The 53220-nt window shown below is 34.9% G+C and overlaps 2 protein-coding genes across 5 annotated transcripts; one reads left to right on the forward strand and one right to left on the reverse strand.

The window, feature by feature from the left end:
- Window positions 1-2966: 2966 nt before the first annotated feature.
- Window positions 2967-22139, forward strand: LOC123524932 (adenine DNA glycosylase-like). Of its 2 annotated transcripts, none has more exons than XM_053538344.1 (15): window positions 2967-3254; window positions 4920-5078; window positions 6186-6259; window positions 8534-8575; window positions 9392-9463; window positions 9829-9942; window positions 10833-10927; window positions 12942-13086; window positions 14058-14136; window positions 16518-16569; window positions 17429-17559; window positions 18526-18662; window positions 20580-20732; window positions 21387-21428; window positions 21911-22139. In XM_053538344.1, exons 1-15 carry the CDS (start codon window positions 3218-3220, stop codon window positions 21986-21988), a joined length of 1410 nt encoding a protein of 469 aa, XP_053394319.1. In that variant the 5' UTR covers window positions 2967-3217; the 3' UTR covers window positions 21989-22139. The 2 variants fall into 2 exon arrangements, with proteins under 2 accessions (XP_053394319.1, XP_053394318.1); XM_053538343.1 differs by having other exon boundaries at window positions 2968-3254; window positions 10833-10930.
- Window positions 22140-32444: 10305 nt separating this feature from the next.
- LOC128555592 (uncharacterized) lies at window positions 32445-48037 on the reverse strand. Of its 3 annotated transcripts, none has more exons than XM_053538347.1 (2): window positions 47917-48037; window positions 32445-33100 (listed from the first exon to the last, which is right to left on the reverse strand). In XM_053538347.1, exon 2 carries the CDS (start codon window positions 33092-33094, stop codon window positions 32480-32482), a length of 615 nt encoding a protein of 204 aa, XP_053394322.1. In that variant the 5' UTR covers window positions 33095-33100; window positions 47917-48037; the 3' UTR covers window positions 32445-32479. The 3 variants fall into 3 exon arrangements, with proteins under 3 accessions (XP_053394322.1, XP_053394320.1, XP_053394323.1); XM_053538345.1 differs by lacking the exon at window positions 47917-48037 and adding an exon at window positions 37470-37842; XM_053538348.1 differs by lacking the exon at window positions 47917-48037 and adding an exon at window positions 37070-37384.
- Between the last annotated feature and the right edge of the window lie 5183 nt (window positions 48038-53220).

A 53220-nucleotide genomic window follows, 5' to 3' on the forward strand; every position in this document is an offset into this window, starting at 1 on the left:
AGATATTTTTTCTGAGGACCTTCTTGTCCTCAAGTGCAATGATAACAGGTGAGCGATATAGGGCCATCATGGTCCTCTTGTTTGTTTGTTACTGCAGAAACTGATATAGCCAAGGAATGAGTTTAAAGCACTTCAAAAGACTTAAGATGGCAAATATAATGCTTTGTGAAATTTTATTTCTTAAAATCTCAAACATTAGCATCTTTTTCATTATATTTAAAAGGTACATAAACCCTCTAAACAGATCTGAGACCTTATAACTATAAAAAGATGAAATAGGCAGTTAAAGGCAAAGAAATGTCGAATTCATCATTGCTTTTTGGAGAGAAGACTTGCAGTACACCTTAATATTAACCACCTATACACACACAAGTTTTTAAAAAATCTGACCCAGGTCTGAAACTTGGTTCATACAATTGGACTTATGTTGGCAGACATGTGTAAAGCATCATTCGCAATTTTATGATATGTAGTAACTGGGAAAATAACTCGCTCACAGTCACAAACGGAATTTTGTTGAAAAAAAAAATGTCAAACTACACAAGGGGCATAATTTCATCAGAATGATAGCAGGAGTTGTGAAACCTATGTAAGTTATTTGATATGATTACAGTTAAGGAAAGTGTGAAGTTTCTTTCAGTTGTGATATGTAGTTACCAAGATATTTACTTGCTGACAGTCGCAAACTATTGTTGAAAAGAAAAATGAGCCTTACCATGAGAAAACCAACATAGTGCATTTGCGACCAGCATGGATCCAGACCAGCCTGTGCATCCACGCAGTGGTCAGGATCCATGCTGTTCGCTTTCAAAGCCTATTGCAATTAGACAAACTGTCGGCATACAGAATGGATCCTGACCAGACTGCACGGATGCGCAGGCTGGTCTGGATTTATGCTGGTCGCAAACGCACTATTTTGGTTTTCTCATGGTGCGGCTCAAATGTTTAAACTACTTTGTTTTAGCTAAAAAGGGTCATAATTTCATCAAAATGAAAGGAAAAGTTGTGGGATCTATATGTATGTCATTCATTTAGTATTACACTGGCAATGAAGTGTGTGAAATGTTATTCGTTGTGATATTGAATTACGGAGATATTAATTTGCTGACAATGTGTGAAATTTCATTCAGTTGGGATGAATAGCAAGTGAGATGTGAGCTTGCTGAGAATTGTTAACCATCAGCACATGCCCACGAGATATTGGTGGGTAATGGTAAGCTTTATTGAACATCGCATATGATCAACACTTGATACAACCTTTTATTAAAATACTAATAAAGTGCTAGGCAAGGCAGCTACCAGTACAATGTCTCGCGTCTTCGGAAACGAACCCCCGACTTTTCATACTCTAAGCGGACACTCTACCATTAAGCAATTGAGGTGGCAAAACCTCTTTTGTCTCTTCAATGTCGTTCATGAGAAGACAATCTGAAGAAATTTAGTTCTGGCTACCATTACTTAACTGATGCTACTTTATAGGCCTAATTATAGTAAAGGAACCAGCATGAGATCCATCTGGTCTAGTCACCTAATGGCAGACAGGTTTTTAAACACTAATTTTTCACTTGGCATGACCACAGAAAGCTGTTTTCTGTTTAAATTTGATTGTGGATGTATTTTTGACATTTTGGTAGAAAAAATGGGAGAGGAGGTTGAATTTGGTGAAGTGAAACTCAATTTTAGTATGAGTAGTTCTTCCAGGTCACAGCAGTGTGATTTTGATATGATTTTACAGTGAGCAAATTTGACAAGAGAAATCTCTCTTAGAAGACACATGACCCCTACTTTTCTCTTCATATTATATCAGTTTTATCATAACTCTTTAAAATGAGGAAAGGATTTGTTCTCTGAAATGGGTCTAGCTATGTTTGGTAGCACTTTAAATTAAAGCGCGCAGTGAAGCATGGTAATTTCAGTTGTTCTATGTGCTGCCCCCATTTGAGAACTATTTTCTCTCGGCAGAGTACGAAATATATGCTGGTTATCAAAAAGTCGATTAAGCGGAAATTCATTCATATATGTATTATTCATAATTCGAACACGATATTTTGCCCCATATAGGCAAAGAAGAAATTTGACGTGATAAAATCTCACGTCAGATCACGCTGGCGTACAAATGACATAATTTGCGCGTGTTATGACGTCAACAGCAGTTAAATGGCGTTCGATTAGTATTGCGCGTCAAATAATTCAGCACACTTTTTTCATTTAGTTGAAATGATCGTGTTAGAATGAAAATAGATTTTATTTTTTCGGGATAAACAGGTGAATATATCACGCTTTGTCGTTCAGATGCTTTATAATTAATCACTCAGGCCTTCGGCCTTCGTGATTAGATTACTGCGCATCTGAACTTCAAAGCGTGATATATTAACCGGTATATCACTCAAAAGTAAAATCTATTTCCTAACTTTATCATGACATCACAGTACATTAGGGGTTCTAATTGACCAATCAGAGAGCTGCATTTTCGAGTACCTGCCAGTTTCCACTTGGGGTATAACAAAGTATATTTACAATGAACATATAGTGACTTTAGAAACAAATATCACACCATTTTAGAAATCAAATTAAGACTTTTCACTGCTCATGCCCCAGATGATGCTACAAACAACAAAATTGAAGTTTCATTGAAATATCATATCGATTTAATACCTGTATTTTAGTTAAAAGTTTGAGATTTTATACAGGGAGTCTATGATAAAGTCCGAGTAAAATGTAATCAATACCCAAGTGAAATAAGTATCATTCCGCAATGTTTTGGACATGTTAAAATTATGAATTGTGGTTTCACTGGACAGAATTGTCTTCGACAATCCGCCCAAAAATGTCAGTTTTATATAGAATATATAGGGAATACTATTTAGTGTAGAGTGACCTATAGGAGCTTGAAGAAATGGCAGCCCGTAACCTACAAAAGCTTAGAGAAATGCGACCGATGAAGGACTAGCTTTTATATAAATATTTCAGATCTATATCTTGTTCAGACATTTATGTTACTGTCCATATCAAAAGCCATTTTATATTCAGATAACGAAAAGGAGTAATGTACAATGCACTTACAATATGAAATTCAGTAAACAAAATCTTCAATTCTGCAACAAAACCTGCAACCAACGACTGGTCCCTTTTCCCGCAAAAAATCGAAAAACATTACCCCAAAACGTTCAAATTAACAAATATTTTGCCTTACTGGCGATCAGCTGTGACAACAAGTATGGTTAAAAGAAAGAATCAAAATGGATCTCAAAAAGGTATTCTTTTGTCTTTAAATTTCATCTGCTGTTATACAAATGTTCAAATGTACAGTAAGTGTGGTAGTGATCGGGTGGTATTATAATCCGAAATCATATGAACAGAACTGTTAAGGCACCCTGTATAACTCGTAGTCCGATATTTAACTTAGGACCTGACATAATTCTTGTTGTTCTAGAAATTAGTCCATTTCTGATGAGCCATCCAGTCGAGATCCATTCAATTTGTGTTTTCTTGGAAGGCAGTGTCTTACTGTCTAAGTAGCCAGTTCCGGCTACCTAGACAAAAGGTCTACATAGCCGGCACTATATATGCATAATTATCATATATAAACATGTAAGTCGGGGTAGACGGCTGTAATAAAATGTATTATAAAGGATCATTATAGTCAAAATAATTCGACGTTCAGATTGTTTTATATTTGTGATGGGCAATCTAAATGTCAAAACTTTCAAGGACCAAAATAATGGAGGATAAATCACAGTACACAGTCATGTAAAGTTATTGGTTTTATCGCATGTGCATATTAGCGTGTCAACACGGTAAAGATTAAGTGTATACATACATAGGTTTAAATCACCAGAAAATTCGTGAAATAATCGGCGTTTAAACCTATAGCATGTAAAGCGTCGGCAGCAATGAAAATTTCATCGGAAATTGCTTTAATTATTTTGGTCTTTCAAATGTTTGACGCGAGTGGGGATATTGCCCATATGAAAAAAAATCTCAATATTTCCTAGGATCATGTCAAATTAGTTGGACTAAGGATCATTATAAATATTAGTTAAATAAATTACATTTCTTGTGATTTATGATTTACTATTTGTGATTTACCTGTTTATTTCGCCATATTTACACACTCCTATCATATAGGCCGACATTTTGTTAAATTATGTTATCAACGAATGATCAGATTGTCGTTATCGTTCGCAACAGACAGACATGACATTGTATCTTAAAAAATGGGCCCTAAATGATTTTACTCTTATGGACGTGATCAATGCAGACCTGATTTATTAAAGGTTTCTTGTTTTGTGTTGACACTCGGACAGAAAGAAACAGACATGACATTGTATCTTATCCTAAATAATTTGCCCCAAGGCCTAAAAAAAATTCTTTGTTTCCGGTAACATGCTAAAAAAAACAATAGGGTAGCGTGATCAATGCAGATGTGATTTATTAAAGGTTTCTTCTTTTGTGTTGACACTTGGACAGACGGACGACTGTACAGAAAGAAACAGACATGATCCTAAAGTAATTGGTCCTAAATAACTGTAAATTTTACACTTGCGAGTGTGATCAATGCAGACGTGTTTTATCAAAGTTTGGCAGTTAAATTTAAGTTTTCTTGTTTTAAAAATTTGTTTTATTTGACACAAATGACACATGTGAACTGCTAATGTGAGTTTTTATACCTTCTTAGAAGTATTCGATACATATTTGAGATACCGTGATTCATTCTTTAAACAAAACAAACAGTTAAAAACCAAAAGGGCAAGACAAAGAGCATCAAAGTACATTAAATGATGCAGCTCTACTGAACATAACGGCGTTTGATCCTTTTTTGCGCCTTTTTTCATAACAATCAGTATATATTATTTATAAATACTTATTTTGATCATGAAAGCTACTTCAGTGATTGCAAAGTTTTTATTTTGTATTAGAAAATAAATCCTCAACGATACCACCATTCCACAACTTCACAGATGAGGAGACGAAGGAAGTAAGGACCAGTCTTGTCTCTTGGTACAATGAAAACAAGCGAGATCTGCCATGGAGGAGATATGCATCACATTTGGACATCAACGAGAGAGCCTATGCTGGTAATTAAGCCAAAATATAGTATATTACACAAAAGGCTGAATATTATAAACCAGCAGAAATTTGACCTTTGGGAATGAAACATTTTGAAATGGTGGTTACTTTTCTGTATATGATATAACTACAGTGATTGTTTAGCTAATTTTTACAGCCAAATACAGGCTGTTTGTCATATATTCCCCTTGGAATTTGAAGAAAATGATCTGTAATGCAAAGTGAATTATTTTACGAGCGTCTATTTATATATATTTTTAACCCCAGTTACCCCATATTGGTTAAAATTCACATCTTGCACAGCTGTTATTGACTGATAATTATGTCATACTGTGTTTACTTGCCCATTTCATAATGACATTGGCACCAGCTCTTGCAAATTGACACTGTGCCTGTTATCATGAAAACCTATTGACTAGGTTTCATATTTGGATTTACCCTTCTTGGCATTTATTGCATTATAGTTTCCTCTTCAGAAAGGCACGGGTTGTTTTGAAACATCGAAAAAAATCTACTGTTTTGTAGTAAACATGATGATGATATACTGGTACACTGTCCATAATAAACACCAAGCTTAACCCTTACCCTGCTAAATTTCTATAATGGACTGGTCCATCATTTAATTTGGGCAGTACCACTTATTCAAAGGGGTGTTAACTGAAAAATTACTGACTGAATAGCGAACAGTGCAGACCATGATCAGACTGCACGGATGTGCAGGCTGATTTTGGTCTGCACTGGTCGCAAAGGCAGAGTCAATTGCCGCCAGCAAGCTAAGGGTTAAGTAAGGTCTTAAAGGGGGTGAAAAGTGTGTCAATTTTGTGTTTAATTTTTGTAAATTAAGAAAGTACTTCCATTCATACATGTGATAAGTAGCAGTAAATAAGAAGTAAAAGCAACATTATTCAGTGAGTTCATAGTAGTATTTTAAAAACACTAATATGTAAGAATGAATTTACCCTGCTAGACAGAGTAGTCACACAGTAAAAATATTCATGAAAAATAGAATGGAATTTGCTCTATTTATGGATTTTGCTATCAGTTTTAAAAATCTTTACATGTTGCTAAATGTGTACTTGGAATCATGCAATGATGAACGCTGTTTCTACCTTCAGTCTGGGTGTCAGAGATTATGCTGCAGCAGACGCAGGTAGCAACTGTCATAGATTACTATAACAAGTGGATGAAGGTAACACTAGCAGCTTTACAGTTAACATCTTCTTTTATACACATTAACCTGAAAAATTTATATTTCACGATTTCACCAATCCACTAAATTAAATTCCAACTAACATAATAAAATTTCAATTTATGTTGTCTTTAAAATTTGAAATTTATAAATTCTTGTACAATGAAACATGAAATAGCCCAGAAATTACATGATTTCACAGTATTAATGAGCCGTGCCATGACAAAACCAACATAGTGGCATTGCGACCAGCAAGGATCCAGACCAGCCTGCGCATCCGCGCAGTCTGGTCAGGATCCATGCTGTTCGCTTTCAAAGTCTATTGCAATTAGAGAAACTGTTAACGAACAGCATGGATCCTGACCAGACTGCGCAGATGCGCAGGCTGGTCTGGATCCATGCTGGTGGCAAAGCCACTATGTTGATTTTCTCATGGCATGGCTCATTTTATTAAATTAGATAATAATAATATATCATCTGAGTGCATGCATTTTTCATGATTTCAAGAAAACACTGCTTAAAGGTTGACTTGTATGCAGATATTACTTTGGTGAATTAATTATTTCACCAGTCTAGAGCAGGGGTATAGTGCTTTTTTTATAAGAAAATAAATAGAAAATATAAGTTATGACCAGTTGTTGACTTAAAGTCAAAGTCGACAAAACTGCACATAGCACTTTGATGCACTAAGTATACACATAGTATTAATTAGTAAGGAAATGGACAAAAAGTATTAAAAGTAAGGTCCAGTTATGTTAAAAGCGAGTTTGAGCATTGAACTTTATGGTAATGTGAGAATACTTTCACTGAAAGTGATAGATTTTAAAACTTTCCTCAAAAGCTAACAAGGCGCAACTGGCAGGGAGGAAGTGTTTTCTCCACAGTGAAGAGAGAACATCATCTGATTACTCAAAATCACTCAAAAATTTCTTCTTGAAATGTTTCCTTTTAGTTACAAAACTTGATTTATTCTTTTGAAAGATACGTTTTAGAAACAAATGGGAAAAATGTGCCATTAATAGAAAGAAAATATTTTAAAGTTGATACAGGGTTCGCACAGGCTTTGAAAAGTCCTTGAATTCGATAGTAGTCCTTGTAAATGCCTTAAAAATGACATTAACCCTAAAAAAACTGGAAAAGTACTTGAATTTTAGAAAAAACTGCTTGAATTTTGAATTTCACCTCAGACTCCTTGAAAACATTCTGTCTGCTACATTACTTTGCAGAAAGAATAAGATTTAAAATAAATCGTTGTTGAAAATTTTAAGCTGGACTGGGTTACAAATTGATTTCCTTGTATGCTTTGTTAGTGGTCTGTGGATGCATTTTATCGAGATTTACACAGTGTGCTATCTCTACTTTATGTATATCACCGTTTGCATATTTCTGTTTCCGTTTTTAACTGAAACACGGTGATTGTGATAGTAAACGTTAACTTGCAAATTTTAAGTCGAACTTGTGGGTGATTTCTGTGAATAAAATGAGTAAAAACAATACATGTGTTTACTCTAATAAGTGGGAGACAAATGACAAATATTATACAGCGGCTAAAGCCGTTTGAAGCTGACAGAACAAAGTATATTTGTACATCTTGTGAAAAATTGTGGAAATATCATCAATTGGGACAGAGTGCGCTTAAAAGCCACATGAAAAGTATGTGTTAAACATCAGCAAAATAGTTACGAAAACAATGCTTTGTTTTTCTGTGCTGTTAGTTTACACATGATTTTATGTAGCAGCCTTATTAAGTATAAAGCCATGCATTTAGTCTGACAAGACTTTAGTGATGAGTATTTGCTGATACTATTTTGAATGTTGTTTTACTTTTGATTTCATGATGAACACAATAAAAGTTATTCTGATTAGGTCGTGGTTTTGAAAAAATAGTCCTTGAAAACATGTAAGAAGTCCTTGAAAAGTACTTGAATTTTGTCTCAGATGTTCTGTATGAACCATGTGATACTAGTTTTTACCAAACTTTCACTTCCTTTTGAGTAGTGAATAATTCTGTTCTAACAAGATTTGAAAACAAATCTATCTCATTTCCTGGAGCTGGCTTTGAGGCTTTGCCTTATTTTGTTTTTCTGTTTCTTTAAGCAGGTTACTTAGATTGCTAGTATTTAGGATGAAGTAATTTACCTTTTAAGTTTATAAGACTTATCTTGACAGTTGAGTATTTTTACAAGAAAAAATAGTTTAACATAATTTTATCACACAACAGTCACAGTTAAATTATTTTTCTTGTACTTACACCTATTATTTGTCATATTTTAGAAATGGCCAACAGTGCAGGATTTAGCTAAAGCTACCCTTGAGGTGAGGTTTACTTTGTGTGATAATAATAGAGTTGTAATGACTTGAGCAGATGCTTGCTATTATTATACAGTTATTGACTTCTGTTGAGGTCAATACGTGTTTTTACGGACCTGTAAAAACACATATTGACCGAGGGCGCAGTCCGAGGTCAATATCATTTTTACAGGTCCGTAAAAACACATATTGACCGAAGCATAAGTCTATAATTGTTATATTATATGCTTTTCTCAAATGCATTCATTGACTGGCCCATATTTCATACAAATAAGAAAAAGTGATATCACCAGAGTCATTATCATTTTTGCAGGTCAATATCGCTTTTTGCGGACCCGTGCGTGCACTCATTTCGACCAATCAAATGAGCGCATTTGAGAAGGGTATATAATATGGGCCATTTCAAGCTAGACCATTGTCACTTCTAGTTAATGCTGTTGTGATGCAAGCTAGATAATTGCTACTTTTGAATCTGTTACCTAACAAAACAGGTGCTATGTTAGAAGATTTGATAGTTAATATGTTTCGTTAGAATCTACTGCACTCACTTCTTGTTGGTTATTATGCGTTTTTTTCTGTATTTTTTGGTCAATACGTAAAGGAATTCAAACGAACCTGTGTGTCTGCAGTTCAATCTATAAATGCTTCCCAGACTAAAAGAGACATTCAAGTATAGGCTTAGCAAAAATAGGAGACAGCAGAATTAAACGATTCCCAAACAAAACTGAAATACAGTAAAACAAATAGTGGTATACTAAACAGAAACTATTTATACAGAAATCTCTTTCAACATATTTTAAGGATTTATTTTACTTATTACAGGAAGTAAATGAGATGTGGTCAGGACTTGGTTATTATTCCAGAGGTAGAAGACTGTTTGAAGGTGCAAAAAAGGTGAGCTGCTCCTAAACTGGAGGCAGAAGTTATTTAATTAAGAGCGAGATATTGGACCATCTCGGGCATCTTAACACAATGATCAGTGATGTTCTCCTCTGATTGCCTTGTACCAGGAATACAACACTCAGGACCTCTGCAGCCATGTGGTAAAGGTGTTATGACTTGGCATTACTCGCCTCATACAAATTTGGCTTCAGAATTCCTCTTGGGATGTAGAGTTTCTTCATGGGAATAAGCTATCCAGCTGGCTTGCAGAAGGTGGCTCATACTAAATGGGTCTCAGGACTGAAATGATGCCTGAAGATAGCTGTATTGAAACTAGTAAAATCATTGTTAAAATATAACAGTAACATTTCATTCAGGTTGCTGAAGACTTAAATGGTGAGATGCCAAAAGATGCAGAGAGTTTGCTGAAACAGTTGCCTGGTGTTGGTAAATACACAGCCGGGGCCATTGCTTCTATAGCTTACAATGAGGTAAATTACTGTATGTCATTACAATAAACACTTAAAGGGCTTTACATTTTGCAGAATGGTGGCATCTACTTGGGGGACAAAACAAATATCTTTTTACATATAAAGTGTATCCAACATGTAAAGCTTCTAGATCATAACACGACCAGATAAAAACACTTACAGCATTCATTTATGGCAAAAATATATAAAAGCGGCGGGCTTGTTCATAAGGGGCATATGTTGTAGATTTTTTCAAATCAGTTTTGATACAATATGAGAACTGTTTGTATTTCATGGGCACTTAGTTCAAGCTTGAAATAACTGCACTGATATTTTCATAATGATTTGATTGAAAACATTGGTGCAGAAACAGTGCTAGCGGCAACTGCAATACCTAATGTAGCGACTCGCCTTTTTAGCCACACTATTCGGAGAATATGGGTGCTATTCTACTCACCCTGGCGTCTCTGTGTGACTGTTGTCCTAGAAACATTTGTAGGAAATATCTTGGGAGCAGTTTTTAGCATGATATATAAACATGAAAACACTAATGCAAAGGGATATAAATATATGGCTTTCCATTTGTCAAGATAATAGGATGGAAACGTTGCTTGTTCGTTAGAATGAAATTTTGCAGATTGATGGTACTACAAAATCCATGAAAAGTCGTCCCACAAGAATATTACTAATATTTTCACAAGAACCTGATTGTTGATACTTGCCGGTGCTAATTGAATAGAAAAAAACAAACTACATAGTAACTTAGATGCATGAGCTGTATGGCCATTCTTTATAAAATTAGGATGTTCAGAATATGGTTTCAGATGCCAAATGTATCCCACCCACGTAAAATTCCACACCAGGAAATGTATCCACAAGGCATTATTACTTGCTTGTGTTTTCTATTTTAGGCAACTGGTCTCGTAGATGGCAATGTGATTAGAGTGCTGTGTCGACTGCGCATGATAGGTGCTGAAAGTAATGGTCAAGTGGTAACAGACACGTTGTGGTGGGTATGAATGCTTACCGAACTCTATGAACTTACTATTTCCACTATTATAAGTGTTAAATTTACGTTTGCAACTTTGCTTAGGCGTATGAGCAATTTACATTCATTATGTTTCAAATTCATTTAAACATGAATTAACCCACAACGATTTGGGTGGTATAAGATGAGCTTGTCGTCGTTTCGGTCGTGTTTCAGGTTCTGACAATAATATGAAGCTGACGATGAATATTTTGTACAGGTGTAACATCACAATACAGGCAATTCGACTTTGGGTCAGAAGGTCAAGGTCACGGTGACTTTGAACAGTTAAACGGTTTCCGGATGATAACTCAAGAACGCTTGGGCCTAGGATCACTAAAGTTGATAGGGAAGTTTATCATGACCAGCAGATGATCCCTATTGATTCTGAGGTCAGTAGGTCAAAGGTCACAGTGACCTGGAACTGTTAAACCTTTTCTCTACGATAACTTGAGAACGCTTGTGCCTGGGCTCACAAAACTTGATAGGGAAGTTGATCATTATCAGCAGATGACACCTTTTGATTTTGAGGTCAAAGGTCAAGGTCACAGTGCCCCGAAACAGTTTCCAGACGATAACTCAAGAACGCTTGGGCCTAGGATCATGAAAATTGGTAGGGAGGTTGGTCATGACCAGCAGATGACACCTATAGATTTTGAGACCAGAGGTCAAGGTCACAGTGACCCAGAACAGTTAAACCGTTTCCAGACGATAACTTGAGAATGCTCGGGCCTAGGATTGTGAAAGTTGATAGGGAGGTTAATCATGACCAGCAAATGACCCCTATTGATTTTGAGGTTTAGTCAGTCAGCCGAAACAGTCAGCGATAATAAGTGGCTAGGACCAATAGGTCAAGGTCAGTCACATTGACCCAGAACAGTAGAACTTTTATATACACTGACCAAATAATTTCTGTTCCTTGTGAAATTACTGAATGCATCAAGGGGGGCATTTTGTGTTCTACAAGTTCTTGTTAATGCACTCAGATTTTTATATTTTTAGCTCGACTATTCATAGAATAGTAGAGCTATTGGACTCACCCATGCGTCGACGTCCACATCCCGATTTGGTTAAGTTTGTATGTAAACTGGTATCTCAGCAACCACTTGTGGGAATGGATTGAAACTTCACACACTTATTCACTGTGATAAACTGACTTACATTGCACAGGTTCCATAACTCTATTTTGCTTTTTTACAAAATTTTGCCCCTTTTTTGACTTAGAAATTTTTGGTTAAGGTTTTGTATGTAAGCTGGTATCTCAGTAACCACTTTTGGGAATGGCTTGAAACTTCACACACTTATTGACTGTGTTAAACTGACTTACATTGCACAGGTTCCATAACTCTATTTTGCTTTTTTACAAAATTATGCCCCTTTTTCGACTTAGAATTTTTTGGTAACGGTTTTGTATGTAAGCTGGTATCTCAGTATTCACTAATTGGAATGGAATAAAACTTCACACACTTGTTCACTGTCATGATCTGGCATGCACAAAGCAGGTCCCATAACTTTATTTTGCTTTTTACAAAATTATGTCCCTTTTTCAACATAGAAATTTTTGGTTAAGTTGTTGTATGTAAGCTGGTATCTCAGTATCCACTAATGGGAAAGGATTGAAACTTCACACACTTGTTCACTGTCATGATATGACATGCAGTGCAAAGGGTTAATAACTCAACTTTGCATTTTACAAAATTATGCCCCTTTTTCAACTTAGTTTTGGGTTAAATTCTTATATGTAAACTGGTATCTCAGTACCCACTAATGGGAATGGATTGAAACTTAACACACTTGTCCACTGTCATGAGCTGATAAGCATTATGCAGGTTCCGTAAACCTATTTTGCTTTTTTACTAAATTATGCCCCTTTTTCGACTTTCGTATTCATTCAATCGACAAGGCTTTTGAATAGTCGAGCGTTGCTGTCCTCCGACAGCTCTTGTTTAATATATATTAAGGGCATAATTAATGTATATTTTTCTTTGTGCAGGTCTTTGGCAAACAATCTAGTAGATCCTGACAAACCTGGAGATTTCAATCAAGGCATGATGGAGTTAGGGGCCACTGTATGTACCCCTAAATCACCAGAATGCTCCACTTGTCCTCTGAAAAATAACTGCAAAGCATTTGCACAGGTAAGAAAACAGGCATGTAGAAATGATATATTATATTATATACCCTGCTGAGACTAGCCTGTTCTGGTGAGAGTGCTTCATGCCAAGTCTGTAAGCAGAAAATATTACACTAAAGGACTGATATTGAGTAACAGCCCCATTACTTTTCATGATGTGAAACTATAACAGAGCATCAACAAATCAAAGAAAGGTACCACATGATAATTTTATTATGTGTGATCAAGTTCATTGTTATAAAGCATATTGTTATTAAACTTGAGTTGAAGGCTTATGTCTGAGGTCAATATTACTTTCACCCAGGTCAGCAAAACTACATATTTACCTCAACTCTCTTGGTAATGACAACTACTTTTAGCTAGCCCTGAGCAGAAATTGCTTGGGATGATCTGTTATGATACTCATCTCACTTTTCACTTTTATTCAGATGATGTCTCCTTTCAAAGAATTTGATGGAAGTTCGTGAATTTGGCTTGCATGTTCCATTGATGGTCTTGCACAAAAGATGTTAAAAAAAATTTATTCCATGCAGAACCCTGGTTGCTATTGCAATTGAAAAAGAAAAAGATTAAACAGTCTTTTCAGAAACTAGCTGCCAGATTTCAAAATAATTCGACAGAAATGTTCCTTGTGTGACCATTTACCAAGATTGTACAAATTAATAATGAAATTATTTTGATCTTTCAAAAGATTTTGGCTGCTAGAGGATGTGGTTATTTTCCCCTTTATGTGTATAGTGGTAACTCTGAAGATCTTGTATTATACTATTTCTTTAAAAGACATGGCTGCCAGGGGATGGAACTAGTTTTACCAATAATGGAAAAATGAGTTTTCTCTGAAACTACAAGTCAGATTTCAAGATAAATTCACATCAGTGTTTGTTAAGTGACCTGCAAAACTACTAGTATTGTAAATCCATCTGTTTCATTTAAAAAAGACCTGTCACTAGTGAACACATGAGTTTGTAATTGTAGGTTGAGCAAGAGAAACGTAAATCATCAGATAAGTTGGGGACACGGAAAAAAGACACAGAGATAGTTGACATAGAATGTTGTAAGTTACTTCTAGTACCTATCTGTAATGTTTGAATAATTTTAAACAGGTAGAAATCCTTTTGCTTTCTTTGAATTGAACTTCCTTGTGTACACTGTAGTATGAATGAAATTCAACCTACCGGGTATTTTACATGTGTTTCATGATAGTTTCCTGATACAAAAGAGCTGCTATGTATATTATGCATGCCGTGTTTTATCACCTTTACTGCTGTTTTCTCAAGTGTAGCCACTCTTGTCCAACAGTTGACTAGCTTAGCATGACTCACCATCCAAAGGCAGGGCCAGGTTTCAGCCTGCTACTCAATTTGTACCTTGATTTGTTAAGTTCGATAATGATTCCTTTCATTTAGTATAAATAATATTTTCCTTAAAATGTGTCTTGATGGAGGGACTTTGTATGCTCCAAAGGTAATTGTATAGACCCAGATTTGATTCCCAACTGGTGCATTTTTTAGTCCAAGCTATTTTACTCACCCTGGTGTTGGCGCAGGGTTGTGGAATTCCTATGTCCTACTCTGGATATTTTGCCGGCAAACAAGTGCATATTTTCATTCTGTTTATCCGCGGACAAGTGTACATTTTCTGGTATAACACGCTAAAAGCAAGAATAACTCTGCTGGTTGGATTTATGGAGGTGAAAAAAATAATCTTTTCTACGAAATCCATGTTTTCCTACCAAGGGCTTCTTGATTGCTGCAGTTTTGGAAAAATCATACACTTGCATCTAAATTTAGCATTTTTTTCTACGTTCTGATTGGCTCTTGGTCTCGGTCTCGGGTGATTTTGCACATGGTAACTCTACGAATAGAAACCGGAAACGTAAACAGTTCTGGCAAAAACCTTTGCAAATTTGTTCGCTGGCAAAGGGAGTCAATAGTTGGGTAAAAACAAAAATCAAAAGCACAGAGAGATCGCGGGTATGATTCTAAACGAGTCAGATCATGTCAAGAGTGTTGATTATCTGAATTCAGCTGGCTTCACACAGGCAATGATTCGGCATGGCATTTTTGTTATACTGAATCTGCTGAAGGTTTCCCAGCCTTGCAGATGCAACTTCAGCCTTGTATATGTGGCAAAAGTGTTGATATCTGTTCTTGTTACAGTAGCTTTTTTTGTTACAGTAATACACTGTATGTTTGCAATCATAAAAACACTTGCCTGAAATAAAGAATAATTGGCAGTTTAATGCAGACTTTGTTGAAAATCCGCACGAGTGAATTTTGACTGGGGCAAGTGGATTTTTATGTTTCACTTGTCCTATTGGGATTTCCACACCCCTGTGGTGTCAGCATCACACTTTCGATGCAGGAACATACAGCTTTCACTGCAAGGCATACAGCTTTGAAACTTGTTTTTTTTTTCTAGGTCAATTACTACCCTCACTGGGTCAAGACCCTTAACCCTGACATGTATTTTGGCCAAATTTTGCCCCCTTTTAGACATAAAAAATCCTGGTTCAAGTTTTGTGTGTATGGCACTATCTCCAAAATTAATGCAGATATCGTATTGAAACTTGGCATGTGTCTTTGGGGTTATAAAAGTAGGTGATAGTATCAAGTGCCATAAATCTGACATGCATTTTGGCTAAATTATGCCCCCTGTTGGAAATCCTGGTTAATGTTTTACATACAAGTTACTATCTCAAAAACTAATGCAAATATTGAATCAAAACTTCACACATTTCTTCGGGTTTATAAAACTAGGTCATAGCATCAGGTCCATAACTCAGACATGTATTTGCAAAATTATGTCCCCTTTTGAATTTAAAAACTTCTGGTTAAAGTTTTGCATGTAAGTTTCTATTTCCAAAACTAATGCAGATACAGCATTGAAACTCTGTAGATATTTTAAAGGTAATATTCCTTTTTCTGGGACTCTAGCATTGGTTGTTTTACAGACAGCTCTTGTTTTTCTTGATTTTGCACTTTTACATAGTTTAGAAACAAAAACTCATGTTCTAATGTTCATAATATGACCAAACTTCAATTTTAAAGAAAAATCATTTTTAGCCAAAATCTGGAGGTCAGTGCCTTTAAACTACAACTAGTCAAATAAAACATTTGCTCACCAAATTTTAGTTAAGATACGTTAAGTTACTGTATATCATTATCCAGGTAATATCTTACTGTGGTATATTTTAGGTCAGTTAAGTGAAATGCTAAAAATTAGCTTTTAGGTGAAATGATAAGATTTAGCAAAAGAAGTCAGTTGAACAAGAACTAATCTTTTTCTTAAATACAGCTATCGAGAACAGGTTAAAAATAAGATTACTGAGAATGATTTTAATTTTTTGTTCAGTGTTCAACCTGAACCTTCCTTGAAATTGCAGTGACCAGTTTGTAAGTGTATGTTGATGATGAAATGATTTCAATATTTCAGTGACAGACAAGTGTCAACTGTGTTTACCTGATACAGAGGTTTATGATTCAAGGTATGTCCATGTAGGTCGGTTTTTGTAATCTGCAGTTCCACAGGTTTCTGTCCTAGAATCTCAGATATTAGGTATTGAGATTATTGAAAACCTGGTATACAGTTTATTGTCGTATTGCAGTATATTAGATTACCACTGTACTTAAGCCATGAATGTAGAACACCAAATTTCTAATATTTTCACACTGTTGAAATAGATTAAACAGTAGATACCTAGTAATTGTTTTGTGCAGTACGAACATACGGAAAAGTATATAGCAATGTGCATGTCTGTTCGTCTTAAAGAATTACTTATAAATCTGCAAAATGTCTATACAATATAATTTCACATTTTTGAGCTGGAGTGATTTTAGAGGTGTTGCCTTCACTTGATGATCAGTATTAGCAGTGGTTAATTTTTTGGTCCAGAGCAACCTTTTCTTAAAACCTAAAGACTTCTGAGCTATAGCTTTGAAACTTTGCACTTGTGTATATTATCATTATGTGAGTTAATAGGCCAAAAACCATTTGGTAAGAATTAATGACCTTCTTGTACTTAGAAAATTGGAATTTTTGCTTAAAATTTTTCTGTATGTACATTTTCTTGTGTACTGTGAATGCCATAGCTTTGAAACTTTGTGCACTTTTTAATTAGTATTTGATGAGCAAGCAGGTCAAGAAAAGTTACACTTTCCTGGTATGGTAAATGTCAAGCACATAGAGATGCATGTTGGCACCCACAGATATTGCTCTTGTTATCATTTTGGGCAATATCTGATACGAGAATACTTTAAAAACAAATCCATTGAAGGCCTGTGTTACATTCAAAAAGAAAAAAAGTAAATGTAAGTGTCCATTCTTCTATACTATCTAAATTTCAGCCAAGGTGTGATGAACTACCCCCGTAAAGGAAAGAAGAAGGCAGCGAGGGAGGAATCCACAATAGTTTGTGTTACTTGTAGGAAGTCAGACTCGGAGGATGAGTTCCTTATTACACAGAGACCAGAAAAGGGTACAACTATATTAACTTAATATGTAGAATGAAAACTACCTGTTATGCCCCCCTTTGTAGAGGGGATATATTGCTTTGCTTAAGTAGGTTTATCATTAGACTGGTTTCTGATCAGTAACAGAATGTTTTGGCAAGTCTTCTAAGGATGACAGTTTGCAGTTAGTTGATGACCCTTACAGTTTTGGTGGTCATGAGGTCAGATGTAAAGACCACCATGCTCTTTATGATCATTAACTAAAAAGCTCATGGTCTTTTAACTGTAAAGCTTTTTATGATGATTCTGTGTGGTCAGTTATTGGGTGACCTCAAACTTTCTGATTGCCGATAGGTTAAAGGTCAAGGTCACAGTTAACCCATGACTGAGAACAGCTACGTAACCATGAGTGTAAATGCTGATGGAACATTGTAGAGTGATTGCCTTTTGTATGTAGATGATCTTACTGTTTATATGGGTCTTGAGTACCAGGCCACAACATACTCTGGACTGATATTACATACCTAGTTTAAGGCCAGTTAGCATTTGCAGTCTTCATTGGGGTATTTGTATTTCACAAACAGCTCTTGTTTTAGTGTTGAAGCAGAGCAATTTTTTTACACTTGGTCTATCAGCTACCAGTATGTACCAGTACTATATGCTTCTATGATTTGTTAATATTGTAAATATCACTGAGTGTGTCTGCACTACGAATGTTTGTATACTTTCATAGCAGGATAGGCCATATAAGGTTTTTCTGCACTGATTTAGTTGCATTGTACAGTGTTACTGTAAGAGTTAAATGGTTTCCAAAGATGTAGATTCATATATAGATATATCAGATGTGAAAAGAATGCAATATTTTTATAAGAACATTTTAATAGAGGAATTTTCCAGGATAATGGTTTGGTTTAGCTAATTATGTGTAAACGAGAAAGAAAAAAAGCTATGTCATAGTCGAGATGTTTGTCAAGAAGAAAAAATTCTTGCAGGGTTACTAGCGGGTTTGTGGGAATTTCCAAGCTACTGTTGTGATGATACAAGCTCAGATAAACCTTCATGTGACAGCATTCTACAGCATCATGGGGTCACTGTGACCAGAGAATCGAGAGAAAAAGACTGTGGAGAGGTGAGATATGTCTTGTGTTGGATTTGAATTATTTCTGTATGTTCTTGTATACTTCGAAAGAATGCTTTCATTTCCAGGGCATTTTTGAATATCAGTGATTTTAGCATCACCCATTTTTTGGATGTTAAAGGATAAGGTAGACAGATATGTCTATAGAAGGTTTACTTTGGTACCAAACTTTTTTCTTTGGAATTTTTACAATTAGATAAAGTAATTTAGGAAATTTCGTTGTGACTAAATGGTTCATTTTTAGCGCACCTGTCACTTTAATAGTGACAAGGTTAGCTTTTGTGATCACCCTTCGTCCGTCGTCCGTCATCTGTGCGTGCGTCCATTTCTTGTCTGCACGAGTGATTTTATTTATGATTTTATTTTAACCAAACTTGCACACAACTTGTATCACCATAAGATCTTGGTTCCTTTCTTGAACTGGTCAGATCCCATTATGGGTTCCAGAGTTATGGCCCCTGAAAGGGCCAAAATTAGCTATTTTGACCTTGTCTGCACAATAGCAGCTTTATTTATGATTTGACTGAATGGTTCATTTTTAGCGCACCTGTCACTTATCCTTTTACATCCAAAAAATGGATTTATATCGGTAAATACTTATAGGACTTATCTGAAATTTCATTATTGTCATTATGGACTGATTTTATGTCAAATTACCTCCCTTTATTTCAAATTAAAATGGGTATATCTCCGTAACTAATGAAGATACTGAAATTTCATTTATATCTGCAGATGTACTTGGACAATCAGTGAAGATACATATTGACTGAATTTATGACAAATTACCTCCCTTTATTTTATCTAAATGAATACACCTTAGCAGCTTCTAATGAGATTGGTTTGAAACGTTATTTATGTCTTCCATGGTAAGAAATAGTCATATTAGATAACTCTTGATTGAACATTGATCGATATGAATACTTTACTAATATATTGTTATATAGGCTTGTACTCTGTAACTTCTACATGCATATACCAATGCATGATTACCTCCCCTGATTTTAATGAAAATGGATTCATCTCGGTAAATATTTATAGAACTCATTTGAAATTTCATTATTGTCTTTAGTTGGACTTAGGCAATCAGGGTAGATAGCTATAGACTGATTTTATGTCAAATTACCTCCCTTTGTTTCAAATTAAAATGGGTGTATCTCCGTAACCAATGAAGATACTGATTTGAAATGTCATTTGTGCCATCAGATGGACTCGGACATAACTTTTGATTGAATTTATGACAAATTACCTCCCTTTATTTTATGTAAACGAATATATCTCAGCAGCATCTAATGAGATTGGTTTTAAATGTTATTTAAGTCTTCCAGGGTAAGGAATAGTCATGTTAGTACAAAAATACAGCATTTGAGCCTAGGACCCTCAAACTTGGTATGGAAATTGGCCCTGACTAGGTCAAAAGGGACTGTTACAAGAAAATGTTTATCCTGATGATATTTAATGTGTATGCCTATGTGCTCTATGTCAAAACTTGATCTTATCATTTTGAGCAATAGTACTCAGGTGAGCGATACAGGGCCATCATGGCCCTCTTGTTCAGGGGTGTGGTTTGAAGAGTTTTGTCCAAATTAGATTTTATATATTGGACATTTTTATGACAGTAAAAAATGTGTTGTTTAATATGGGAAGACAGTCCAAAATTCATGTAATATTATGTTCACATACTATATAAACTAGAAAGTTGAATGGGAAAAAGATAAATTCTTGATCACCAGCATGCCTTATGAAATCGTCAACATCTTTACCCAGAAACTGACACTGGAAAAAGTTGACAGTGCATGTCAAAAAACTGATTTCAGATAAAGACAGACCATGTGTTTTTCAGGTTGATAGGAAGGTAGTGTCAGTTTTCTTATTGACTGATACGTTGATACTACTCTTGTTATTATTCAGGTTGTACATATATTCTCCCATATACACCAGACATACCTGATTAAGAGTGTAACTGTAGACCAGTCTAGTATCAAGCAACAGGACCAGCCAAAATGTAAATGGGTAACCAGACAACAGTTTATGGAAGCTGCAGTCTCTACAGCCATGAAAAAGGTGTGAATATTTGTTATTCATTAAAATGGGAATTGTCGTGTAACTGAAGATGCTTCAAGAAAATGTTTGAATTATATTATTCAGAGAAACCCTCCCTGTACATGAGGCCGTGCTTTGTGCAAGCAGAGTACAAGTTGTATTTGCTGAATTTCCTTGTGAGAAAATTTAATTAAAGTAGCTTATTCTTCACCCTCTTTGAAGGGAATTTAGCAGTTTACTTCTGGAAAAATTTTAAGTGGATCCGATCTAAAATATCTGAAATGCAGTTTAGGTTGAAATTATTGTTACAAGCATTTAGGGGGATTAGGAGGGGAACAAGGCTGGTTTTGCATAAATGTGAAATGTGTGCTTGATAAATTGTGTTTCGGTTCATCTTGTAAATCAGCTACAGTAAAACGCAAATCACTCCCAAGTCCCAAGGGAATGAGTAAAATTTTCATATTCCCCAGGGTTCTGAGAACTTCATGCACAGAAGATATGTGGAAAACAGCTTGGGACCACTTTGATTGAATGATTTGGCTTGGGGATGTTTCACTGTTACAGTAGTAAATAACATAGCCTTTTAAAAGTAAGAACTTAGAATGTATCTTAAACTTAATTCATAGAGACAAAAGCCATTGACTTCTAAATTGAAGAAATCTTATTTTATTTCAGGTTTTTAAGGCTTACGAGGCTGCTTGTAATGAAGATAGGAAGGTAAGTTAACGTGAAATCTGTTGTATGTGAATGATGCTGTAAAAGTAAAAAGAGATACGTTAAAAGACCTCCACTGACACTGTTGAATCAAAAGCATGAATGTTTACCGGGTTTGGAAGAGTTGTTCAAATGACTCATAAGCAGTTTTGATTGTTTACAGTTCTGCACAAACTGATGGTCTGTGAACCCTTTTTAGGTAAAAACCTGAGTCACCAGACTTCGAATTAAGCAAGTTCTTGTGGCATATATTTTTAACTACAATGTTTTGTTGCTCATTAGAACCATGTAGTGCCTTCTGAGCTCTTATTTTCACTGTAAATAAGTTAATAAAGTTAAAAAACATATCTGGGACTGCATATTATTTTACTGTGGTCAGCTGACAGTGTACAGTCAATTCATAAGGGATTTTCTTAGCAGATTAAAGCTGCATTCTGTTGAATTCACGAAATGAAAACATACTTATATTTCATGTATATTTTCAGGCAAGTACAAAACCGAAGGGGAAAATAGATAAGAATCAAAAGTCAATACAAGCTTTCTTCAAACCAAAGGCTTCCTGACAGAAAAATGTGGACATCTTATGTTTTATAGCAATTGATCTTGCCTTTTAGAAGTGGATCTTCGAAATTATCAGACAAGACCTGTTGCTCATTACTGTTTTTTCATATTATTGAGAAAATACAATGCAATAAATTAGAAAGTACAGTAGAATTTGTTTGTTTTGTTTTTCAAACAGTATTTAAGTTATGTAACTGCAGGCAGTTAACCTAACCAGTGTTCCTGGATTCTGTACCAATACTTACCTGTTCTCTGCAAGTAACTGAAAACTTACCCTCATGAATCAGAGGTGGCGGATGAAGGATTTCTGACACAAAATTTAATGTCTTTGTCAAATTGTTTTGGAGAACATTCACCTTGACCCGGATCAAATCCAATACCACATGATCCATAGATATGTGCTTTCACTATTTAGCCAAGTGGATGGACTTGCATAGTAGATAATGATGTAACCTTTTTCCAGTGATAAAATAAATTGTGATTTCAAGACTTGGTATTTACATCAGTTTTCTGAAGACATCCGAATTAGAAAGAAATGTTTTCAACGAGTTTTTAGCTATATGCACACTTGCACAGTATTGAGATAAATATCTTCAATTAACAGTAGTTTGAAATCAAATGTAAATCTGACAATGAGAAATATAAGGAGAGGAAATAAAAACCAGCATTTAGGCTGTCAAATGAATCATACTTTTCCATCTTTTACTTTCTTTTTTACTTTGCTCTTGCTTTCTCCAACTTTTTCCTGAAAATGCACTACAGTACCTATCCTTCGTTTCATTTGATAAAGCTGAGACAATGAAGTTACTGTATGAATCATTTAGGTGCTCTGTAGTATCATAGATACAGTCCTTATTTTGTTTATGAATTGAAAATTCAATGTTAAGGCATTTTCAGGAAAATGGTTCCTTGTCTTTTTCTCACTACGGTGTGTTGTTTCAAAATCATTCACCATACAAACTGTGCCCAATTTCCTCCTTTCTTGCAGGCTTGGGACTCGTAATATAAAAGTGCTTAATGAAGGTTCTATTCGGAAAGCATCATACCCGTACATACACATTGTAGATTTGTAGATTGCTAACTTCTTGGTTCAGGAGAACCTTCTGGAAAAAAAGACTTCTCATTAACATGAATTTAATCATTTTTTTTTATCCCACCAGAGCATGAAGTGCTCAAGGTGAGCTATTTTGACCGGTCATTGTCCGTCATCGTGCGTCCTCCGTCAATATTTGCCTTGTTAACACACTAGAGGCCACATTTGTGTCCCAATCTTTATGAAACTTGCTCAGAATGTTTGACTTGATGATCTCTAGGTCAAAATTCGAAACTGGGCCATCTGGGGTCAAAAACTAGGTCAGTAGGCCAAATCAAAGAAAAATCTTGTTAACACTAGAGTCCACGGTTTAAATTGGAAACCCATGAGAATTGGTCAGAATGTTCGTCTTCATGACTTCTGGTCAAGTTTGTATCTGGGTCATTAGGGGTCAAAAAGTAGGTCAAATGGTCAAATCAAAGGAATAGCTTTTCAACACTAGAGGCTACAGTTGTAACCTAATTTTTATGAAACTTGGTAAAAATATTTGTATAGATGATTTCTACGTCAGGTTTGAAACAAGGTCATGTGGGGTCAAAAACAGGTCAGTAGGCCAGATCACAGGAAAATCTTGTTAAAACTATAGAGTCCACATTTAAGTTTGAAACTCATTAGAATTGGTCAGAATGTTCGTCTCGATGACCTGTAGGTCAGTTTGGAATCTGGGTCCTGTGGGGTCAAAAACTAGGCCACCCTTTCAAATCAAAGGAAAAGCTTATTAACACCCTAGAGGTCGCAAACTTGTATCCCAGTCTTTATGAAACTTGGTCAGAATGTTTGTATAGATAATCTCTAGGTCAATTTTGAAACTGGGTCATTCGGCGTCAAAAACTAGGTCAGTATACCAGATAAAACGAATATCTTGTTAACACTGGTAGAGTCCACAGTTTAAGTTTGAAACACATGTGAATTGGTCGGAATGTTTTCTTGATGACCTCTAGGTCAAGTTTGAATCTAGGTCATATGGGGTCAAAAACTAGGCCACCCGGTCAAATCAAAGGAAAACTTTTTAACACTATAGAGGCCACAGTTGTAACCCAATCTTTATTAAACTTGGTTGGAATGTTTGTATAGATAATCTCTGTCAAGTTTGAAACTAGGTCATGTGGGGTCAAAAATTAGGTCAGTAGGCCAGATCAAATGAACATCTTGTTAACACTTAAAGAGTCCACAGTTTAAGTTTGAAACTCATGTGAATTGGTCAGCGTGTTTGTCTTGATGACCTCTAGGTCAAGCTCGAATCTGGGTCATTTGGGGTCAAATACTAGGTCAACCGGTCATATCAAAGGAAAAACTTGTTAACAATGTAGAGGCCACAGTTGAGACCCAATCTTTATTAGTTCTTGGTCAGAATGTCTTGAGGATCTCTAGGTCAGGTTTGAAAGTGGGTCATGTGGGATCAAAAACTAGGTCAGTAGGCCAGATCAACTCTGGTGAGCGATATAGGGCCATCATGGCCCTCTTGTTTTAATGACACATGTAAGGAAAAATGTTCTTGCTGTCTCTACTTCATTTTTAGCTCGACTATTCATAGAATAGTAGAGCTATTGGACTCGCCCATGCGTCGGCGTCCGCGTCCCGATTTGGTTAAGTTTTTGTATGTAAGCTGGTATCTCAGCAACCACTTGTGGGAATGGATTGAAACTTCACACACTTATTCACTGTGATAAACTGACTTACATTGCACAGGTTCCATAACTCTGTTTTGCTTTTTTACAAAATTATGCCCCTTTTTTTGACTTAGAAATTTTTGGTTAAGGTTTTGTATGTAAGCTGGTATCTCAGTACTCACTAATGGGAATGGATTGAAACTTCACACACTTGTTCACTGTCATGATCTGACATGCACAAAGCAGGTCCCATAACTTTATTTTGCTTTTTTACAAAATTATGCCCCTTTTTCAACATAGAAATTTTTGGTTAAGTTTTTGTATGTAAGCTGGTATCTCAGTATCCACTAATGGGAAAGGATTGAAACTTCACACACTTGTTCACTGTCATGATATGACATGCAGTGCAAAGGGTCAATAACTCAACTTTGCATTTTACAAAATTATGCCCCTTTTTCAACTTAGGAGTTTTTGGGTTAAATTCTTATATGTAAGCTGGTATCTCAGTACCCACTAATGGGAATGGATTGAAACTTCATACACTTGTCCACTGTCATGAGCTGATAAGCATTATGCAGGTTCCATAAACCTAGTTTACTTTTTTACTAAATTATGCCCCTTTTTCGACTTTCTTATTCATTCAAGCGACAAGACTGTTAAATAGTCGAGCGTTGCTGTCCTCCGACAGCTCTTGTTAGCTGACCTTGGCATTTTGCTTGGGTAAGTTTTTGTGATACAATCCCGTCCTTCCGTTGGCGTCAACATTTGGCATCAAAGTCACTATATCAAATGTCCTTAATTGTGTCGGTGTGACATAACCCGACAAAAAAAAGATGAGCGGTGGTCTAGTGGATAAGGTGTCGGCCTCTCAATCAAGGGGTCGTGGGTTCGAGCCTCATTGGGGTCACGACCATGATGTCTCGCATGACACCAGTACTGGATTTTTATTATATTTTATATTATTCTCAATAATTGATCGTTTATTAAACGCATAAATGCTTTCTGGAATCAAGTAAAGTTATACCTTTCATATGACACACTTATGTAGTTAGTTGATCATTTGTTTTTCTAATATGTTCAGTTGCAACCCGCCTTCCTCCATTAAAATTATTTATACACTCTGACATTGGAAACTACTAATTACTCAAGTTTAAAATTACTGTTTTGTTAAGTTAATGGTTTTAACATTGTGTGGTGGGTGTCAGGTCTAACTGGCTTTCATTTCACCTCTGGCGCATATGATATGGTGGCTGTCCTACAATTGTGTCGGCTGGCATTAGCGCAACGAAAAAGTTGGAACAATCTTCCCTTTTGCAAAACTAAGAAAGTAAGGTACATGCTACTTAGGAACTATGAAAACGCATTTTTTCATACTTTTTAAACATTGCCCGAGGAAATGAATAGTCGTCATATTCGTCATTTGCAAGACGCCTCAGAATTAGAAGGGCGTAAGTGGAAAATCATAGTTTTTCAGCAAAACGAAAAACACTGTCTCTGACAAATACGCCCTTCTAGTTCTATAGAAATAATAGAAGGGCGTAAGTGGGCCGTTCTGGTACAACATTTAAGTGCAGATACGCCCTTCTATTAATATGATTTGAAAAACAGTTTACTCACTCTTTGTCGTGAGTAAATCAATTATTCACTAATTTCATGTTCCTAACTACAAAAACAACAAACAAAATATAGTATAAAGGTCTTAGTATTTGACAGTATTCCAATGTACAAAAAATACGAATATATCTGTCTTGCAAATGTCAGATGGTACGATGTTGTGCGATGTGGTGATGATCGACCAGTAAAAGTGGGGTAAATGTGATTATCTTTATCTTTGTACACCACTCGGCCTGAAAACATACTATCAACATTTAAGGCAAAAATAAAATCAGATGATCATGAAAATCTAAACTGTAAAAATGTGTTTTCTATTAGGTGCCGTATGAACCAAATGTAATAACTTGAACTCATCTAATCTGGAATAGTTAAACAGCATATAAGATGGCCATTCTGGTCTCTCTCAGCTTCGTTGAACAACCACAAAATAAGAAAAAAAAATGTGCAGTGTGTAAAACATAACATTCTTTCAAGGTAAAATCAAAATAAAATGAAAACTAGCTCAAAAGAGGATAACGGCAATTTACATTTGATAACGAAAGAATAACATTGCATGGGGAAAAACAGCATAAAATATATTGATACAGAACTAAATGCGTACTAGTGAATGTCACTTTTCTAAATGTAGATACCGAGTCTGGCATGAAGAATTCAAATGTTCTCATATAATGTTAAATGTATATCTGCCTTTAAAGTTCTAGTAATACATGAATTCTCAACAGTAATTAGAGTCTGCTTAAGACAAAGTTAGAAATTTTAAAGTATATAATGTTTTAAATTATTCGCAAAGATTAAAGTCAAACAGAATAATAGTTTTATCAAAAAGTTGAAGGACCACACGCCGCATTTGATGGAATTGCACTCTGTATATTATTGAAGGTTCGCCTTATGAATACTTCTGCGGATGTCTCTAAATTATATTCTGTTACAATGTCGAGTTCTGCTCAACCCGGGGCTAGAGGTAGCTTGCATTTCCACTACTGTCCATGAACAGGCTCAATCAAACCAAGCATGCATCTTTTTCGTTTATGTCGTGTTGGGAGACCTGCGGCTTTTCACTCATTCTATTACAGGACACATTTTGGAGTTACATCATATCGTGCGCAACGCTCTAAAAAGTTTATGAACTGCTATTGAAAAGGACCCTATCGCAAAATTTTCATATTAAGTTACTCATAATTGACAATATTTAGAATATATGTACTTAAACACTTCCTTTAATAGAAATGATACAGATAGACATACTCACCTAGTCAAATTCCAGTTATGTACACCTCTAGTTTAAAACATTAGCCAAGCAATACAATGCAGTATAATGACTATTGTCTTTTTAGCTCTCCGTTCGGCGTCGGCGTCATCAACAATTTGACTGTTAACACTCTAGAGGTCAAAATTTTGGCCCAATCTTAATGAAACTGGTCAGAATGTTACTCTCAATAAAATCTTAGACGAGTTCGATATTGGGTCATCTGGGGTCAAAAACTAGGTCAGCAGGTCAAATCAAAGGAAAAGCTTGTTAACACTCTAGAGGTCACAATTTTGGCCCAATCTTTATGAAATTTGGTCAGAATGTTACCCTCAATAAAATCTTGGACAAGTTATATATTGGGTCATCTGGGGTCAAAAACTAGGTCACCAGGTCAAATCAAAGGAAAAGTTTGTTAACACTAGAGGTCACAATTTTGGCCCAATCTTAATGAATCTTAGAATGTTATCCTCAATAAAATCTTGGACAAGTTTGATATTAGGTCATCTGGGGTCAAAAACTAGGTCACCAGTTCAAATCAAAGGAAAAGCTTCTTAACACTGTAGAGGCCACATTTATGACTGTATCTTCATGGAATTCGGTCAGAATGTTAATCTTGATGATCTCAAGGTGCAGGTTGAATCTGGTTTATGTAGGATCAAAAACTAGGTCACCAGGTCAAATCAAAGGAAAAGCTAGTTAACACTGTAGAGGCCACATTTATGACCTTGTCTTAATGAAACTTGTCAGAATGTTAATCTTGATGATCAATAGGTCACAATAAAATCTGGGTCAGGTGGGGTCAAAAACTAGGTCAATAGGTCAAATCAAAGGAAAAGCTTGTTAACACTAGAGGCCACATTTATGACTGTATCTTCATGAATCTTAGTCAGAATGTTAATCTTGTTGATCTTTAGGTCAAGTTCAAATCTGGGTCATGTGGGGTCAAAAACTAGGTCACCGGGTCAAATCAAAGGAAAAGCTAGTTAACACTGGAGGCCACATTTATGTTCATCTTAATGAAACTTGGTCAGAATGTTAATCTTGTTGATATTTGGGTCAATACGTCAGGTGAGCGATACAGGGCCTTTATGGCCCTCTTGTTAATATTAATGATTTATAGACAAAATAAATATTCAAAGATACATTATACCAATCTGATTACTGCCAATTAAAATTTAGGCAAATATTGCCCTGTTATTTTATTAGATTTAAACAAAAACAAACAATATGTGAAAATAATTTAACATACACATGGAAATTTCTGATAGGAAATGAAATGACTGGCACTGTTTATGTTTGGCATCTTTACGTTCATTGTATTCAAAAACAAGTTACCGTGTTCCAACAAAAGCAAAAAAACGCATACATACCGTATATCACAGCCTTTAACATGGCAGAAGCGAGCTCGATAAACAAGAGGGGCATCCGTAGACAAGAGATGAAGGCTGCTTACTTCGAATCGCTTGCTTCTTACCACTGTAGATTAGATGCAGCATTTTTTCATACGAGGAAGCCATACAGTTCGATAGCTCCGCTGGGATGCCCACCCGCCTAACGACCAGAGAGGCATCTGCAGTCAATGTTCTCTAAGAATAATTTAGCAAAACAAAAGGTAAAGGTCTTGTTTATTATAGTGTCACCTTATTGAAAGGGCCAGCCAATTTGGCTTATGAGACACCTTAATTGTGCGTACCAATTACCTCGCAACAACTACCACTATGCCAGGCGCCAGGCGGATAGAAGTCGGTAAATATTAATTTAACTAACTCGCTGCTCACGAACCGGCCTTTTCGGAACGAGTCCCATGATAAACATGCCCCGGGCGAACGCCCCCCATGAGGCTCGAGACTTCTACCTCCCGATCCCGAGGCGGACGCCTTAACCACCGGGTCACGGTGACCGGTTTCAAAGTATTTTAATATCTTTGTCATTGAAACTTGTTATGTTTGTTGATGACATATTGTTTTGTGTCGGAATGATTTAATTACAAGGTAGCAGCATGGACATGTGAAGTCTAAGTGGGAGTGAGTTATATATGTACGAGTATCTGTGTATGTACGTTTGTAGCCTAATGAGTATAGGTATGCGTGCTTGAAGGTGATTATGAACAAGATCTAAGATTGAGTAAGTTTGTCACATCAGTTTTAAGACAAACCTGTACGTTACATAATTATATGCAACCAAAGTTATAGATATAATCATAAAATTATACTTCACAACATAAATCAAGAAAACACTTTTAAACCACAAAATAAAAGAGTACTTAAACTTAGACAGGTAAAAAGTGCACTAATGTGCCACTTTAAAACGGTTATACAAAATCCACGAAAAATATACAACGCGGGTATTAATGATTTTACAGTAGGGTAAAATGGGGTAACTGGGACAATGGGGAAACTGGGACACTTTACACTTTTCAGTAAATTGGGGTAAATATTGGTTACGTTCCCTAAATAAGATCATATGTTGAAAAAGGACATTCAGTGTTAAAGCCTAATATGACAAAACTTTTCTGCCGATGGATTGGAAAATATTTTAAGAATCGATTTTCTTAGACATATGTTGAGAGTATTACTAATTAAATAAAAATAAGAAAACATAAAATTACACGCTGTAAATAATTATGCCTATTTTTTGAGATGGTGCATTAAAATATTCTCGTTATGTTCCTGTCTAGTGAAACGCACAGTAGAAATAGTCGTCTGACTTTATAGATGTATTTGCTTATATGTGGTCGGTATATCAATAAGATCTTAAAGATATTTAATTTCGGTACCGTAACGGCTTGATCATAAATGTGACGTCAATTTTGACGCAAGAAGCTGGTTCTTGTATACACAAAATATTGCATTTTACTTGTTTGAAATATTGAAGCGTATTATGTATCATTGCAAATCAAGGACATGGCATTATTTTTTTTTTAAATTCTATAAAAAAGTATAATGATTTTGTTTTATTGACTTTCATTTTGAATAATAAAGTGGCCTGTCATGAACCGTTGCATTGACGTCAGACAACGACGTTATAAAACAGGTGCTTGTTTGTGAAATATGGCATGTCCAAAATATTTATATTAGTATGTGTTGATACCTTCGGTTATGGGAAGAGTTGCAAAACTGTAGGTATCACATTACTATTTCATACAATGGGATTTGTTTTTGAGAAATTACAACATACTTTATTTTTGAACGTTCCTTTTCAAAAGTGTCCCACTTACCCTAATGTATTGGGGCAAGTTGGACACTGTCGTTAAGAACAAAGTTCTCCATGATTTTATTTTTGAACGAACTGGATGCTGGAAGAAAATGGGGATATGCTCCAATGGACAGTACATAAAATGTTGTACATAACTGGACATAACCACTATAAATTGTCAACTTTTAATCTTTTTCCACAAATTAAATGAAAATAGGAAAGAAAGTCTAGTAATGACGAAACTCTGATATTTTGTAAGTATACCACTAGTTCACAGGAGTGGTCATAATATATATTAGCTTAACTCTGGCGCAACTACTGAATTTTCTACCCGATACCAAGTTTACATGATCTAAGTCACTGTTTAGTCACATACGTTTATTTAAAGGGAGATCGTTCTGTGAACCCCTCCCACTCATTCCGAGTAAAATCTGGTGAGTTTAGAATTTTTGATAGTCTAATAGGCTAATACTGATATTTCTTTCATGTTTAAAGAAACTGTCGGCAAACCTTATATTAATAAGTAGTATTTATACTAGGTGAAGCGTAGAACCAACTGACAGTCAAGCCAACATAGTAGTTCTTTAAGTTAATTACTCCTTTAAAAGATGACGTTGTGTCAAATATTCAGGCTAAAGCAAACACCAAATATTGGCCAGACAACACATTTTAGGTACAGTTGCCAATAGTTTCCGAGAGCGTATGCCCATGTGTCCGTCTAGATCTCCTTAACCCTGCCTTCATTCCCCTCACATTTCATCCCCTCCTCCCCGAATCTTCCTGTATGCAAAAAGCTAGTTAATGTCCTTATTTCTTTGTGAAAAAAGACACACATTTTAATTGTCCCGTTAATATTTGATAAAATCTATGTTTTAAGACTGTTTAAAATTTTGATCAGTTTCAAGTGTAAAAATCACATATATAAGTACATAATGGATTATGTCAAGTTTATGTTTAATTCATACATAGTTATTTACACTTATAACATTTTTCTATTTTAAACGATTTATATAATAAGCATATATTGAAACAAATAATGACATAATTTAGGCAAAACTTGGACATATTGATTTCTTTATGCATCCTTGTTTTACAAAACAGTCATAAATTGTAATTAATACGGAGCTATATTTTCAGTTTAGAATTCGTTTTTGATCTGTGGACATGAATGGTTTCATTTGTCATAAATGCGACTGTAATATACATAAATTCTAATAAAACTAAAATGTCCCAAGTTACCCCAACTGGGTGGGGTAACTTGGGACACTTGACCAATGTTTAATTAATTTATAGTTAATCACAGGTTATCAGGTATTTGTAAAAGTTTATATTCGTCATATATTATATAGAGCCCGCCCGCTTAGCTCAGTAGGTAAGAGCGTTGGTCTACGGATCGCGGGGTCGTGAGTTCGATCCTCGGGCGGGGCGTATGTTCTCCATGACTATTTGATAAACGACATTGTGTCTGAAATCATTAGTCCTCCACCTCTGGTTCATGTGGGGAAGTTGGCAGTTACTTGCGGAGAACAGGTTTGTACTGGTACAGAATCCAGGAACACTGGTTAGGTTAACTGCCCGCCGTTACATGACTGAAATACTGTTGAAAAACGGCGTTAAACCCAAAACAAACAAACAAACAAATATATTATATAGGTTGCGCATACTGAAATATCAATAAATCAAGTATATATTTACTCAACAGTGTTTCTTTAAGTGTCCCAGTTACCCCATTTTACCCTATATTGCATGTAAACCAATTCGCTTGTAATGTCTGGAAACTTTGTCTTTTCCCAACAACACACCAGGTAGCGAAATGTTCACAATTATTTGTTTCTGGGTTATAAATGCCAAATTTGCATGGGTCTGTGCTGTTTTCTGGTAACATAGACTCTGCCCGTGACACTATGTCGCCTGCTGTATACTTTGAATGCTGGTACTGGACAAGAAATATCGTATCGTTTCTGAGATTGAAAGTCTTTTCTGTTTTATAAATATTTTCAATAAATCCCTTTCTATCAAATTCTACCAGCTCCATTGTAATACACGTTCCAGACGTGTTCTTTACTTTCTTCACTATCGCATGATGTTTATAAGAGGCATCTGCGCTACACCCTCCATACCAGGAGATTTGTTCTCCTGGTACAATTATAGATACGCTTTTAACCCTTATTTCTGTCGAGCAACCAATACACCTCATGTTTTCATCAACGGTCCTATTATCAGAATGGCGTATAGCTGCCTCAAAAGCTTCCGGTGTATCCCCAGGCAGTCCGCCACAGCCGTCGAAGTGTCCACAGTATGTTTGGTGGTATCTGCAGTAAAATCTGTAGTCATATCTGCTAGCCATAATTGCCTGAAGTAAAAAGTCTGCATTTATTTAAGAAATAATATATCTCATTTAGTGATTTGTCGCTGAATAAATCATTGTTTGGAGTTAGATGCGAAGGAATTATATCACGAGGGCGCAGCCCGAGTGATTAATAATACGCATCTGAACGACAAACAGTGATTTTGTTCAAGAACTAATCATTAAATGAGATATATTATTTCGATTCTAACACGTTACCAAGGTCTTTAAAGTTCATCATGGACGGCATTCATTTAGGCTAATATTTGCCCGTTTTCAATCGGTTTCTTTTCCAGCGCGCCGCTATGCCGTTTGACGCTATGACGTAATAATTGTGACGTCAGAACAGTGAATTGTTGTTTAATAATTCACTGTTTTTAGCCTTCTTTGTTTAATAGAAAATCGAATCGGATTGTGTTATAATTATTGTTTTCGTGTCAGTATGGTCCATTTCACTAAATAATTGTAAATGAAGAAAAGAATTTCATGAAATAACAGCGGCATTATTTATTTTACAGAAATAAAAGTAAGAACTAACTGAACTGCTAACTTAAGGAATTGTTAACATATGTAACTTCTGTTCCAGTTTATATATGTAATAGTTTTAGGAAATTCCTTTTATTGATTATAACTCGTGTTCAACCGGTAACGCCGATTGAGGGGAGACGTAGAAGTCACGCTAAAACAGCAGTATATTTAATGGCGGGTTCAGGACTGAACGAGTGGGAGGTAAGAAATCTTTGCAATATCCGAGCTTCTTCATAGAATTGAAAGAAAATCCAACGAGCATACGGCAGTTTAGGGATATTTATAGGTTATTAGATTTGTATCGATAAATACGCATGAGTTCTGCAGCGGAAATATTGCGCGACATCAGGAGCGCAATATAATTCCGCGAAAGAACGAGAGCATATTTCTTGATGCAAATCTAATAATCTTTTTATTACATGCGCATCTACACTTAAAATTATTGTATAAATGATAAAATTTGTGTTATAACGTCTGAGCGAAATTGAAAATATCGTCGTTAAAGAACTTTTAAACGCGACGGCATACATGAAAATGACGTCACACACCCGACATGAAATTTGAACGCCAATATGGAAAAATATTGACGCCTAAGGTTCCATTGAAACATATTGGAGTTTTTAAATGAGTATGTAATAATATTGCATATTTTACTAAATATAGTAACACATTTGCATTGAATTTAAACGTATATGAGCAGCGTGAGGCCGATATTCGCATACGTTTGTGTGCCTGATATCGATATTAGGCACACTTCCGGGTGTGCCAAAAATCCATGTTAGGCACACTTCCGGCTGTTCAAAACATAAAGATTTAATACTTCCACTGGCAGAATGTCAAGTATACACAAACTAGCATTTATTTTACAAAATAATACATGGTATGAATACATAATTTCGCTAGCTTCTTCTTCTATGGTGGTTTAATAAGTCTGACACAAGAAACTGCGGCACTAAAATGCATGAATTCAATTAAAACTAATGTTTGAAAGAAAATGACGTCAGCATAATCAGAAAACGTTGACGTTCCCGCGCATTACATAAACATTCAAAGCCGCTGTGAAACATGAAATCATTTTAATGTCGTTTTCACTTTAACAGATTATTGGAACATATGCAATAAAAAGATTATAAAACAGTGCTGGTGTGCCTTAAGGCAATATTGGCATACTAGACCGGTATTTGCCCGCGGGCTAAAGCCCTCGGGCCAGTACCTCAACTAGTATGCCAATACCGCTTTAATTAAGGCACACCAGCCCGATATAATAACCTCTGAATAATACATTGCGGCGTTCATTACGTTACATCTGCTTATTTTTCCAAAGTATTGTAGGGTAAGTGATAACATGAATCATCAGATTGATACAACCGCAAAACTTGATTCAGTATATCTGGCAAATCTGTCGAACATTACTTAAGTATAGGTGAGTGCTTATTAGCAAACATTTATGAAATTAAATTGGTCTGGCGCGGCGCAAACACCGTTTAGTGTTTGAAATTATTTTTTGTTTACAAATTTAAGCTTCACCTAGTTTTTTTTCAAATTATCGGGAAATTTATTTTGGTAAATCAACAATTACTTCCAGTCGTTTATTAACCCGGTAAGTCACATAATGTAGGCGGAGCTTAAATTTGTAAACAAAAAATAATTCCAAACACTAGACAGATTAGTGTTTATTTAACAAATAATCAAGGCCTTCGAGTGGTTTATCGTTTAGTTTACCACGGTTCAGAGTTCAGATGCGTAGGGATTGACTTCATTTACCCGTGGAATAATGTATCGGACGTCATGTGGCAATTTGTCGTCATAATTGACGTCATAATGCTCACTTAACGGTCCGCGCGTCGATCGTTATTTATCGCAGATTCTGACACGACCAGCGAATAATCTACATACATGTAGAGCAAAATCTATCTCGGGTTATTCTGCAATAAACCACTCGCGTGCAATGACGTCATCCGATCCAGGTGCGTAGGACGGTCGTAAAAAGTTGTTACCATTTTTTCTAGCCTGGCTCCCTGGCTGCATGGTTATTTTTATATAAATACTGGAAACATTTTATAAGAAAATTTTAGGCCTCTAAAATAGCACAATTTTATCTGATGGCTGAACCATACTATGTTCGGAGCCAGGGGCAATAAAAAATCTCAATGTAAGAAACACCATTCTGAAGTTACTTCCCTCTTAATGAAGAAAACTGATATATGTAAATAAGAACAAACATAGGGACGGGAGCCAGTCTACATTTTTTCTAACACTGTTGATACTAGTATGTCGTGTTAGAATCGAAATAACAAGTTCGCAAGTGTGATTTATATAGTAGAATAACCCGAGTTTTTCGTTCTTATGCGGAACAATATATCGCTCAGGCTTACGGCCTTCGTGATATATTCTTACGCATAAGAACTCAAAACACGGGTTATTCTATGATAAACCACACTTGCGAACTTAATATTTCTTAAATATACAGAGCTTTATTTCCTTCTTTGTTTAACTGGAAATCAAATCGAGCCATGTTAGAATATTTATTTATGTTTTATTTATTTTATTTACATCTCATCAACACAATACAAATAGATAGTACATAAAATGGTTCACTTCTAATTTCAACTCAAATATTCTAACATACTGTATGAAGGTATAGATACCCAATCCCAATTACAGTATAAAGATATTAAAGTATAAAAAGTATAGTTATATCCAAAGTGAGCGGAAATTAGATTGACTAGTATGTCTCTAAAAAATTATAGTCTACAAAGTATACTGGTAGCCAGAAATATCAAACGAGTATTTATCTTCGCCGCGCCAGACCAAATAAATTTGATAAATGCTTACTAATAAACACTATCCTATACTAAATTTCCCGATAATTTGAAAAATACTGCAATACTGCCATGCCATTGGACAAAAAATAATTTCAAACACTAAATTTTTGTACTGATGTAGCAGCGCCGGGACATTTGGTCTGTTTGTCGAACTCCAGTGTCATATTGTCATACCGCAATATATATAGTGTTCTTTCAAAGCGTTTGGAGCCTGAAAATGCAGCAAAATGTTCGCTTAAAACACAAATCTCTCCACGAATTTGTCTGGTATGTACCGAGAATGTATGCTATAGGTCGATAGTAAAGTTTTTCTATGCGTATCCGACGTCCAGTATGTCTCTAGTCCGAAAAATGGTAGAATTTAATCTAATATTACATGGCGATTGTAAGGAAAACCGAATACTACAGATTTAACGTGAGCCTGCCTTTTTTACGTTCATTTTAAAATATGTATTGTTAGCCATTAACGCTATATACACTTCCTCGTTAAAGCAATTGTCGCATTCGTTGTATCGACATTTGTATAGTGAACCATTTTCTTCTGATCACCGCTGCCTTCATTAATATTTAAGCTACATTTCATATTCCATAGCAACATAAAATACATCGTTATGTCTCTCACCACTACTGGTTCCAAACAAAGCTTGGATTGTAATATTCTGTCATTTGAGGAAATTATCCGGTTGGCTTACGTAAGGTTCATTGTTCAATACATGTATATGCCCTTGCCTTCAAGAATGCCTGGAGGGGTTCTTTGGGTCTTCCTCAAACTCCACCCACCCCGCCGTCCGATTTAAGCTACAATGTCTCCGTATGAATTAAAAGTAAACACCAACGAAATAAAAGACAACAAATAAATCAATCTAAAAACTTATTTTTCTCGTTAAACTTTTCCATGATTTATTAAGATATTGAAACCTCGAAAGATATATAAGAATTATTCAGTTTAGTGAAATATATCAAAAGAAAGCAAAAAATGAATAGTAATGGACAATGTATCGCTTATGTCAATAAGTACTTACAATCAATTCGCTTTTGTGTGTATCCAGTCGTCTCTTGAAGTCAAACTGTTTTACCGACAAATTGCGAAATAAATTAAAGAATAAGTAGAAGTTTAAAATTAGAAACACGTTATATCTATTATGGGAAATTCCGAGACCAATTAAAACTGATATCCGAAATTGTTCAAAATAAAATGTTCATGTAGTGAATTTTCTCCAAGGTACGGCTTTATCTGAATGACTTCGACCGGTTTATGCTTTAATAATTCATTTAGATTACAGTAATATAATTACACAGTGACACTTCGACAAAAAAAGAAATGATGTAAGACAAGCTTACATATTCAAAGAAGCCAAAAAAGCTCAGTTTATGATTTACTATGTAAGTTCAGTATTTTCAGAATTATGCTGTTTTTAACTTAGAAATAACTTGATAAGACATTCACATAACAAGATGACAACACTCCCTCATGTATGAACCTGACTTCTGGTTTTGAACGATCATACAAAAATTTCGATGTTTCAATATTTTGACTTCCGTTTTCATGATAGGATTATATCATTGGTAAAACACGTGGCTATTCAAATAACTTGAGCTGCACTATTGTTTACTTTGATGAAATCTGATAACACAATGCACACAAAATATAACCCAATATATAAGTTTGTTTACAATGTTCATGCACATTTCGGTCTTATTAAAGAGGGAATATTCATAACCTACGGAAGCCTATTAGGGACATTTTGTCTTAGTTTTTCGGCGACGCCGTCTAAATTCGTTTTCGTTACCTATGCCACGTGACTTCAGTTTGCAAATCAAACTACTTGATAACGCATTATAGATAATTTATCAAAATGGAAGATTTATGCAACACTCTGCCTGATTGGACGAGAGTGTCAATTTCTTTCACTCTGTTGATTGTGCTACGCTGAGTGAAATGTAGACAAAGCGTTTTTCCTAAACGACGCTGTTCACAGTTGGCTCAGTATATTTAGCAAGAATATTGATATATCTCAAAATGATAAGTAAGTTTAATAAATATTATAAAAACCTGTTCAAATACCAACATATATCAAATTAAAGAAAGAGCTGAATACGGTCTGCGTATCACATGAATAAGGGTGTGATAAGAGTCTTTTATGTAGAGAAGTGCTTTTTAAAAGATTTTCCTTGTTACAATTGTCGTCTGTATATGAAAAGGTTTCTTGCTTTTGTGACTTATTCAGATTGCATATTAAAATGAGTACTTGTTTGCTTTGATATATTTGTTATAAATTATTTAACTGATTTATTACAATGAATATTTTTCTTTAGTATGGTATGCAAATATTGAACTCAGTTGAAATCTGTTTTATTGTATATATGCTATATAATGACTGAATCTCATTACACTGAAACGAAGGTACGCTGCATACAGTTTATCTATGTGATATGACGGTCAAACTTTGCTTATGAAACAGAAATATTGAAATAATTACAATTGTATGTTTTGCTTGACCTTCACTTTTTTTTATAGGTGTGACGTGATTGTCCAAAGATTCATGAATAGTGAATATGCTGTTTGTTAAAGCGGGATCTGTTGGCCTATTTTAGAAATAAATAAAAATAATAAATAAAAATTCCTTTAATTGATTTTTTCTCATGTATTCTAATCAAACTTGATTTGTAGCATCTTTATTAGGCCTGCAGCCAACTTTGTTCAGCTGGGACATTTGACCCCTTTTAGGGGCTGCTAGAGGTAAAACTAGAAATGCCTTTATACAGCGTCTCATGAACAGCTTGGTGGATCTTTGTCATACTTGGTCTGGAGCATCATTATAAGGTCCTCTTCCAAATTTATTTAAATAGGAACTTGGGCCCTATTAGGGACCACTATAGCTAAAAGTAGATATGCATTTCTTCACATTAACCGCTAAAATGTAATGGATTTTTATCAAATTCGATGTGTAACAATATCGTAAGGTTTCCTGCTATTTTGTTACAAATGGGGATAGGGACAAATTTAGCTAAAATATAAACACGTTTAATGACCTCTTCTCATGAACCGCTTCATGAATCTTCATCAAACTACTGCTGTAATTATTCGTCTAAGGATAAACAAAACAAAATTGCAACCCTATGAAACATTTGCGAAAAATTAAAAGAGAACCATTTAAATTGTTAAAGTGCGGTGTTTAGTTTTGCAATTTGAAAAATGTTAGATGAAAGATGAATGTTAGATGAAAATTCATAAACTTCTTTCCTTATTACAATTCGCCGACCATCATTTTTAAAGATATTTCTTGTTATGCATTACTTCTTATGTGTGATTCATTATGCCTTACGTATTATTTATTACCTCTTAGATCATACACGTAAGGTAGAGGTGAAGCGGGAAACATGAACTGAATCCTTTACTGATATGTAGAATGTATAACGCTTTCTTTCACAAAGCTCGACCGAATAGCTCTGTTAACTGGAATCTACATTTACCAAAGTATTTGATCGGTATGATTTTGGCAAGAAAGTACGCTAAGAAGATGTCAATATATGCTGTGAAATGTGTGGTTCCCATAGGAAGATATATAGCCAAGACCCACAATGTCTAGTAAGACTTCTCAAACCTATAGTGTTCAAATTTCCATACATGTACAAGATGCTATAAAGAGAGCTATTAACACTTGTTGAAGAAAAGTTTGATTTAATCACTTATTATCATAATGATAATATCTTTCATTTCATCATATCAGTTTTCATTGCATCTGTGAAAATAAAGATACTATTGGAAATGATACATATTTGGTAAGGGGACACTTCTAAGTCGTTTGAACCAATTCCTTTGCATCAGGGAGTTTTATGTAAATTTAACTTTGGTTTACGCAGAACATTGATTTGTAGCAAAAATCGCATGTACGTTTTAAGAATATTTTCATCGAAATTCTTAGCTGAAAAAGGGACAAAAACTGCCGAAGTGATATATGTTTTGTTTTTAAACGTTGGTGTAAGGTGTTAAAGGTGTTAAATAGCTTTTAATACTGGTGAAGTTATAAATAGTATACGCTGGAAGAAAACTTCAGTCCTTAGTGCTGCGCGAACTGCGAATTCCTACTGAAGTCTTATTTATCAGCTCATGCATATATAAAATGTACATAATTTTACATTAGGTATTTCATCTTACATCTTATGTTTAAGGTATTAGGTATTTCATCTTATGTCAAAGGTATTAGGAATTAGGTATTTCATCTTATGTCTCAGGACTTATATACTCTCTATTGTGGCTATCGTACTTTATAATAAATAAAGTATATAGTTTGTATAAATATAGGGTTCAGTTAGAGACATAAATTACTTCAGAGATTACTAACTGCGCAGTTAACAACAAAAGACGACGCACAAGATCTGTTATGAAATATATAATGCAGCAAGACAAAAAAAAAAAAAAACAAAAAAAAAAAAAAAAAAATAAGAAAAAGAAAATAAGAAATGGGTTTATTTAGTCTGCTTATGGGCAGTAATGAAATATATAATCCTGCAAGACAAAAAGACAAAAAACTAAAATGAATCATTAGGAAATAAGAAACGGGTTTTATCGGGTCTGTTTATGGGCAGTAATGAAATACATTATACTGCATATGCCCATTTGCGCCAGTTTAAGCCATTCTCTTTTTTTTTAGGAACAGCCAAACCCCGACTTCCTTTTACAATAAGTATATTTTAACTAAGTCATGGCCATGGTGTGGCTTTTATAAACTCAAACCACAACAAAAGAAGTACAACGTAACATGTTTAATAACAATCCTAGGTCTGGTGACCCTAGGTTAAATACTTTTTGAGATATACATGACATATATTCGGACAGACGTACTGATAAGAACAATTTTAGGTCTCCCATAAAACAACGAGAAACAAAAGTTTTCGGTTGACAGCGCACTCGACTATTCGAAGAATTGATGGAAGTATGGGTTCAAAATATTAACAGAGAAAATCTGACAAAAGATAAAAAATAGATAAGACAAACAATCTACTTGTATTTGTGAATCTGGATATATCTTGCACTATACGGCAATGTGTGGCCATGATGGTAAGCAAGTGTTCAAAGTTTTAAGTTATATATCAACCTAATATGGAGTTGCATGCGAAACGTAACTTATTTCTATGCCAAAAGAAAACGCCACAACTGAGCTAAAGACCTTGTCCTAGTTATGTAGTCTTGCCTACATATGTATACTATGATGGTAAACAAGTGGTCATCAGAAAAAGTTGTTTAAAGGTACTTTTATTTCTATCTCTAATAGCTTCAGAAAGGAATCAAATGCCCCGTGTTTAAAGTACAAAGTTTAATGAAAATTCAGCAAAAGACTTCATGAAAAAAATGCTTAAAGTTTGTTTTTTTTTGTGTTTCGCTGTAGAGGACTATACAATGGGACCATTGCGCGTTTTGAAAGAAATTTGGAAATGATCTTATAATGATGGTACAGACCAGGTTTGATCAAGATCCATCATGCTGTTCATAGCAGAAGTCGTTTAATGTTTTTTTTTCTAGCTTTAGCTCTAGTGGTCACCAAAAGGGGTAAAGTGCCACAAGCAGTAATCGTAAACGTCCGCAAATTTTGTTTCTCTATTGAGAACTAGACAAATCTAACTTTTGATAAGTAACACACAAGATATAACACCTAAGAGGAAATACGTAACATGTAAGAGGTAACTGATAATACGTAACACATAATATGTCATACATAAGAGGTTATGCATAAAAACTAAGACAAAATTTCCCTAATAGGCTTCCGTAATAACCTAACATAAGTATTGCCACTTGACTACGTTGACAAATCATATTACTTGATCACGTATCATAGGTATTTTAGATATATGAAAGATTTATGCAACAGTCAGATGAAAGTGTTCATTTTTTCACTCGAGTAAAATGACAAAGTGTTCATCCTGAATGTCACTGTTCACTGTTTTAAATGTATATGTTCCAGTTATTATATTTAGCAAGTATATTGATACGTCTAAACACATACAATAAGTATGTCCAATAAAGGCAATAAAATCCCGTAAAAATACTATTTCTCATAAAGATACAGGAAGAGAAAAACGGCCAATGAGAAAAAATCTAAACAAGGCCTTAAAATTGTTCCATTTAATTGAGTTGTACGATTTTCAGAAAGTATTTTCTTTTTACCAGCATTGTTATGCAATTTTCTTCTCGTTAAATTACAGCATGTTTCTATTCAAAACTGTATTCATTGAAATTATTCTAAGAGCAAGCGATCAAGACCATTGAGCAACATGTTATTTGTGCTAAAATACAAAACAAAAAGAAATACTTGCATAAAAATTGCATGCGCATGCCCCCAGTCATTCAAAGTCTTATCAATCTCTTCATACTAATACGAAACAAAAATAGACTTTAAAAATAGAAACACGTATTACATTTTACGTACTATTACACTACCCAATTGAAAAGTCAGTTCAGGTTCATATCGTTACCCTAAACAGTATATGGGTGATATCAAACAAATTATACACAAAAGTAAATAGGCAAAGTCAGGCATACTGATAACGAGAACAAAACGAAACAAAAATTGAAACAAAATGAGCATATACAAGTTTATTGTCCACAAAACTTTATCCTGACTATAGTCTATAGCCTAAAGTTACACGACAGTTTAAATTTGTAAAAAAAAGTAGCTTCCGTCTAGCCAGATGGTTTCATAACACATGTATGGTAACATGCAACACAAAAAATAATGGTAATAAAGGCATGATATATTTAACTCATTTTACAAAATGAAAGAAATTGTCTAGTATTTTGCAAGATGTCTGAAAAAGCATATGTTTTGTAAAAAGCCTAATTGCTAAAGTCAAAAACAACATACAACAATTTATCAACCTCGGAAAGAGAGTAAAATTGAATTAATTACAAATGTCATACGGGTTATGAAATTTCTTTGAGCAAAGCATTTAAACCATAATAAAAACTGTAATTTGCAAAAGTACATTTCTCAGTTTTCTGTATTCTAAATTTCTAAATAAAGTCTGTGTTCATAAGTTCATATTGTGAAGAAGTATTGTTAATATTTTCAGTTTGTGTATTTAATTGTCATTAGTTTTAATATTTTTAAATACAAGTTTCAGTTGCATCATCTGTTGCGCAGGTGATCAATTTTCTGCACAAAGAGAACGTATTGTATGTCACCTTGATTTTGCATCTGTGCTAAACCTGTATTTAGCCAGTTGATCATCACATAGATAGATTAGATAAAAAAGTGATGGTATTCGCACAATTAACTGATAAACTCCATAGTAGAGGTTTTGCCACTAGCCTTTCCAAAGCGGTGCCTCACTATGTTCCTTAGTCTGGCTCCCTGGCTGCATGGTATTTTTTTATATAAATCACTGGAAACATTTTATAAGAAAATTTTACGCCTCTAAAATAGCACAATTTTATCTGATGGCTGACTCGGAGCCAGGGGCAATAAAAAATCTCAATGTAGAAACAACCTTCTGGAGTTACTTCTCTCTTAATGAAGAAAACTGATATATGTAAATAAGAACAAACATAGGGACGGGAGTCAGTCTATCCTTTATGTGATTATTCACCCTTGCTGTCTTCTCTTTTCTTTGTCACTACCACCTACGCACGAAGTTCAGATTCCGGGTCAGTATCAGACATATTTGAATGATATTTGTACCAAGATATAAAGTATCAAAGTGTTTTCAAGTTCTGCTTCAGTAAGAACTGAGAAGACCACACAATAAACAAGAGCTGTCACAGGAGACAGCGCGCTCGACTATTTCGATGCTGGATAGTGAAACTGGGCACATCTGAGGAAACTAGAGCTGTCACTGGAGTGTTTCATGACTCCAATTGTTGATGAAGATATTGCACAATAGCCTGAGTCTATGTCAAAAATATCACTTAAAGTAATAAGAGAAGTAAAGATAAAATGTATCAAAACTCTATATAAGTATATCCTAAGCAAAAAGGGGCATAATTCATTAAATATTGGTGCCAGAGTTATGCACCTTGTGTCATAGGTGTGGGTGATGATGTTGAACAACTATTTTAAGTTTGAATCAAATCCATTCAGTAATAACAGAGACAGAGTGAAAGTGCATCAAAACTTTAACCTAAAATTCTAAGTAAAAAGGGGGAATAATTCATTAAAAATTGGTCACTGAGTTATGCACCTTGTGTCATATGATAAGGGTAATGATGTTGAACAATTATTTAAGTCTGAATCAGATCCATTAGTAATAACAGAGATAGAGTGAAATGCATAAAATTTTAACCTGAAATTCTAAGTAAAAAGGGGAATAATTCATAAAATATTGTGCCAGAGTTATGCATCTTGTGTCATATGGTGTGGGTGATGATGCTGAACAACTATTTTAAGTTTGAATCAAATCCATTCAGTAATAACAGAGGTAGAGTGAAAGTGCACCAAAACTTTAACCTGAAATTCTTAGTAAAAAGGGGGAATAATTCATGACAAAATGGTGCCAAAGTTATGCACCTTGTGTCATATGATGTGGGTGATGATGTTGAACAACTATTTTAAGTTTGAATCAAATCCATTCAGTAATAAGAGAGATAGAGTGAAAGTGCATCAAAACTTTAACCTGAAATTCTAGATAAAAAGGGGAATTATTCATGAAATATTGGTGTCAGAGTTATGGCCTTTATGTCAGATGATGTGGATGATGATGAGGAATAAGTATTTCAAGTTTGAATCAAATCCATCAAGTAATTACAGAGATAAGTTGAAAAAAGAGAAAGTGTAAAAAAAACTTTAACCAAGGTGGGGACGCGGAAAGACGCCGACGCCGACGCCGACGCCGGGGTAAGTAGGATAGCTCTCCTTATACTTCGTATAGTCGAGCTAAAAATTAAAAATAAAAATTATCTGTATACCTTGGTACTCCTCAAATTATCAAAAGTAAAAAATATCAAATTGCTGTAAATATATACAAAGTATTTTTATGAATTCACACAGGTTTGAATTCTATTTCTCAACAAGTATGCCCCTGCATGTAGATCAACTGAGTTTATACTGGAACCCAAATAAATTCAAATCTTCCAAGTTTGAAGTATTAGTTTATCTATTTAAAACTAAACATTTCTAAGTTCCAAATAAAGTTAATTTTCAAACGATGCAATTAAGAACTGCACCTGATTAAAGGAACTAATTAAAACAATAGGGCCATGATGGCACTAGATCGCTCACCAGAGTTGATCTGGCCTACTGACCTAGTTTTTAACCCCATATGAGCCAGTTTCGAATTTAACCTAAAGATAATCAAGACAAACATTCTGACCAAGTTTCGTAAAGATTGAGTCACAACTGTTGCCTTTTGAGTGTTCACAAACTTTTCCTTTGATTTAACAATGTGACCTAGTTTTTGACCCTAAATGACCCATATTAAAACTTGATCTAGAGATCATCAAGACAAATATTTTGACAAAGTTTTATAAAGATTGGGTCACAACTGTGGCCTATAGAGTATTCACAAGCTTTTATTTTATCTAGCATACTGACCTAGTTTTTGACCCCGCATGACCCAGTTTCAAAACTGACCTAGAGATCATCAAGGCGAACATTCTGACAAAGTTGCATAAATACTAGGTCACAACTGTGACCTCTAGAGTGTTTACAAGCTTTGCCTTTGATTTGGCCTACTGACCTAGTTTTTTAATCCCACATGACCCAGATTCGAACTTAACCTAAAGATTATCAAGACAAATATTCTGATAAAATTTCTTAAAGATTGAGTCACACCATTGGCCTCTAGAGTGTTCACAAGCTTTTCCTTTGATCTGGCCTACTGACTTAGTTTTTAACCCCACATAACCCAGATTCGAACTTGCCCTAGAGATCATCAAGACAAATATTCTGACCAAATTTCATAAAGATTGGGTCACAACTGTGGCCTCTAACGTGTTCACAATCTTTTCTTTTGATTTGACAGGATGACCTAGTTTTTGACTCCACATAACCAAGATTCAAAGTTGACCTAAAGATAATCAAGACAAACATTCTGACTAATTCTAATGAGTTTCAAACTTAAATTGTGGTCTCTAGGGTGTTGACAAGATTTTCATTTGATCTGGCCTAGTGACCTAGTTTTTGATCTCACATAATCCAACTTCAAACATGACCTAGAAATCATTAAGACAAACATTCGGACTAAATTTCATAAAGATTGGGTCACAAATGTGGCCTCTAGAGTGTTCACAAGCTTTTCCTTTGATCTGGCCTACTGACCTAGTTTTTGACCCCATATGACCCAGTTTCGAACTTGACCTAGAGATCATCAAGACTAACATTCTGACCAAGTTTCATAAAGATTGAGTCATAAATGTGGGCTCTAGAGTGTTCACAGGGCAAATGTTGACGCACGATGGACGACGGACGACGGACGCCGGACTATGACCGGTCACAATAGCTCACATTGAGCACTTCGTGCTCTGGTGAGCTAAAAGTTTATAAACTATAGGTTTAATGCAAAGTTCAGTTGTAAAATTAATTCAGCTAAGTTCAGCGAACGATTTAATCCAAAAAAAAATATCAAGTGCTTAATTAAATTCAGCTTCAAGGGAGATCCAATATTGTTAATTTCTAAATATTCAAACAAGCCTTCAAGGTCAACTCAGAATAGAAATATTCAATATTATAATTATATAAATTACTGGAATCTCTGTAGTGTTCTGGTAAAAATCAGCATTTGTACATGATATGCTGAAAATAAAATTGTTTTATTTTGAGCATTTTATGTACAAGTACACGAATATATGATCATATTCTTTATAAACAAATACCAATTAGCATACACTACGCATATCAACTTCGTACAAATAACATTATCAGATAATTATATTTTACGATAACCGCATCATACACACAATGACTGTATTATACAGTCGTCAACCTAGATACAATAGGCCAGATTAAAAACCAGATATCAAAAAATCATTCCCGACTTTGGAATGTAAAAAACTCTGGAAAACTGTACCTACTGTATCTTGGTATTATTAAAATAACAAGCTTAGTTCACAGCGGACACTGGGGTTGAGTAGAGACCGACACTATAATCGATAACCCACTTGAACGGTGTAAGTTAGTACACCAATCGTACCTTCTCTATTGGAGAGCTGAACTCCTCAAACTTCGCTATGAGGCAGGGCTTACTGGTTCCTTCCTTTTCATCACAACGCTCAATGTGCAGGGGGAAAAAAGTCTTACATATTTCCAGGGCCAAATTCCCCACTCTCCTCCGACCCTGCTTAAGTTTAGCGAATTTGTTTTCATATTTTTGTATGTATTGAGCATAGATGATGATCACAAAACACATTTTTAAACATTTCAGCTTATTTGAAAAAAATGTATTTTTACCATGAATTGTCTTTAAATATGAAGAATTGAAACAGTGAAACTGGAAGTAGAAAACAATAGTCGATTTAGCTTTTAAATTAGCACCTACCTATGAATCTGTGGTATTAATCGACGATTCTGTAATTATTCTGTCAAATGACACCAGTCCTGACAACTGACGTTTGGGTTCCGACGAGAAATCAATAATTATCAACAATCGATTAATCGTATAGAGATAGGCCCTAAAATTTTCAATGATAGAATTACATTAAATAAAGTCTAGAAATTAATTTCCAAGTCCTTGAAATAACCAAAAATGATTTCACAAATGTGATGTTTATGATAGCTTTGTTAATATCAATAACAGAAGTTTTAATTTTTAATTTAAAGTTGTGATCCACAAAGAATGACAACTCTTGCCTTGGGCTAGTACTTATAAGTAGAGATCTATTAGTTTACTTCCCTTGCAATTACACAATTTAGTGGAAAATGAAAACTGTTTAAGACACAATATCATACTTTTTTGCACAACAAAATCATTAAGGATTTATTCATTTGTGTTTGATTTACCCCTCAAGACATGGTTCCTATGATTCTGTCAACTTACATATGGTAAAAAATTAACTTTTAACAAGCCAATAATAAAACATAGTACCAGTAGGTAAATAATAGTGCAGATAATACAGTTTTGCTTGTATCAAAATGTCACAATAGATCCACTTTTGTAATACAGAACACCTGGTAGGATTAGTAAAGGTGCAATTATATTGATCTCTATTTCCTATGCCTAAATCGTACTTCAACTACGTACTTCCCTGCGAATAGATCCCCGCTTTGCACTGCGCATAGCGTACGCGGGTACCAAACAGATTTTTATCATAGGAAGTGATGATCCGGATAAAGTCGTAAGAGTATTACTTTTGGTACCCGGTTTATGATACGCACAGTACCAAGCTAGGGTTCAAGCGGCAAGCAAGTGTTCCCATTGTCAGTGTCACTGTTTCAAATCTTGTTATTGTAAAAATGTATTTTTATAACACCGTAACACGCTGAAATGTTGCAAATTGCGTTTTATTATCGTCATCTATGCCCAGGTTAAAATGCTAAAGAATATTCGCTCAATTTAAGCAGGGACGGAATAGAGTGGGATGGCTTGGGGATGTCCTTACCCCAAGTGTCTGTGCATTGTAACACAAGTATATCAACTTTGCCTAACCAGTTTACAAACTACATGGAGCTTACAAAACCAAAATATTTATTATAACCTAACAAAATTTCGAATTTGAATATTGTCGATGTGAAACAATCGTAGAATTGACTAACAACCGGGTTACCCGTACAAATTCCCACTACGTACCATCTGGCCAGTCAGTGATCACGTTTACCAACACATCAGTGATTCGCTCAAAAAGTTGTGCTACACAACGTTAAGACATATGTTCTGCGGCTATACTCCGTAACGCACAGAACTTTAGAGGTTCCCCATTATAAAGGTGTAAATACCGTGATACGTATAAAAAGTTAAATCATAAATTGTTATATATTAAATATATTTGTACATTTTTCAATTAATTACTACTCGTCAAGTTAAAAGATTATGAAAAGTGAGAAATATAAACCCCTTTGGAGCTCCAAAACAGGTGTTCATTGGTGAAACTAAACCTAAAAACAAATATTTAATTGCTGTGATAAAAGGGTTGCTACATTTTATGGTTACTACATAAAGCAAAAGAAGGCAACAAAGCTTTAATGAACTTAAACATTTTCTAATTGTTGATAATACAGTAAATATCCCCATACTGATACTTCTTTTATATATATATATATATCTATATATACCAGAATGCATGTCATTCATCTGATCACCTTACTGTCGTGGAAATTCTACGAACAGCGTAAAACCAAGCTATCTTTACTCTGAAGTTTCGAAATATTAAAAACAAATCCTGCATTAGCCTCAATATTTGCAAAAGTTAATGTGAAGAACAATATTATTGATTATTACAACAAATTTAATCATACAAAGACACAATTTCATCAAGTAATAAAAAAAGAAAGAAAATTATTCATAACTACTCTTAATAATTGTCCCCATTTGGAACTCATGAATTAATAATGATTTTGGAGCCTGGTTTCCATCCTGGTTAATTGGAAGAGGTGAGGTTGATACCATATTGTGCTAACCAATGCCTATCGATATGTTAAGAATGCGCTTTTTCCGAGTTCGCCAACTGTCTCTTAAGCTAATTGGTGAAACACTTAAACATATCTGTGAGATATTTCTCAGTATCACTCACTGTGCCAGAAGAAAAAATTATCTCCCTTGAAATACGTTATTTAATTACATTCCTTTGATGCCTTTAGAATTACTGGTGCCATATGTTTATTCTAAATTTTCAGCCACACACGAGTCATGTACAGCTAGATAATCCTATATAGAACAAGCTGGCTATACTACAAAAGAAATAATAGTAATGCTCTAGAAATGTTGCTTTGGTTGCTTGAGTCTACTTCCTCCACTTTTCATTTTTTTATTATCCTTTGGTAGAATATCTTGGCGACGGCACAACCTTGCGTAGTATGCCATCATTTGTGCCAAGTAGTTTTCCCAGCAAGGACTAAGTTTGTTGCCAGTTGTATTCTATCCCTAATTTGTTCTTATATCAATAATTCTTCGCTACTTCTATTGAATTCATGATAATATTTTATTCTGCAGCTTGAATTACCCAGGCCTTTCGGTTATTTCCCAGTTAGTTATGTTTCCGTGTTTTGTTGTTGTTGGATATTTTTTTTTAATTTGACCTTCAGCGTGTGTTTGTATGGTGAACAAAGAGCCTTTCAGGAAACGAACTGACAGTATTAGTCCGAATAGTTTTAATATGCATACTTGACTGTATCAGATAGCTGCGGATCGTGTATTAAATAAGATATCTAAATGCAGTTTTGGTTTTTAAAAACAAAATGGTGTCGTGTTGATTTCAGGGACTTAATCACCTTTAATCGATATCATTGTGCATTAGTGTCTATTATATGTCACACGTTAGCCTTTATAAATCCGAATTTTGTCACGAAGTCATGAACCTATTACACAGTACGTAATATGTCTGGAACAAACATCCAGAAACTGTGTCTTATAGTTTTAGTTTTACACTTTATATTTTGTTTAAGTTAAGTATTTATGTGTTTAATGTTTGATATGCATATTTATAGTCAAACATGTCACAAATGTCACCTAACAATAAGGCAAAAACTGGCCTTTGAACCAAAGTGACTTGCATTGTAAAGTATCCTTCCTCTATTATCTTAATGTAGGATGTTACAGGCTGACCTTAAGCAGTATCAGAACTATGGTCTCTCTTGAGAGGTGGCTGGTTATGTGACATTGACTCTTTGTCCTTCCAAAATACAAGTTGTGGTTAAGGTGTTTATAGTGAACTGTTTAGTCAATATTCATTGCTGTGATTTCATAAGGTGTTCTGTTAAGGAGGAGTTGAAGAAAACGACAACAACAACAATGTCCTCTAAGTAAAAACACCAACGTAGTTGTCAACATAAAACACTTGGGTTATAATTTTATTGTTCCCCTTTTAAACTGTTAGTTTCACGCCCCTAGACGGGACAAAATAATATTTGTCGTGTTTTATTTATTGTACACCTTAGTCTTTCCTCATCATTTAACTTGAAAGTATCATATAGAGCCCACATTCCTGATTAGACATTTATCAGAATAATGGTCTTGATAACATCTGAGCTAAGTATAAAAACAGTCATTTCGGATGAACAACTACGTAAGTCTGAATTTGATAACAGCCTTTTATTTGCAATATATTTCATTCCACATACCATATAGCGTAAAGGTCAATTTCGCATATGGGTCATGATACAAGAATAAAAATCCTGCTCACACTACAAAAGCAACATTTCTTCTCCAACATTCATGAAACCCCATCAGACTGTCTGTTTGCATAGGGTCTGAGGGTCTGCAACAAAGACACCAGTATCGTCATCTCCTGTTCTATCAGAACTACGTACACTGCTTGTTTGGCGCGGACTTTTCTTTTGCTGCATCTTGCAGCTACTTTCGTACTTATACACGGCAAATTGTTTTATAATGATAACGTTACCTTAAAGTGCCGAATGGCTCGTCTTGGATCTAAACGGCAAAACTCAACATGCAGTGAGTGGTACGTCTAAATGCTGTTAAACTACAATGTTCAAAATGTTTACAACTTATAAAATATAGTGCTATAATTTGCGAACCAGATTGGAAAGCTCGTCAGCTCAATCGTTATGAGAAGTGAAATTATTGATACTGTCTTAATCAAGAAATAATCCATGATATTTGATTATATCTGGATCACCAAATTTGAATAAAAACAAAATTAGATTGTTGTCACCGTTCAATTTGAATTATTTTTGTAATTTTGATTTTCATAGTTTAAGCTTCTTAAAGTGATTTACGTTTTGAATGGGAACAAATGAGCCTCATTATGAGAAAACCAACATAGTGCATTTGCGACCAACATGGATTTAGACCAGACTGCGCATGGATCCTCACCAGGCTGGTCTGGATCCATGCTGGTCGAAAAATGCACTAAGCTCGTTTTCTCATGGTGCGGCTCAAATATATTTTCAGGGATGTCATTGTGGAAGAGATGCAACAAATGTAAATTTTATAACCTGTTTTGTTATTGACCAAATCGAGGGTTAATATTATAAATACCTTTTATATTCATATGCTATCATGACCTTCTGGCACTAAGCCCCCCAAATAAATTTCAAATACTAAATGAAAAGTTTAGATTTTTAGTCTCGATGATTCACAAATAGTTCTGAACAGAACAGAACAGAACAGAACAGAAACTTTATTTCGACTTAAGAAATTACAGTTCATCGCCATAATGGCAATTTGGCAATTTTCTTGCTTGGCAATTTCATATGTAAGTGATCGATCATACAAATAAGAGATCGATAATAGTATATCTTTCCAATATCGTTTCTATCTACAGGCGGCCTGTTTTCTCTCTGTGTTGTGTTTACAAGCCAGAGCAACACGTCGCAAAGCAGGCTACACGTAAATAGAAATTGCAGTGGCGCTAGCAGAAAAGACATATTTAGTTTTAATATATACCTATATAAATTCTGTCAAAAATACGGATTATTTTTCACGAGTAAATATAAACAGGCAGAAAATAATTCCGTATTGTATCTTTTGTATTGTATGTTGCCGGTTTACTTTCATTTATTATGCACGACCTGACACAGTTCGATAAATAGCGCACACAGAAACCTCACTCATTTCTATTTTAAAAATCGACAATAATTGAAGATTTCGTTCGAAAACAAAACAACAAACAAAGAGGCGGACATATATAATAAAGGGGCTAGATCGAGCTATATTATAATAACCCTA

Source organism: Mercenaria mercenaria, chromosome 3 (assembly GCF_021730395.1).
Source record: "Mercenaria mercenaria strain notata chromosome 3, MADL_Memer_1, whole genome shotgun sequence".
Classification (NCBI taxonomy): Eukaryota; Metazoa; Mollusca; class Bivalvia; order Venerida; family Veneridae; genus Mercenaria; species Mercenaria mercenaria.

What these genes read in the sequence shown, in the direction of transcription:
- LOC123524932 (XM_053538343.1), top strand. Translation starts at nt 3,218, where the DNA reads ATGGTTAAAAGAAAGAATCAAAATGGATCTCAAAAAG. An exon ending in TGTTTGAAGGTGCAAAAAAG is followed by an intron (nt 9,464 to 9,828) that starts GTGAGCTGCTCC and finishes CATTTCATTCAG; the next exon opens with GTTGCTGAAGACTTAAATGG. An exon ending in ACAGAGGTTTATGATTCAAG is followed by an intron (nt 16,570 to 17,428) that starts GTATGTCCATGT and finishes TCTAAATTTCAG; the next exon opens with CCAAGGTGTGATGAACTACC.
- LOC128555592 (XM_053538347.1), bottom strand. Translation starts at nt 33,094, where the DNA reads ATGGCTAGCAGATATGACTACAGATTTTACTGCAGATACCACCAAACA.